At 49.2% G+C, this 60948-nt stretch overlaps 2 protein-coding genes across 14 annotated transcripts; both read left to right on the top strand.

Annotated features, from left to right (window-relative positions):
• The first annotated feature begins 271 nt into the window (after positions 1 to 271).
• On the top strand, positions 272 to 39783 carry LOC140898211 (uncharacterized). Of its 13 annotated transcripts, none has more exons than XM_073311717.2 (7): positions 272 to 1617; positions 2547 to 2756; positions 21874 to 21972; positions 22325 to 23767; positions 37119 to 37344; positions 39193 to 39345; positions 39668 to 39750. In XM_073311717.2, the coding sequence occupies exons 3-6, from the start codon at positions 21909 to 21911 to the stop codon at positions 39311 to 39313; spliced, it is 1854 nt and encodes a 617-aa protein (XP_073167818.1). In that variant the 5' UTR covers positions 272 to 1617; positions 2547 to 2756; positions 21874 to 21908; the 3' UTR covers positions 39314 to 39345; positions 39668 to 39750. The 13 variants fall into 13 exon arrangements, 11 of the variants coding, with proteins under 11 accessions (XP_073167818.1, XP_073167817.1, XP_078704935.1 ...); XM_073311716.2 differs by having other exon boundaries at positions 2544 to 2756; XM_078848809.1 differs by lacking the exon at positions 2547 to 2756 and having other exon boundaries at positions 39709 to 39783.
• Positions 39784 to 39916: 133 nt separating this feature from the next.
• Positions 39917 to 44301, top strand: LOC140898244 (uncharacterized). The gene has a single exon (XM_073311815.2). It carries the CDS (start codon positions 39931 to 39933, stop codon positions 40546 to 40548), a length of 618 nt encoding a protein of 205 aa, XP_073167916.1. The 5' UTR covers positions 39917 to 39930; the 3' UTR covers positions 40549 to 44301.
• The last annotated feature ends 16647 nt before the right edge of the window (positions 44302 to 60948 follow it).

Here is a 60948-nt window from a genome sequence, read left to right as displayed (position 1 = left end):
AGTGTCAGGAGTGTTCAGGGTTGGCACAGTGCTGGGCACACAAAGGGCTAGCCTGACATCACCCCCAGCCATGAGACCCAGCACAGCCTCTGCCTCCTCCTCAGATTCCACAGGAGACTGAGAGCCTGGCCCAGCTGCAGGGCTTAAAACAGACTGGAAAAGGGGGAGACCTCACCACACCAACCAGGAGGGGGCGCTGCTTCCTCCAGCTGCGGCATGTGGGGGAGCAACGTACCCAGCCCCAGGGGAGGAGCCAGAGCTCTCTGCCTGGGGGTGGATTTTACAGGAAAAGAAGAGATCTGGGATACGATAAAGGGGTCTGGGCTGGTGGGCGCCTGGCCCCGGGGGCGGCCCCGAGCCCTGGCTGGCAGCAGGGGGCAGGTTTCTCTGGGGCTCTGTCTGGTCGGTGCACGCTGAGGCTCAGGCAGGAGAGAAGGGTTCCGGCCGGATCCCCCCGTGCCGCGTTCTGCTCCCAGGAGCTCCTTGGCTGCGGTCGGTAGAAGGCCTGGCTGTTGCTGCGGGCGGGGCGGGAGGCTGCACTTCCTGGGTCAGACACTGTTGCTCCATCCGGAGCCGCTGATCCTCCTGTCCCCGCCCCAGCGGGGTCTGTGTGGGGAGAGCCCTTTCCTACCGCCCTCTGTGTCCAGCTGGAGGGGGGGACCCAGCTCTGCTCCCGGGGGGGCGGGGGTCTGCGAGTCCCAGCGCTGCCGCCCTCCCTGACCCGCCCCGGCTCTGCCCCCCGAGCGCCTGCAGGAGCCGAGCCAGCGCCGGGGGAGCGACCGGCCCGGGCCGGGCCAGGGACCGAGTCTCCCAGCCCGAGGGGTGGGGAGAGGGAGCAGCAGGGGGAAGAGACTGGAAGGGGCAGCAGGAGCAATAAGGGGGTGTATGCAGATCTCTGGTCAGATCCTCTTCTCTCCCCCCTCATGCAGAGGGAGGAATTGAACCTGTTTGGCCCACATCCCAGCTGAGTGCTAACTTCTGGGCTCTGAGTTATACTGTCGGCACCTTCTCTGGGTTTGGGACGGGCCCTGGCTGCCAGGCATGCTCTGAGCACACCTGCCAGATCAGGCCTTGCAGGGAAGTTAGGCATTCACCTGCCTGGCTTAGCCTGGTTCAGGGATCGTGCTAGGGCTCAGACCGGAGATAGTGTCCGGATGCCTAGAAGGAGGCAGCAGTGTGCTTGACCAGAACAGGAACTTAGGCAGCTAGGGAACTTTTACAGCAGTAATTTAGATGTGCAGTGAGAGCAAGGTCGTATAAAAGTGGCACCTGTAACTGGAACGTAGGCACCTAAATCTGGGCCAGTTAGCTTACCTGAATGATTACACAGGCCCAGGAGGAGGCTGTGAACTTGTGAGTTTAGGAGAGGATGCCTGGCTGAATTAGCATCCGGGCTCACAGAAGATGGATGGATTGGAAGGGTTAAAGGTGTGTACTTTTGAGTTAGTGAAATAAGCCCCACAAAGGAGGAATGTTGGTCTGAGCATTCTGGTCTGGGAGTAATCATTGCAAGACGGCAAGAGAGCAAGAGAGAGCTGCAGGACTGAGCGTGCCAACAGCTCCTAGGTGGCACCCCATCACTCCAGGCAAGCATGAGAAAGCCAGGAAAGGCCACAGGTAAGGGACCCCTTGTGCATCTTTAATTGCCCCCTTTTGCTTAAGCATTAGGACACTGTGTTTTATTACATGGTCACATATTATTTCTCAGAACTCATTGTCTCAGGAAGTTGTTGAGGCCAAGAATTTAATAAGATTCAAAAAAGGATTGGACATTTACATGGACATCACACTTCAGGTCTGAAGCCAATTTCTGGCTAGTAGAGACCAGAAGAAGACCTAATATGGGGGCATATTTTCCCACATCTGCTACACCATCCTCTGAAGCAGCTGGTGCTGGCCATTGTGAGAGACAGAATATTGGGCTAGGTCCATACCTGGGTCTGATCCCGTCTGGAAATTCCTATGTTTGTATTATACACTGCAGGGTTTTTTCCTACAATCTTAAGTGCACATGTTTGACAGCCTGTAATATAACTGTGTCATCTGGCATGCTGACAACAACTTCCCCGTGGCCAAAATCCTATGGTAAAGCTTTAGTGAAGCAGATTTGTCATATCGTCACTTCTGTCTTTTATAATTGTGCAGGCAGTGATTAATTTGTGCCAGGGCTGAGCCCTGGCACCTTGAGGCTTGGCAGTTCATAGCCCTGACACCTCTGGGCTCCTGGCCAGCAGCTGCAGCTCTCCAGTTGCCCAACTCGGAAGGCAGTGCCACCGCCACCAGCAGCACAAAGGAAGAGTGGCAATACTGTCCCGTGCCACTCTTACTTCTGTGCTGCTTCTGGCAACAGTGCTGCTTTCAGAGCTGGGCGCCCAGCCAGCATCCGCCACTCTCCAGCTGCTCAGCTTGAGCCCCGGCACCTCTTTCATTACAGATTAAGCACTGGGTGTATATTGTTAATTATTATGCTGCTACATGTACAAGCCGGATTTCTATCCCTCTGGACTCAGATACACTTCTGATGGGTGGTTTTGTTATCACAGCAGAACAGAGAGTTGCACTAACAGCCTGGATGCCTATTCTGGATGCCACCTTTTCTGACACCAGTATCCCCTTCTGACACCAGCCTGACCCCTCTGTCAAGCAGTAGCAGTTGTCTGAAGTCTTGCAGGTTGGCTTCACAGTTGGGGAGAAATCAGTGATTATCCATGAGGGTTTCCAGCCAGCTGGTTTTCATCACACATGGGTGACTCAAGGTAACATGCTGTGGCCACTGAACTTGAGCTATACCAACATACTCTTAAGTTTGAAATCAGTCTGTATACACTGTAAGAGTAAATTGCAGTACACCAATTCTGACACGAGAAGGACAAACTGCATGCAGGGCAATCCCTTCTCCTAGGAATCTCAACCCCACACTAGTTCCCAGACAGCAGCTCTGTCTCGAGCAGACTATATTTAGAGACAAGTTGCATAGGGGTAGCCGTGTTAGTCTGTATCAGCAAAAACAACTAAATTTGTTAGTTTCTAAGGTGCCACAAGTACTCCTCATTGTTTTTTAATTTAGAGGGCAATCTCTCCTGCTTCTCGCGCAGCTTCTCCTGTCCCGAAGCTGCCTCTACTCCAAACCTGGCATAATCCAAAACTAACAAAGCACAATATATCATCCCAAGAATCAAAACTTGCTCACATGCCTAGGAAAAGGGTTTGGAGACTGTGTAACAGTGCCACTTTGTGATACCTGACAGGTTTTGTTATGCACTTCATTTGCCTCTTTCTTGGGAACTGCTCTGAAATGACCCTCATAGAGTTAACAGTAACTTTTTCCCAAAGCAGTGAAAGGAATTGCTTTAAAGTGTTTATGCTTCTAGCTTCCAAATTTAAGCTAAGGTCCTTCTAGGAGCTGACAAATGCATATGAATGTCTTCCTAGCTGCTAACTGTGCACCAGAATAGAATACCCTGTAATAATTGGTCACGCTTGTGTTCATGTTTCCTAGCTGACCATTTAATGGCACACATTTTTAAAAAGTGGCTTCACTGATAGCATCCGTTTTTTAGGAACCCAGCTTGACACTTCAGGTAGGCGCAGTTTCCATTGGCTCTAGCACCTCTTAAGATCCATAACCGTTTCACTGTGGGCACTTGACATGTGAGGTACTCAAAATCAGTGTCCCTGAAAGTGCAGCAGCCTCTGGGGCTGAGCAGAGCAGCCGGGGTTGCTGAAGGTGACGTGCTATGGCCAGTGAACCTGTGTATTGTGAGTTTGAGCCCAGCCCTTGATGACTTTCAGAGAATGTGTCTTGTGTACATTGCTTTCACCTGTCTAGGAACAAATACCATGGGCTGTACTTTCAGGGAAGGGGACTCTTCTTTAAACCATGATTTGAGGACTTCAATAGCTCAGACATAGGTGAGAGGTTTATTTCAGGAGTGGGTGGGTGAGATTCGGTGGCCTGCATTGTGGAGGAGGTCAGACTAGATGATCATAATGGTCCCTTCTGACCTTTAATATCTATGAATCATGGGAAGCAGTGATTCTGAAAGGCACATGGTGGATAATCAGCTGAACGAACATGAGTTCCAAGCCCAGATCCACAAGATAAGTAGGCACCTAAATCTCAGTTATAGGCTCCACAAAAACCCTGCTCTGTTCCCGCAGGCACCTAAACTCATTCAACCCCTGTTTTCAGGGTAAAAGTTCCCTCCACACCTCAGCTTCTGCTTCTGGCAATGCACACAGCTGCCTGGACACCTATCTCCCCACTAAATCCCAGAGCGAACCACAAACCAGGGGATGATACATGTTTGCTTGCCTGTGGCACCGGATCCAGTAGGTATGCCCCTGAGAACCAGTAGGCATTGGAGCCAGGGGACTGCACCCGGAGGCTCATTCCTGGGTGCCCTAACCACCAGGCTACAGATTCTCTGGCACAGTGACTCTCTCATTATTTGATCCACAGTGGAATGGCTTCAGCAGGAGAGATTGTGGAAGGCCCCTGTTAGACTATCCGGTAGCCCAGTGGTTGGAGCACTCACCTTGTTCAAAGCCTTTCTCCCCTTTGAGAGAAGGGGGACTTGAACCTGGGTCTCCCAAATCTCCACTTAGAGCTCTAACCACATGTCTAGCCTAAAAGTTATAGGGCAAGCCCTGCCTCCACAGTCTGCTCCTCTGGCTATTGTATGCAGAGTGGGGCAGGCACCTCTCTCCTTCTCACAAGAAACAACTTAGGGGGCCTGAGCCACCTGACTCCATGAGACAAGTTCCAAGCTGGGAATTGCAAGCCAAGCTAAAAGCCTCCCTGCAGCCTGCATTTCAGGGGCCTATCTGCATTGGAGGGGCAGGACCTCAAACGCACCCCTCTTGTTGGCATCTGATGCTGGCCAGTTTAGATGTCTCCCTGCCTAATGTGCTGGCTTTTGTGGATCCCATTCTAAGGTGCCTGTTTCTCCCCGTTCATTGTACTGGGAGCAGCTGCACCTAACTCAGGTTTTGTGAATACCAGTACTGTTCCAGTGACTTCTTAGGTGCCTAAGAATCCAATTGCAGATCTGGGCCCAACTGTGACACTGTAGCCAAACAAGCTAATGTAATCCTTGGATGTATAAACAGGAATAGTGCATCGGAGTAGAGAGGTTGTTTTACCTCTCTATTTGGCACTGGTGCGACCACTGCTGGAATTCTGTGCCCAGTTCTGGTGTCCACAATTCTAGAAGGATTTTGAGAAATTGGAAAGGGTTCAGAGGAGAACCCTAAGAATGATTAAAGGATTGGAAAACCTGCCTTACAGTGAGAGCTCCAAAAGCTCAATCGATTTAGCTTAGCAAAGAGAAGGTGAAGGGATGACTTGATCACTGTCTATAAGTATCTTCATGGGGAAAAAAAATCTTTTATAAGTTAAGGGCTCTTCAATTTATCAGACAAAGGTCTAACATGATCCAGTGCCTGGAATTTGAAGCTAGACAAATTCAGCCTGCAAATAAGGTGCAAGTTTGTAACCGTGAGGGGAATTAACCATTGGAACAACTTACTCAGGGTCGTGGTGGATTCTCCATCACTGACTACTTTTAAATCAAGGTTGGATGTTGTGCTAAAAATATATACTCAAGTTGAAACAGGAATTATTGTGGGGCAGGTCTCTGGTCTGTATCATAGATGATCACAATGGTCCCTTCCGGCCTTGAAGTCTATGAACAATGGAGGGAGGGGAGATCTTGTACAGAATTGTCAGAGCAAAACTCTTATGCTGCTTGCAGAATGCAACAAGAGGCTACTTAACATTCACGTCCTTACCCGGGAGCATCTGGTTTTAAGGAACTTGTATGAAAAATCCACACTCAGAAAACAAAGTGGGATTCTCTCTTGTGGGCAGGAAGCCTTGAGCCAATCTAGCCTCATGGCACCAGTGGGACCTGGACGGGGGGTAGCTCTGTATTTCATAGGTAGCGTGTGCTTTAGAATGCTCTTTTGGTTCCCTTCCTCTAACGTCAGACAAAGTGACCATAATGTCAATATCTTCATAAATGATCTGGAGGATGGTGTAGATTGCACTCTCAGCAAATTTGCGGATGATACTAAACTGGGAGGAGTGGTAGATACGCTGGAGGGGAGGGATAGGATACAGAAGGACCTAGACAAATTGGAGGATTGGGCCAAAAGAAATCTGATGAGGTTAAATAAGGATAAGTGCAGGGTCCTGCACTTAGGACAGAAGAACCCAATGCACAGCTACAGACTAGGGACCGAATGGCTAGGCAGCAGTTCTGCGGAAAAGGACCTAGGGGTGACAGTGGACGAGAAGCTGGATATGAGTCAGCAGTGTGCCCTTGTTGCCAAGAAGGCCAATGGCATTTTGGGATGTATAAGTAGGGGCATAGCAAGCAGATCGAGGGACGTGATCATTCCCCTCTATTCGACATTGGTGAGGCCTCATCTGGAGTACTGTGTCCAGTTTTGGGCCCCACACTTCAAGAAGGATGTGGATAAATTGGAGAGAGTCCAGCGGAGGGCAACAAAAATGATTAGGGGACAGGAACACATGAGTTATGAGGAGAGGCTGAGGGAGCTGGGATTGTTTAGCCTGCAGAAGAGAAGAATGAGGGGGGATTTGATAGCTGCTTTCAACTACCTGAAAGGGGGTTCCAAAGAGGATGGCTCTAGACTGTTCTCAATGGTAGCAGATGACAGAACGAGGAGTAATGGTCTCAAGTTGCAGTGGGGGAGGTTTAGATTGGATATTAGGAAAAACTTTTTCACTAAGAGGGTGGTGAAACACTGGAATGCGTTACCTAGGGAGGTGGTAGAATCTCCTTCCTTAGAGGTTTTTAAGGTCAGGCTTGACAAAGCCCTGGCTGGGATGATTTAACTGGGAATTGGTCCTGCTTTGAGCAGGGGGTTGGACTAGATGACCTTCTGGGGTCCCTTCCAACCCTGATATTCTATGATTCTATGATTCTAATGATTCCTTTTAGCTGTCACAGGGTGGCACAAATTTCCTTCCCCTTGTCCCTGTGCTTGGGCTGGCAAAAGAAAGGGTCACAGGTGCCTCTTGCAGGTGCTTCACCCGTGTTCTTTTATTTACAGTGGCTGTACAGTCCTGTCAAGGTTCTTTCCCCACTCTGAACTCAAGGGTACAGATGTGGGGACCTGCATGAAAACCCCCTAAGCTTATTTTCTACCAGCTTCGGTTAAAACTTCCCCAAGGTGCAAACTATTTTACCTTTACCCCTTGGACTTTATCGCTGCCACCACCAAGCGTCTAACAGATATATAACGGGGAAAAAGCTCACTTGGAAACGTCTTTCCCCCCAAAATCCTCCCCAAACCCTACACCCCCTTTCCTGGGGAAGGCTTGATAAAAATCCTCACCAATTTACATAGGTGAACACAGACCCAAACCCTTGGATCTCAAGAACAATGAAAAAAAGCAATCACCTCTGTAAAAATCAGGATGGTAAATACCTTACAGGGTAATTAGATTCAAAACAGAGACTCCCTCGAGGCAAAACCTTGTTACAAAAAGACACAAAAACAGGAATATCTATTCCATTCAGCACAGCTTATTTTCTTAGCCATTTAAACAAACAGAATCTAACACATATCGAGCTAGATTACTTACTAAGTTCTAAGACTCCATTCCTTCTCTGTTCCTGGCAAAAGCATCACCCAGACAGAGAGAGACTTTCAAAAGCTACAGGGAGGGAGAAACAAAGTATCTTGTCTCCTCATTGGTCATTTTGGTCAGGTGCCAGCGAGGTTATCCTAGCTTCTTAACCCTTTACAGGTGAAAGGGTTTTTCCTCTGGCCAGGAGGGATTTTAAAGGTGTTTACCCTTCCCTTTGTATTTATAATGCCCCCCAAATCACAGATAGGGTGAAACGCTGGCTGGGATTTCTTCCTGGAGCTCGAGGAGAAAACAGAGTTAATAAGACACATGCACCTCTAAATATACTACCAAGTATATAAAGACTAACAATATTTTCCATATCTCAAGGACTATTTTAACCAGCTGATTCTGGGAAACTTTCACGGGAGAGTGCATCAGCCACTTTATTAGGAGCTCCTGAGATGTGTTGAATGTCGAAATCAAAATCTTGGAGAGCTAAACTCCACTGATTAAGTTTTTTTTGTTGTTATTTCCCTTGGCAGTATGAAGCCACTGTAGCGCAGCATGGTTGGTTTGCAGGTGGAAACGCCGTCTCCAAACATATGGGCGTAGCTTTTCCAGAGCGTAGACAATGACGTAACATTTTTTCCCACTGACCGACCAGTTGCTTTTCCTCTCTGACAGCTTCTTGTTGAGAAACACTGCAGGGTGGAATTCTTGATCCGGTCCTTCCTGCATTAAAACTGCTCCCACACCGCGCTCGGACGCATCTGTGGTTACCAGGAATGGTTTGTCAAAGTCTGGGGCCCTTAGTACAGGGTCAGACATGAGTGTCGCTTTAAGCTGGTTAAAGGTCTTCTTACACTCTTTGGTCCACTGAATGGCATTTGGCTGTTTCTTTTTGGTTAGGTCTGTCAGTGGGGCAGTGATTTGGCTGTATTGCTGTACAAATCGCCTGTAATAACCAGCCAAGCCTAAGTCCTGGTCTACACTAGGACTTTAGGTCGAATTTAGCAACGTTAAATCGATTTAAACCTGCACCCGTCCACACAGTGAAGCCCTTTATTTCGACTTAAAGGGCTCTTAAAATCGATTTCCTTACTCCACCCCTGACAAGTGGATTAGCGCTTAAATCGACGTTCCCGGCTCGAATTTGGGGTACTGTGGACACAATTCGATGGTATTGGCCTCCGGGAGCTATCCCAGAGTGCTCCATTCTGACCGCTCTGGACAGCACTCTCAACTCAGATGCACTGGCCAGGTAGACAGGAAAAGAACCGCAAACTTTTGAATCTCATTTCCTGTTTGGCCAGCGTGGCAAGCTGCAGGTGACCATGCAGAGCTCATCAGCACAGGTGACCATGATGGAGTCCCAGAATCGCAAAAGAGCTCCAGCATGGACCGAACGGGAGGTACGGGATCTGATCGCTGTTTGGGGAGAGGAATCCGTGCTATCAGAACTCCGTTCCAGTTTTCGAAATGCCAAAACCTTTGTGAAAATCTCCCAGGGCATGAAGGACAGAGGCCATAACAGGGACCCGAAGCAGTGCGGCATGAAACTGAAGGAACTGAGGCAAGCCTACCAGAAAACCAGAGAGGCGAACAGCCGCTCTGGGTCAGAGGCCCAAACATGCTGCTTCTATGATGAGCTGCATGCCATTTTAGGGGGTTCAGCCACCACTACCCCAGCTGTGTTGTTTGACTCCTTCAATGGAGATGGAGGCAATACGGAAGCAGGTTTTGGGGACGAAGAAGATGAGGAGGAGGAGGAGGTTGTAGATAGCTCACAGCAAGCAAGCGGAGAAACCGGTTTTCCCGACAGCCAGGAACTGTTTCTCACCCTAGACCTGGAGCCAGTACCCCCCGAACCCACCCAAGGCTGCCTCCTGGACCCAGCAGGCGGAGAAGGGACCTCTGGTGAGTGTACCTTTTAAAATGCTATACATGGTTTAAAAGCAAGCATGTGAAAGGATTACTTTGCCCTGGCATTTGCGGTTCTCCTAGATGTAGTCCTAAAGCCTTTGCAAAAGGTTTCTGGGGAGGGCAGCCTTATTTCGTCCTTCATGGTAGGACACTTTACCACTCCAGGCCAGTAACACGTACTCGGGAATCACTGTAGAACAAAGCATTGCAGTGTATGTTTGCTCGCATTCAACCAAAATCCGTTCTTTATCTCTCTGTGTTATCCTCAGGAGAGTGAGATATAATTCATGGTCACCTGGTTGAAATAGAGTGCTTTTCTTCAGGGACACTCAGAGGTGCCCGTTCCTGCTGGGCTGTTTGCCTGTGGCTGAACAGAAATGTTCCCCGCTGTTAGCCACAGGGAGGGGGGAAGGTTGAGGGGGTAGTCACGCGGTGGGAGGAGGCAAAATGCGACCTTGTAACGAAAGCACATGTGCTATGTATGTAATGTTAACAGCAAGGTTTACCCTGAAAGAGTGTAGCGACTGTTTTATAAAATGTGTCTTTTTAAATACCGCTGTCCCTTTTTTTTTCTCCACCAGCTGCATGTGTTTCAATGATCACAGGATCTTCTCCTTCCCAAAGGCTAGTGAAGCTTAGAAAGAAAGAAAAAAAACGCACTCGCGATGAAATGTTCTCCGAGCTCATGCTGTCCTCCCACACTGACAGAGCACAGACGAATGCGTGGAGGCAAATAATGTCAGAGTGCAGGAAAGCACAAAATGACCGGGAGGAGAGGTGGCAGGCTGAAGAGAGTAAGTGGCGGGCTGAAGAGAGTAAGTGGCGGGCTGAAGACAGGGCTGAAGCTCAAATGTGGCGGCAGCGTGATGAGAGGAGGCAGGATTCAATGCTGAGGCTGCTGCAGGACCAAACCAGTATGCTCCAGTGTATGGTTGAGCTGCAGCAAAGGCAGCTGGAGCACAGACTGCCACTGCTGCCCCTCTGTAACCAACCGCCCTCCTCCCCAAGTTCCATAGCCTCCACACCCAGACGCCCAAGAACGCGGTGGGGGGGCCTCCGGCCAACCAGCCACTCCACCACAGAGGATTGCCCAAAAAAAAGAAGGCTGTCATTCAATAAATTTTAAAGTTGTCAACTTTTAAAGTGCTGTGTGGCATTTTCCTTCCCTCCTCCACCACCCCTCCTGGGATACCTTGGTAGTCATCTCCCTATTTGTGTGATGAATGCATGACTGTGAAGCAGCAATGACTTTATTGCCTCTGCAAGCGGTGATTAAAGGGAGGAGGGGAGGGTGGTTAGCTTACAGGGAAGTAGAGTGAACCAAGGGGCGGGGGGTTTCATCAAGGAGAAACAAACAGAACTTTCACACCGTAGCCTGGCCAGTCATGAAACTGGTTTTCAAAGCTTCTCTGATGCGTACCGCACCCTCCTGTGCTCTTCTAACCGCCCTGGTGTCTGGCTGTGCGTAACCAGCAGCCAGGCGATTTGCCTCAACCTCCCACCCCGCCATAAACGTCTCCCCCTTACTCTCACAGATATTGTGGAGCACACAGCAAGCAGTAATAACAGTGGGAATATTGGTTTCGCTGAGGTCTAAGCGAGTCAGTAAACTGCGCCAGCGCACCTTTAAACATCCAAATGCACATTCTACCACCATTCTGCACTTGCTCAGCCTGTAGTTGAACAGCTCCTGACTACTGTCCAGGCTGCCTGTGTACGGCTTCATGAGCCATGGCATTAAGGGGTAGGCTGGGTCCCCAAGGATACATATAGGCATTTCAACATCCCCAACAGTTATTTTCTGGTCTGGGAAGAAAGTCCCTTCCTGCAGCTTTTGAAACAGACCAGAGTTCCTGAAGATGCGAGCATCATGCACCTTTCCCGGCCATCCCACGTTGATGTTGGTGAAACGTCCCTTGTGATCCACCAGAGCTTGCAGCACTATCGAAAAGTACCCCTTGCGGTTTATGTACTCAGCGGCTTGGTGCTCCGGTGCCAAGATAGGGATATGGGTTCCGTCTATAGCCCCACCACAGTTAGGGAATCCCATTGCAGCAAAGCCATCCACTATGACCTGCACATTTCCCAGGGTCACTACCCTTGATATCAGCAGATCTTTGATTGCGTGAGCTACTTGCATCACAGCAGCCCCCACAGTAGATTTGCCCACTCCAAATTGATTCCCAACTGACCGGTAGCTGTCTGGCGTTGCAAGCTTCCACAGGGCTATCGCCACTCGCTTCTCAACTGTGAGGGCTGCTCTCATCCTGGTATTCATGCGCTTCAGTGCAGGGGAAAGCAAGTCACAAAGTTCCATGAAAGTGCCCTTACGCATGTGAAAGTTTCGCAGCCACTGGGAATCGTCCCAGACCTGCAACACTATGCGGTCCCACCAGTCTGTGCTTGTTTCCCGAGCCCAGAATCGGCGTTCCACAGCATGAACCTGCCCCATTAGCACCATGATGCATGCATTGTCAGGGCCCATGCTTTCAGAGAAATCTGTGTCCATGTCCTGATCACTCACGGGACCGCGCTGACGTCGCCTCCTCGCCCGGTATCGCGTTGCCATGTTCTGGTGCTGCATATACTGCTGGATAATGCGTGTGGTGGTTAATGTGCTCCTAATTGCCAAAATGAGCTCAGCGGCCTCCATGCTTGCCTTGGTATGGCGTCCGCACAGAAAAAAGGCGCGGAACGATTGTCTGCCGTTGCTCTGACGGAGGGAGGGGCGACTGACAACACGGCTTACAGGGTTGGCTTCAGGGAGCTAAAATCAACAAAGGGTGTGCCTGTACATCAAGGAGTATTTCAGGCAGGACTGCACGGAGGGTTCCAATAAGAAATGGTGCACCTAAGTTATCGTTGTTATTGGAACAAGGAGGTTAGCCTGGCCTCTGATTGATACATGGCTATATTTACCTCGCTGCACCTTCTCTGTGAGTGACTGCAGTGTGATCTAGACAGGGGAGGAGGCAAATGAGTACAAAACAAATCTGGTCTATTTCTTGTTCTGACCCACTCCATCTATCTTTTACATCTTTGGCTGGCAGCAGACGGTGCAGAAGGACTGCATGCCATCCACATCTCATGGCTGCTTGGCAGAAGATGGTACAGTACGACTGCCAGCCATCTTCATCTCTTGCCTGCCTGGCATAAGATGGTACAATACGACTGCTAGCAATCCTCATCTCTTGCCTGCCTGGCAGAAGATGGTACAGTACGACTGCTAGCAGTCCGTATCGCCTGCCCGTTCACCATAAGACGGTTCAATAGGACTGCAGGACTAAAGAGAATGACCTGGTCAAGTCACTCCAAATTTAGTCCCTGCGCCCATGTCTGCCCAGGCGCTCCCAGCCGACGTGGCCAGGAGCACCTCGGACACGACGAGGACGACTACCAATCGTATTGCACCGTCTGCTGCCAGAAGGCAATGGGTTGCTGCTACTGTGCAGCAAAGCCGTACCGCGTCTGCCAGCACCCAGGAGACATAGGGTGACGGTTACCTGAGCTGGCTCCATGCTTGCCATGGTATGGTGTCTGCACAGGTAACTCATGAAAAAAGGCGCAAAACGATTGTCTGCCCTTGCTTTCACGGAGGGAGGGAGGGAACGGGGGCCTGACGACACGTACCCAGAACCACCCGCGACAATGTTTTAGCCCCATCAGGCATTGGGATCTCAACCCAGAATTCCAGTGGGCAGCGGAGACTGCGGGAACTGTGGGATAGCTACCCACAGTGCAACGCTCCGGAAGTCGACGCTTGCCTCGGTACTGTGGAAGCGCTCCGCCGAGTTAATGCACTTAATGCACTTAGAGCATTTTCTGTGGGGACACACACACTCGAATATATAAAACCGATTTCTAAAAAACCGACTTCTATAAATTCGACCTAATTTCGTAGTGTAGACATACCCTCTGAAGGATTGAACCTGTTTCTTTGATTTTGGGACAGGCCACTTTTGGATAGCATCCACTTTGGCCTGTAGGGGGTTGATAGTTCCTTGACCCACCTGGTGTCCAAAGTAAGTCACTCTGTTTAGGCCTATTTGACACTTCTTAGCCTTAAGAGTTAGTCCTGCCTCCCTTATGCGCTCGAAGACTTTTTGTAGATGTTCCAGGTGTTCTGCCCAGGAATTCGAAAATATGGCTACATTGTCAAGGTAGGCGACTGCATATTCTCCTAATCCCGCTAGGAGACCATCTGCAAGTCTTTGGAAGGTAGCAGGTGCATTCCACAGCCCGAAAGGGAGTACATTAAATTCATACAGCCCGACGTGTGGTGAAGGCTGAGCTTTCCTTGGCGGATTCATCTAGCGGTACCTGCCAGTACCCCTTGGTTAAGTCCAAGGTAGAGATGAACTGGGCCCGTCCCAGTTTCTCTAATAGTTCATCTGTGCGTGGCATTGGATAGTTGTGTGGGCGAGTTACAGCAAACTGGGCTGTAAACTGACAAACCTTTAATTCTCTGGAATAAAAGGGCTTTAGAGAATTAATATGGTATACCTTAGGCTTTTGGTTTGAGGTGGGGAATGCTATGAGATAATTAACAGCTCCCAGGCACGCCTGGACCGTGCATGGCCCTTCTCACAAGGCTTCCATTTTATGGGCCTGGAGCGCCTTTAAGTCCATGACCTGATCCCCTGCTTTGAAGGAACGCTCTCTGGCATGTTTATCATACCAGGCTTTTTGCTCTTTTTGAGCATCCTGTAGCTTTTCTTTAGCAAGAGCTAAGGAGGTTCGGAGGGTGTTTTGTAGGTTGGTTACAAAGTCCGGAATGTTAGTTCCTGGAGAAGGTGTAAATCCCTCCTATTGCTGCTTCACCAGCTGTAATGGCCCCTTAACCTCACGGCCATATACAAGTTCAAATGGTGAAAACCCTAAACTAGGATGTGGTACAGCTCTGTAGGAAAAGAGCAACTGCTGCAAGACTAGGTCCCAATCTCTGGAGTGCTCATTTACAAATTTATGTGTCATGGCCCCCAAAGTTGCATTAAACTTCTCCTCCATGCCATTTGTTGGATGGTGGTAAGGAGTGGCAACCAACTGATTTACCCCATGAGCTTCCCAAAGGCTTTCCATAGTTCCTGCCAGGAAATAAGTTCCTGCATCTGGGAGGATGTCAGAGGGCCAACCTACCCTGGAAAAAACGTCTGCCAGTCCCTGGCACACACTTTTAGCCCTAGTGTTGCTTAGAGCTACTGCTTCCGGTCATCGGGTGGCAAAATCCATGACAGTCAGTATGTACTGCTTTCCTCTGGGTGTCTTTTTCGAAAAGGAGCCAGAATATCCACAGCTACTCGCTGAAATGGAACTTCAATGATGGGGAGTGGCTGGAGAGGGGCTTTGAGCTGGTCTTGGGGTTTTCCCACTCTTTGGCATACCTCACAAGACCAGACATACGTAGAAACATCCTTGCCCATTCCCTCCCAGTGGAATGACCTCCCGAAATGGTCTTTGGTCCTGTTCACCCCAGCATGGCCACTAGGATGATCGTGGGCCAAGCTTTACCCAGTACTTAGTTGGAACTACCAACTGTCTCTGAGGATGCCAGTCTTCCTGGTGTCCACCAGAAAGAGTTTCCTTGTATAAAAGTCCTCTTTCTACAACAAACCTGGATTGCTTAGAAGAGCTGAGAGGTGGTGGGTTGCTCCGGGCCGCCGTCCAAGCTCTCTGGAGGCTTTCATCTGCTTCCTGTTCGGTCTGGAACTGTTCCCTTGATGTTGGAGAGACATCAGTTCCTCATTGGATTGTGAACCTATGCTTGGTCCCTCTGGAAGTGATGTAGGAGAGGGGGCTGTTTCTGTTGACTGTGAACCCCTCTCTGCTGGTGCACTATGTTGGGATTCACGTTCCGGCTGAGCCTCTTGTGTAGGGTTAGCGGCTGCTGCTGGTTCAGGTTCGGTGGGGCCCTCTGGTGTTGGGATTGCAAGTACTGGATTCAGTGCTGGCAATGGGTCTGGTGCTAGTTGTTCTGCCGGTTCTGGGACTGGCTCTGTCTGAGTCTCTGGGACTGGATCTACTACTTCTGTTGCAGACATTGGCCTGGGGTCCAGGTCCATCATCTCTGACCAGGTCCTGGTAGAAGTTTCTGGAATAGAGCTAGGCGGGACGGCTTGTTTAGCCTGGCTGCGGGTGACCATTCCCACCCTCTTGGCTAGCTTCACACGATTGGCCAAGTCTTCCCCCAACAGCATGGGGATGGGATAATCATCATAGACTGCAAAAGTCCACGTTCCTGACCAGCCCTTGTACTGGACAGGCAACTTGGCTGTTGGCAAATTGAAAGAGTTTGACTTGAAGGGTTGAATGGTCACTTGGATCTCTGAGTCGATTAAATTGGGGTCCACTAAGGAAGCATGGATAGACGACACTTGTGCTCCGGTGTCCCTCCACGCGGTGACCTTCTTCCCGCCCACACTCAGTTTCCGCTCCGAGGGTATATGGGAGGTATCTGGGCCTGAGGACCTCTGGTGTGATTCTGGTGCAATGAACTGTAATCTGTTGGGGTTCTTGGGGCAGTTGGCCTTCACATGCCCTGGCTCGTTACAATTAAAACATCATCCAGCTGACAGGTCACTGGGGCGAGGCGGGTTGCTGGAGAACAGTGTGGCAGGACGATAAGGTGTCTAAGGTGTCTGGAGGGTTCCTTGGGGGGTAGGTGAGGCCTTGGGCTGCCCCCGGTAGTAGGATGTGGTCTGAGGTTGTCCCTTCTGGTATCCGCTCCAACTGCAACCAGTTTTTTCTTCTCTGCTACCTCCACCCATTTGGCTCCAATATCCCCTGCCTCGGTTACAGTTTTGGGCTTCCCATCTAGGATGTATCTTTCTATTTCCTCAGGAACACCCTCTAAGAACTGCTCCATTTGCATTAGGAAGGGCAAATCTTCTGGAGATTTAACACTTGCTTCCGATATCCAGGCATCCCAATGTTTCACAATGTGGTAGGCATGTCGAGTAAATGACACGTCTGGTTTCCACCTTAGGGCTCTGAACCGCTGACGGGAACGCTCGGGTGTTAGCCCCATTCTGACTCTCGCCTTGGTTTTAAACAGTTCATACTGGTTCATGTGTTCCTTAGGCATTTCAGCCGCCACCTCAGCTAAGGGTCCACTGAGCTGCGGTCTCAGTTCTACCATGTATTGGTCTGTAGGGATGCTGTACCCAAGGCAGGCCCTTTCGAAGTTTTCTAAGGAGACCTCGGTATCATCGTCTGACTTGTAGGTGGGGAACTTTCTGGGATGGGAAGTGGTACCTGGAGAAAGATTGCTAGGGTTTGTTGGTATATTCTGCTGAGACTTTGCCTTCTCCATCTCCAGTGCATGTGTCCTCTCTTTTTCCTCCTCTTCCATCTGTCTTGAGTTCTACCCGTCTTTCATGTTCCTTTTGTCTTTCCTCAGCCTCAAATCTGGCTAATTCCAGCTTCTGTTGAACAGTGCAGTCTGTTATCCTAACCTCTCTGTTTTTAACTAACTTTACACCCGAGAGTTAGAAAGAAAACAAACAAACAAAAACTTGGCTCGTAAAATTTTGCTGTGCTGTCCGGATACCTATGTTCTCTGATAGTGATTGTCAGCCTACAGAAAAATCCTTAAAAAAAAAAAAAAAAACTAACACCTTTGTCTCCAGGCAAATAGACAGAAAACCCCTCTAGTTGCTCTTAGATAAAAAACAACTTCAGGTCTATGAAGACTTGTGAATTTCCCTGCAGGAGGTTAACTACCCTGCCTTTAGGTAGAGAAAACTCCAGCTCACAAAAGACAATTCCCTTTTGTCTCTGCTCTGGCCCCCAAGCAGAGACAAAAAAACCTTTAACTGCTTTCAGCTTAAAACCTGCTTTCCAGCAGCCCAAAGGGAAAAAAAAATTCATTTTAAAATCTGTGCTTCTGGTTCAAAAAAATCTCAAATTGATCTCAAAAAGATTTCAAGTTAATCCCACCTCTGCCACCATGTCAAGGTTCTTTCTCCACTGTGAACTCTAGGGTACAGATGTGGGGACCTGCATGAAAACCCCCTAAGCTTATTTTTACCAGCTTAGGTTAAAACTTCCCCAAGGTACAAACTATTTTACCTTTTGTTCTTGGACTCTATTGCTGCCACCACCAAGTGTCTAACAGATATATAACAGGGAAAGAGCCCGCTTGGAAACGTCTTTCCCCCCGAAAATCCTCCCCAAACCCTACACCCCTTTTCCTGGGGAAGGCTTGATGAAAATCCTTACCAATTTACATAGGTGAACACAGACCCAAACCCTTGGATCTCAAGAACAATGAAAAAAAGCAATCAGATTCTTAAAAGAAGAATTTTAATAGAAGAAAAAGTAAAAGAATCACCTCTGTAAAATCAGGATGGTAACTACCTCACAGGGTAATCGGATTCAAAACATAGAGACTCCCTCTAGGCAAAACTTCATCGGGCTCCATCTTACAAAGAGAGGGAAGAGCATCTTTGCGAGCAGGCTGGCTAACCTAGTGAGGAGGGCTTTAAACTAGGTTCACCGGGGGAAGGAGACCAAAGCTCTGAGGTAAGTGGGAAAGCGGGATACCGGGAGGAAGCACAGGCAGGAACGTCTGGGAGGGGAGGGCTCCTGCCTCATACTAAGAATGAGGGGCGATCAGCAGGTTATCTCAAGTGCTTATATACGAATGCACAAAGCCTTGGAAACAAGCAGGGAGAACTGGAGGTCCTGGTGATGTCAAGGAATTATGACGTGATGGGAATAACAGAGACTTGGTGGGATAACTCACATGACTGGAGTACTGTCATGGATGGTTATAAACTGTTCAGGAAGGACAGGCAGGGCAGAAAAGGTGGGAGAGTAGCACTGTATGTAAGGGAGCAGTATGACTGCTCAGAGCTCCGGTACGAAACTGCAGAAAAACCTGAGTGTCTCTGGATTAAATTTAGAAGTGTGAGCAACAAGAGTGATGTAGTGGTGGGAGTCTGCTATAGACCACCGGACCAGGGGGATGAGGTAGATGAGGCTTTCTTCCGGCAACTCGCAGAAGCTACTAGATCGCACACCCTGGTTCTTATGGATGACTTTAATCTTCCTGATATCTGCTGGGAGAGCAATACAGCGGTGCATAGACAATCCAGGAAGTTTTTGGAAAGCGTAGGGGACAATTTCCTGGTGCAAGTGCTAGAGGAGCCAACTAGGGGGAGAGCTTTTCTTGACCTGCTGCTCACAAACAGGGAAGAATTAGTGGGGGAAGCAAAAGTGGACGGGAATCTGGGAGGCAGTGACCATGAGTTGGTTGAGTTCAGGATCCTGACACAGGGAAGAAAGGTAAGCAACAGGATACGGACCCTGGACTTCAGGAAAGCAGACTTCGACTCCCTCAGGGAACGGATGGGTAGGATCCCCTGGGGGACTAACATGAAGGGGAAAGGAGTCCAGGAGAGCTGGCTGTATTTCAAGGAATCCCTGTTGAGGTTACAGGGACAAACCATCCCGAAGAGTCGAAAGAATAGTAAATATGGCAGGCGACCAGTTTGACTTAACGGTGAAATCCTAGCAGATCTTAAACATAAAAAAGAAACTTACAAGAAGTGGAAGGTTGGACATATGACCAGGGAAGAGTATAAAAATATTGCTCGGGCATGTAGGAATGAAATCAGGAGGGCCAAATCGCACCTGGAGCTGCAGCTAGCAAGAGATGTCAAGAGTAACAAGAAGGGTTTCTTCAGGTATGTTGGCAACAAGAAGAAAGCCAAGGAAAGTGTGGGCCCCTTACTGAATGAGGGAGGCAACCTAGTGACAGAGGATGTGGAAAAAGCTAATGTGCTCAGTGCTTTTTTTGCCTCTGTCTTCACTAACAAGGACAGCTCCCAGACTGCTGTGCTGGGCATCACAACATGGGGAGTAGATGGCCAGCCGTCTGTGGAGAAAGAGGTGGTTAGGGACTATTTAGAAAAGCTGGACGTGCACAAGTCCATGGGGCCGGATGAGTTGCATCCGAGAGTGCTAAAGGAATTGGCGGCTGTGATTGCAGAGCCATTGGCCATTATCTTTGAAAACTCATGGCGAACGGGGGAAGTCCCGGATGACTGGAAAAAGGCTAATGTAGTGCCAATCTTTAAAAAAGGGAAGGAGGAGTATCCTGGGAACTACAGGCCAGTCAGCCTCACCTCAGTCCCCAGAAAAATCATGGAGCAGGTCCTCAAGGAATCAATCCTGAAGCACTTACATGAGAGGAAAGTGATCAGGAACAGTCAGCATGGATTCACCAAGGGAAGGTCATGCCTGACTAATCTAATCGCCTTCTATGATGAGATTACTGGTTCTGTGGATGAAGGGAAAGCAGTGGATGTATTGTTTCTTGACTTTAGCAAAGCTTTTGACACGGTCTCCCGCAGTATTCTTGTCAGCAAGTTAAAGAAGTACAGGCTTGATGAATGCACTATAAGGTGGGTAGAAAGTTGGCTAGATTGTCGGGCTCAACGGGTAGTGATCAATGGCTCCATGTCTAGTTGGCAGCCGCTGTCAAGTGGAGTGCCCCAGGGGTCAGTCCTGGGGCCGGTTTTGTTCAATATCTTCATAAATGATCTGGAGGATGGTGTGGATTGCACTCTCAGCAAATTTGCAGATGATACTAAACTGGGAGGAGTGGTTGATACACTGGAGGGCAGGGATAGGATACAGAGGGACCTAGACAAATTGGAGGATTGGGCCAAAAGAAATCTGATGAGGTTCAATAAGTATAAGTGCAGGGTCCTGCACTTAGGATGGAAGAACCCAATGCACAGCTACAGACTAGGGACCGAATGGCTAGGCAGCACTTCTGCGGAAAAGGACCTAGGGGTGACAGTGGACGAGAAGCTGGATATGAGTCAGCAGTGTGCCCTTGTTGCCAAGAAGGCCAATGGCATTTTGGGATGTATAAGTAGGGGCACAGTGAGTAGATCAAGGGATGTGATCATTCCCCTCTATTTGACATTGGTGAGGCCTCATCTGGAGTACTGTGTCCAGTTTTGGGCCCCACACTAGAAGAAGGATGTGGATAAATTGGAGAGAGTCCAGCGAAGGGCAGCAAAAATGATTAGGGGTCTGGAACACATGAGTTATGAGGAGAGGCTGAGGGAACTGGGATTGTTTAGTCTGCAGAAGAGAAGAATGAGAGGGGATTTGATAGCTGCTTTCAACTACCTGAGAGGTGGTTCCAGAGAGGATGGTTCTAGACTATTCTCAGTGGTAGAAGAGGACAGGACAAGGAGTAATGGTCTCAAGTTGCAGTGGGGGAGGTTTAGATTGGATATTAGGAAAAACTTCACTAGGAGGGTGGTGAAACACTGGAATGCATTACCTAGGGAGGTGGTAGAATCTCCTTCCTTAGAAGTTTTTAAGGTCAGGTTTGACAAAGCCCTGGCTGGGATGATTTAATTGGGGATTGGTCCTGCTTTGAGCAGGGGGTTGGACTAGATGACCTCCTGAGGTCCCTTCCAACCCTGATCTTCTATGATTCTAAAACCTTAAGTTACAAAAAGACACAAAAACAGGAATATCTATTCCATTCAGCACAGCTTATTTTCTCAGCCATTTAAACAGAATCAAATGCATATTTAGCTAGATTACTTACTAAGTTCTAAGACTCCATTCCTGCTCTGTTCCCGGAAAAAGCATCACACAGAGTGAGAGAGAGGCTTTGTTTCTCCCTCCCCCCAGCTTTTGAAAGTATCTTGTTTCCTCATTGGCCATTTTGGTTAGGTGCCAGCGAGGTTATCCTAGCTTCTTAACCCTTTACAGGTGAAAGGGTTTTTCCTCTGGCCAGGAGGGATTTTAAAGGTGTTTACCCTTCCCTTTATATTTATGAAAAGTCCCAATTCCCCCAACACTGGTCCTTGCTCTGACCCCTCACTGGGTCCCCTGGCCTTTGAGGCTTGTGTCAGCCAGCAGAGACAGAGCTCCTGTCTTCCTGCCTGGCTAGCCTCCCCACTTAAGCGCTTCCCTGGGTTTATATTTCTTCCCAGTCAGCAACGCAGCTGGTTCCACTTGGCTCAGCAGATTATACTGAGCCTGCCCTCGTTAGGGCCTGCAGCTGGGTTCCTGGCTAAGGGTCTTGGCCCATGTACCTGGCTGCCCTTCAGGGAAAAAGGGGGAAGTTGGGTCTTTAGCAGGGCATCCAAAGGTGTTATACCTCTGCCCTGCGACACAGGCCTTAAAATCTACAAGGGGAACAACAGGGCATCTGTCTCTCACAAAGGGTCTCCGTGACCAGGTTCCCATCTGTTTGGATCCCATGCCCTTCAGCATGGAATAAGGCTGGGTTAAAACCCCATGTAACACTTTATTGTAAGGAAATGGAATAAACTCTGATCTCAGTTGTTTGTGTGTTTTCTCCTGAGCAGGATTACTCATTGACAACTCCAATGTGAGCTCTCAGATGGAACAAGGGGAAGAGCCATGGGTCCCAGATATCCAGGGCTGTGAAGAACGGGAGATTTCAGGTGAGGTTAAACTAACTTGGTAGCCATCAGCGAGTAAAGTAAAAATGAGGGATTCCCACCAACACCCCATGTGTTTCCCCAGTTCTGCCTTCCCCAGGACTGTCCCCCACAAGGGTCGTATCCTCATCGCAGATGTCACTCATCATAGCTTCCCATCCACACTGCCTGACAGCTGGAGTGTTTGGGTGGGAACTTGTCCTTTCCCCCATTTCCTCTAGGGGATTCATTTCCTGATGTTCCAATCTCTCCATTTGTTATTTGAGTTTGTTCCCCCACTTCTTGTTCCCCTCTCTGAGGTTCTCTGTCTCCCCAGCACAGGGAGTGACTCCTGTCTGGATTCTCTCTGTCCCAGCAGGTGACAGGACGGGGAGTGAGAACCAGGAGGAGACCCCTCAGCAGGAAGGTCCCGAGCAAGTGGAACCGCCTGGGATGTTATTGGGAAGAGCTGAAGGGGATGTTCCCCAGAGTCCTGGGCAGGGAGACGCCTGTGAGAGTCAGCGCAGGCTGGAGAAGCATCAGAAAAACCAGCCAGGGAAGGGAGAGGGAAAACCCACTTGCTGTGGAGAAGGACTCGAGAAACCAGAAGACTTCTCGGCCTGTCAGAGAGAAGGGAAAGGAGGTGAAAATGGAGATACACACACTGTGTCTTGGAAAAGCTGTAGACAGAGTTCAGAACTTAGTGTTCAGCAGACCATCCACCCCGGAGAGAGGCCCAATAAATGCGCCGACTGTGAGAAAAGTTTTACCCAGAAATCAGCCCTTGTTAGACACCAAAGGCTGCACACGGGAGAGAAGCCCTACAAATGCAGTGACTGTGGGAAGAGCTTCAGTGTGAGCTCACACCTGATCACCCACCAGAGACTGCACACGGGAGAGAGACCCTACAAGTGCCTGGACTGTGGGAAAAGCTTCAGCGAGAGCTCAAACTTTATTCACCATCGGAGAATCCACACAGGAGAGAGACCCTATAAATGCCCGGACTGCGGGAAATGCTTCAGTAACAACTCAGACCTCACGAGGCACCACCGGACCCACACGGGAGAGAGGCCTTATGAGTGCCCGGACTGCAGGAAGAGCTTCAGTGTGAGGTCCCATTTAGCTAGACACCAGCGCGTGCATGCAAAGGAGGAGGAGCTGGAAAGCTCCCCCCTTCTTGCACATCAGAGACTCCCGTCAGAGGAGAAGCTCTACAAATGCCCTGACCGCTGGAGAAGGTTCAGGGACAGCAGAGGCCTTGCCACACATCAGAGAATCCACACAGGGCAGAAATGCTACCAGTGCTCCGACTGCGGGAAAAGTTTTGGGGTGAGCTCAGCTCTTTCTGAGCACCAGAGAATCCATGCAGATGAGAAACCCAGCGTCTGCCCGGATTGTGGGAAATGCTTTCTTCAGAGCTCAGGGCTGCTCCTCCACCAGATTAGCCATGCAGGGGGGAAGCCCTACACATGTGAAGAGTGTGGTAAACACTTCACTCAGAGATCAAATCTCCAGGCGCACCTCAAACATCACACAGCCGAGAAGCCCCATAAATGCACCCAGTGTGGGAAGAGCTTTGTCAAGCGCTCCATCCTGGCTAGGCACCAGATCACCCACACGGACCTGAAACCATTTAAATGCTCCACGTGCAGCAAAAGCTTCACTCAGCTCTCCAGCCTCACGAGGCATGAGAGGGTCCATGAGGCAGAGATGCTCTCCGAGCCCCCCGACTGGATGGCAGAAATGAACCATACATTCATCGATTCCAGTGGGCGGGCGTGGAACTGGGCTCGAGAGTACCCAGCTGCCCAGCTGTGGGGTGAGGAGGCAGCCATAACCAGCCCCAAACTGATCAGTGACCCTCAGCTTACGCCTGGTCTGGCAAACCCCAGGCAGGGCAGGGGAGACCTCAGCCAGCCCCTTTTAAGTGCTGCTGACCTGTCTGCCAAGCCACCAAGCTCCTCTGCCTCCTGCCAGGACAGTGCAGGGAGGGAGAATGTCTCCATCTCCCTGGACTGAAAGATCCCCCATCCCCTTAACCGCTTCCCCAGGCCGCCAGCCTCAGGAGCAGTACAAGAGGAGGGCATTATGGCTGGGATTTCCCAAGGCACCCAGAGGCCAGGATTGGAGGTGATGGGAAGCAGAGGCGGGCAGCTGGCTGCTAGGGGTATTGAGTGTCTGGAGACTGGGGAATAAGGAATCATAAAATATCAGGGTTGGAAGGGACCTCAGGAGGTCATCTAGTCCAACCCCCTGCTCAAAGCAGGGGGAGAATGGGCAGGGTTAGGATGCTGCATTCCCCTCAGTTGGAGTCTCAGCATCTCTGAAAGCCGATCCTGATACTTTTAATGACCACCATTAGTCACTTGCGCCATCACTTCCTGGTAAAATCTGCTGCTTTTTCCCACCCTTTGGGTGTCTTCCCCACCCTTCTTTCCAGATGTCCCTCCCCTGTCTCTGTATTTCTCCTCCTGTCTTCCCTCAGCATGTCCTCCGCTGCAGCAGTTCACGCAGCCATCACTCCCTTTCCCCCCATCCCCTCTGCTACAAGAACGAACAATGACTCAGTTGGGCTGGCATGTACAGTGCCATAGGGATTAAGCTTAAACCACACCGCAAGAGGAAAGGGGGCGGGTCTTTCTGCAGACACCACTGAACCAGACTTACCTCGCGTTTGGAATGTTCCCTTCCCCTAACAAATCAAAGCTTAGATTCTGCAGAATCTGGACGTGCCAGAGGGAGCACACAAATACCTCATGCAGCTGGATGCTTGATACTGCTTTCTTACATACAACGGTTATGGTCAGTATGGAAATGTTTAAGCCGACAGATAGAGGGATGTGTATGGAGAAAATAGATAAATAGAAAAAAAGACTTTCTCCTGGGGACCTCTTGAATATTTTCTAGAGCTTGTTGGAAGGATTGGACTCCCAAGTATTATTTTACACCGTTAAAGAAGACAAAAGTATCTTGCAGTGTAAAGAGGAAAAATCCATTAAACTTAAAGGGGGAAATGGTTGGAAAGGTACTTGAGTTAATCCAGTAGCAGGAACCTTTTTGTAATTGATGGGTATCCTTCTGTTTTGTACTTTTTGATTTTAAACTGCAGGCATATGTGGTTTGAGAAAGCTCTCAAGGGAAACTTTATAAATCAAAATAAAATAATTGTACGATGGCTGAAATGCTGGCACAGCTCCTTAGGGACTTATCAAGGAAAGTTGTGGGTGTGTGTGTGTGTGGCATGCAACTGAGCTGGGTAAACAAGCCTGTGATCGAACAGGTTCAGTACAGCCTTTTGCAGCACCTTAGTGGCAAGGTCAGATCTGTAGCTTGGCAGGTGTTGGTGTCATTCTGGCTTAGCCCCATTCAGCTTCCCACCCTCACCCCCTTCAGGACCATCTGCAGACACTCCACAGCCTCCATTTTTGTCAGCTAATTCTAAACTAGTTTAATATGTCTGTAGGGATTTAATGTGGGGGAGGGATAGCTCAGTGGTTGAGCATTGGCCTGCTAAACCCAGAGTTGTGAGCTCAATCCTTGAGGGGGCCATTTAGGGATCTGGGGCAAAACTGAGGATTAGTCCTGCTTTGAGCAGGGGGTTGGACTAGATGAGGTCCCTTCCAACCCTGATATTCTATGAAACAGCTCCTACAGCTTCAGGAGCTGGAGCTTTAAAAGCCTAACACTCCCTGATTAGGCCAGTCAGAGGTCTCTGTGGTAAAAACCCTTTAGGAGGTTTCAGCCCTCATGCTGCTGAGTGATTGTTTTTTTATTTTACAAGGAAAAGCTAGTACAAAAGGTAGCAGAAACCCACAACTCTGATTCTCAAGCATTTTAAATGAAATCCCAAAGCACAATTCACCCCAGAGATAAATGAAACATGCAACAGCAAAATATTGTTGCTTTATGGCCTGATGTATTGCTACTGCATGGTGTTAAATACTTTGAATTAGGATATGGCACTTTGTATGCAATCTACCCAGTTCAAATCTCTCTGCTCCTTCCCCTGTTGTTCATGTCACACAAAAGTTTCTGGCTGATTCAGTGGATCACACTAGTTTCTTCTTCTAAATGAGGAAAATTCTCTCCCATACAGGATCTTGTTTTCCCAAATGAAATGTCTCTCTTCTTTAATTCAGCCTCTAAACTCACTCTTATCTGAGGAGTTGTTGTGTGCAAAGTTGTCCCCTGGGCAAGGAGCAGCTATGCAGGTTTCAGGGCAAGGTCAGCTCTTCAGCCAGGCGGACAGGTGACAAGATCTCTCTCAGGCGGGGATTTGCTCCTCTCTCCCTTCTCCCCTCTTGTTCTCACTCTTTTTCCCAGCCAGGATGGCACACAGGGAGAAGGGGAAGGACATGCCTCTAGGAGGACTGCCTGCAGGTGGGAACAGCGGAGTGCTTGGCCAGCTGCTCCAGCATCACCAGCTCCAGAGTGGCTTGAATCTGCGATGACCCAATGGTGGGGAGTTGGCTTTTCAGCCTCAGCTGCTCGGCCTCTGTGGACACCCAGCTGTAGAGGTCACTCACAAAGGATTTCATCGGTTTTCTGGTCTTGCCTGACATGTGCACCTTGTCCTGGTGCAGCTGGTGCAGGATTCTGAAGACATACAGGGAGTGGGAGCATTTCTTCAACAGGCTGCTCCTTGCTGGCTCTATTGTTTCCTGCTGCCCTTCCTGAGGCTGGAGCATCCTCCACTTGGGCTTTGGGTGCATCCTTCTGCATAGGGGCCATTTTCTCCAATGAGCCTGAGCTATCTTAGAAAGCTGTAGAAAGGGTAGAAAGCTGGCTAGATTGTCGGGCTCAACGGGTAGTGATCAATGGCTCCATGTCTAGTTGGCAGCCGGTATCAAGTGGAGTACCCCAAGGGTCGGTCCTGGGGCCGGTTTTGTTCAATATCTTCATAAATGATCTGGAGGATGGTGTGGATTGCACTCTCAGGAAATTTGCGAATGATACTAAACTGGGAGGAGTGGTAGATACGCTGGAGGGGAGGGATAGGATACAGAAGGACCTAGACAAATTGGAGGATTGGGCCAAAAGAAATCTGATGAGGTTCAATAAGGATAAGTGCAGGGTCCTGCACTTAGGACGGAAGAACCCAATGCACAGCTACAGACTAGGGACCGAATGGCTAGGCAGCAGTTCTGCGGAAAAGGACCTAGGGGTGACAGTGGATGAGAAGCTGGATATGAGTCAGCAGTGTGCCCTTGTTGCCAAGAAGGCCAATGGCATTTTGGGATGTATAAGTAGGGGCATAGCGAGCAGATCGAGGGACGTGATTGTTCCCCTCTATTCGACATTGGTGAGGCCTCATCTGGAGTACCGTGTCCAGTTTTGGGCCCCACACTTCAAGAAGGATGTGGATAAATTGGAGAGAGTCCAGCGAAGGGCAACAAAAATGATTAGGGGACTGGAACACATGACTTATGAGGAGAGGCTGAGGGAGCTGGGATTGTCTAGCCTGCAGAAGAGAAGAATGAGGGGGGATTTGATAGCTGCTTTCAACTACCTGAAAGGGGGTTCCAAAGAGGATGGCTCTAGACTGTTCTCAATGGTAGCAGATGACAGAACGAGGAGTAATGGTCTCAAGTTGCAGTGGGGGAGGTTTAGATTGGATATTAGGAAAAACTTTTTCACTAAGAGGGTGGTGAAACTCTGGAATGCGTTACCTAGGGAGGTGGTAGAATCTCCTTCCTTAGAGGTTTTTAAGGTCAGGCTTGACAAAGCCCTGGCTGGGATGATTTAACTGGGAATTGGTCCTGCTTTGAGCAGGGGGTTGGACTAGATGACCTTCTGGGGTCCCTTCCAACCCTGATATTCTATGATTCTCTGATTCTATCTTCCTGCCTGGGCACCTGCCATGGCTCCATTCTGGAATGGCTCAGCTCACTTCAGTCCCTGCCACTCCTGCTGCCCTCTTATATATTGGCTGGCATGCAAATGAGGGGTGCTCATTGTGACAGACCCCATTACCCAACTATGCATGACTATGATCAGTTCCTTCCCCTATGTGAATGAAAAAACCTGACTGTTCACTGGCAATCAAGATGCTACAGCACCTTTATAGGCTTATGTGCTACCCCACAGAGATTAATGGAGAATAATTATATGTTAGTATAATTAAAATATTCAGGGATCACCAATGAATAAATGATTATTCTCATAATATTATTGATTTACAATCAATTAGTTAATTATCATGGACTTATTATCATTCAAATCCAAACCCTGTACTGAATACAAAATTATTAATTTCCTCCTGGGTGTTTCCCATGACATATCTGAGTGCTTCACAAACATTAATACATTTATCTTCACAGCACCTGTGGCAGGGGACATGGCATCACAATCTCCAGATTGCAGACTGGAAACTGAGGTACAGAGTGATTAAGGCCAAAATGGTCAGAAGTGTCCTCTGGTTGTGGGTGCCCAGCTGGAGACACTCAGGGCCTAGTGTTCCAGAGCACTTAGCACTTTCCATAGTCAGAGCAGAGTTCCAGTAGGTCAGCTGTGGTTGTAAATACTCAGCACCCCCTGCAAATCTGGCCCCCAGTGTCTTGTGTTGGGCACCCAGAAAGTGAGGCACACACCTCATGGCCAGCTGTGACATGCTTGGTTTAAGTGACTTGCCCAGCATTGCACAGGATTGTGGCAGAGGCAGGTAAAGAATCCAGTTCTCCAATCAACTTCCATGACCAGGAGACCATCCTTTCTCTTCCTGACACTCCTCCCATATTCTGCAGCAAAAGAGGCTGGGGTCCTACAGGGCACGTTTCTCTGTCTCTGGTTTATTCACTCTGGAGTTTTCTCTCCGTTATGAAGGAACTGGCTGGATCTCAGTCATGTTTCTATGGGGGTTCATCAGCTGTGGCCACCGGAGGGCTCTGTTTAGTGATCCGGGAGAGGAGGCTGCTCTCTCGGTCTCGCTGTTCAGCATGTGCGGTGTTGAGCTTCCTGGGTCAGACGGTCATCAGCGTTGCTGCTGCCACTGCAGCCTGGATGGGGGCTTTCTGCGGGGGCTGGACTCAGCCCCTGGGCAGCCCTGGGCTCTGCCGACACCAGCCCCTGAGCCAGAGCCTGCAGGTGAGGGGAGAGACCCGGGGAAAGGGCCGGGGCCGAAGGGGAAAGTGACTCTGCACCAACGGCCCCTCCTCGCCCCAGCTCTGCTCCCGGGGGGAGGGGGCGGGGGTCTGCGAGTCCCGGAGCTGCTGCCCCCCGCCCCCCACCCCTGCTCGGCCCCCCTGAGCGACTGCAGGAGCCGAGCCAGCGCCGGGAGAGCGGCCGGCCTGGGCCAGGCCAGGGACCGAGTCTCCCAGCCCGAGGGGAGGGGGGGCAGGAGGGAGACAGGTGCAGCAGGAGCAGTCAGTGGGGAGGGAGGTTCCCGGCTCCCAGCCCTGCCCAGCCCCGTTCCCTGCAGCACCCCAGGCAGATTGACTTTCCTGGGACAAGGGGAGGCGCAGGGAGGGGAAAAGCCAGTTCCTGCCTCTGCCTGGTCCCCGCGCTGCTGGGGGGATGCGCTGCCCTGGGGACAGTGTCAGGGGGAGCCCCCAAAGCAGCTCCTTTGGTCCTGCTCTTTTCCAGAGTTTGGTTCAGACACTCTGCTAGTCCTGTTGGGTTTTCCCTGTGATAAAGCGACCCGGCGTTTTTCTGATACCCCAGACTCTTCAGGGTGTCTCTGCAGCAAAGAAAGCTGTGGCAAATCACAATGTAAAATGCACTAAAGCCCCATGCAGGAGTCAGTCCTTCAGCAGAGCAACAGGACAGGGTCCGGGGCTCCTGAGGAGACTGGAGTTAAGAAGAGCACAGTGTTAAAGGACGATTCCTGGATCCTTCCAGACACATCTCAGGGTATGTCTACACTACGAAATTAGGTCGAATTTATAGAAGTCGGTTTTTTAGAAATCGGTTTTATATATTCGAGTGTGTGTGTCCCCACAGAAAATGCTCTAAGTGCATTAACTCGGCGGAGCGCTTCCACAGTACCGAGGCAAGCGTCGACTTCCAGAGCGTTGCACTGTGGGTAGCTATCCCGCAGTCTCCGCTGCCCATTGGAATTCTGGGTTGAGATCCCAATGCCTGATGGGGCTAAAACATTGTCGCGGGTGGTTCTGGGTACATATCGTAAGGCCCCCGTTCCCTCCCTCCCCCCGTGAAAGCAAGGGCAGACAATCATTTCGCGCCTTTTTTCCTGAGTTACCTGTGCAGACGCCATACCACGGCAAGCATGGAGCCCGCTCAGGTAACCGTCACCCTATGTCTCCTGGGTGCTGGCAGACGCGGTACGGCATTGCTACACAGTAGCAGCAATCCCTTGTCTTGTGGCAGCAGACGGTACAGTACGACTGGTAGCCGTCATCGTCATGTCTGAGGTGCTTCTGGTCGCCTCTGTGAGGTCGATCAGGAGCGCCTGGGCAGACATGGGCGCAGGGACTAAATTTGGAGTGACTTGAGCAGGTCATTCTCTTTAGTCCTGCAGTCAGTCCTATTGAACCGTCTTATGGTGAGCGGGCAGGCGATACGGACTGCTAGCAGTCGTACTGTACCATCTTCTGCCGAGCAGCCATGAGATGTGGATGGCATGCAGTCCTTCTGCACCGTCTGCTGCCAGCCAAAGATGTAAAAGATAGATGGAGTGGGTCAGAACAAGAAATAGACCAGATTTGTTTTGTACTCATTTTCCTCCTCCCCTGTCTAGATCACATTGCAGTCACTCACAGAGAAGGTGCAGCGAGGTAAATCTAGCCATGTATCAATCAGAGGCCAGGCTAACCTCCTTGTTCCAATAACAACGATAACTTAGGTGCACCATTTGTTATTGGAACCCTCCGTGCAGTCCTGCCTGAAATACTCCTTGATGTACAGGCACACCCTTTGTTGATTTTAGCTCCCTGAAGCCAACCCTGTAAGCCGTGTCGTCAGTCGCCCCTCCCTCCGTCAGAGCAACGGCAGACAATCGTTCCGCACCTTTTTTCTGTGCGGACGCCATACCAAGGCAAGCATGGAGGCCGCTCAGCTCACTTTGGCAATTAGGAGCACATTAACCACCACACGCATTATCCAGCAGCCTATGCAGCACCAGAACATGGCAACGCGATACCGGGCGAGGAGGCGACGTCAGCGCGGTCCCGTGAGTGATCAGGACATGGACACAGATTTCTCTGAAAGCATGGGCCCTGCCAATGCATGCATCATGGTGCTAATGGGGCAGGTTCATGCTGTGGAACGCTGATTCTGGGCTCGGGAAACAAGCACAGACTGGTGGGACCGCATAGTGTTGCAGGTCTGGGACGATTCCCAGTGGCTGCGAAACTTTCGCATGCGTAGGGGCACTTTCATAGAACTTTGTGACTTGCTTTCCCTTGCCCTGAAGCGCATGAATACCAAGATGAGAGCAGCCCTCACAGTTGAGAAGCGAGTGGCGATAGCCCTGTGGAAGCTTGCAACGCCAGACAGCTACCGGTCAGTTGGGAATCAATTTGGAGTGGGCAAATCTACTGTGGGGGCTGCTGTGATGCAAGTAGCCCACGCAATCAAAGATCTGCTGATATCAAGGGTAGTGACCCTGGGAAATGTGCAGGTCATAGTGGATGGCTTTGCTGCAACGGGATTCCCTAACTGTGGTGGGGCTATAGACGGAACCCATATCCCTATCTTGGCACCGGAGCACCAAGCCGCTGAGTACATAAACCACAAGGGGTACTTTTCGATAGTGCTGCAAGCTCTGGTGGATCACAAGGGACGTTTCACCAACATCAACGTGGGATGGCCGGGAACGGTGCATGATGCTCGCATCTTCAGGAACTCTGGTCTGTTTCAAAAGCTGCAGGAAGGGACTTTATTCCCAGACCAGAAAATAACTGTTGGGGATGTTGAAATGCCTATATGTATCCTTGGGGACCCAGCCTACCCCTTAATGCCATGGCTCATGAAGCCGTACACAGACAGCCTGGACAGTAGTCAGGAGCTGTTCAACTACAGGCTGAGCAAGTGCAGAATGGTGGTAGAATGTGCATTTGGATGTTTAAAGGCGCGCTGGCGCAGTTTACTGACTCGCTTAGACCTCAGCGAAACCAATATTCCCACTGTTATTACTGCTTGCTGTGTGCTCCACAATATCTGTGAGAGTAAGGGGGAGACGTTTATGGCGGGGTGGGAGGTTGAGGCAAATCGCCTGGCTGCTGGTTACGCGCAGCCAGACACCAGGGCGGTTAGAAGAGCACAGGAGGGCACGGTACGCATCAGAGAAGCTTTGAAAACCAGTTTCATGACTGCCCAGGCTACGGTGTGAAAGTTCTGTTTGTTTCTCCTTGATGAAACCCCCCGCCCCTTGGTTCACTCTACTTCCCTGTAAGCTAACCACCCTCCCCTCCTCCCTTTAATCATTGCTTGCAGAGGCAATAAAGTCATTGCTGCTTCACAGTCATGCATTCGTTATTCATTCATCACACAAATAGGGAGATGACTACCAAGGTATCCCAGGAGGGGTGGTGGAGGAGGGAAGGAAAATGCCACACAGCACTTTAAGCACAGCACTTTAATAGTTGACAACTTTAAAATTTATTGAATGTGACAGCCTTCTTTTTTTTGGGCAATCCTCTGTGGTGGAGTGGCTGGTTGGCCGGAGGCCCCCCCACCGCGTTCTTGGGCGTCTGGGTGTGGAGACTATGGAACTTGGGGAGGAGGGCGGTTGGTTACAGAGGGGCAGCAGTGGCAGTCTGTGCTCCAGCTGCCTTTGCTGCAGCTCAACCATACACTGGAGCATACTGGTTTGGTCCTGCAGCAGCTTCAGCATTGAATCCTGCCTCCTCTCATCACGCTGCTGCCACATTTGAGCTTCAGCCCTCTCTTCAGCCTGCCACTTACTCTCTTCAGCCTGCCACTTACTCTCTTCAGCCTGCCACCTCTCCTCCCAGTCATTTTGTGCTTTCCTGCACTCTGACATTATTTGCCTCCACGCATTCGTCTGTGCTCTGTCAGTGTGGGAGGACAGCATGAGCTCGGAGAACATTTCATCGCGAGTGCGTTTTTTTTTCTTTCTAAGCTTCACTAGCCTCTGGGAAGGAGAAGATCCTGTGATCATTGAAACACATGCAGCTGGTGGAGAAAAAAAAAAGGGACAGTGGTATTTAAAAAGACACATTTTATAAAACAGTCGCTACACTCTTTCAGGGTAAACCTTGCTGTTAACATTACATACATAGCACATGTGCTTTCATTACAAGGTCGCATTTTGCCTCCTCCCACCGCGTGACTACCCCCTCAACCTTCCCCCCTCCCTGTGGCTAACAGCGGGGAACATTTCTGTTTAGCCACAGGCAAACAGCCCAGCAGGAATGGGCTCCTCTGAGTGTCCCCTGAAGAAAAGCACTCTATTTCAACCAGGTGACCATGAATTATATCTCACTCTCCTGAGGACAACACAGAGAGATAAAGAACGGATTTTGGTTGAATGCCAGCAAACATACACTGCAATGCTTTGTTCTACAGTGATTCCCGAGTACGTGTTACTGGCCTGGAGTGGTAAAGTGTCCTACCATGAAGGACGAAATAAGGCTGCCCTCCCCAGAAACCTTTTGCAAAGGCTTTAGGACTACATCTAGGAGAACCGCAAATGGCAGGGCAAAGTAATCCTTTCACATGCTTGCTTTTAAACCATGTATAGCATTTTAAAAGGTACACTCACCAGAGGTCCCTTCTCCGCCTGCTGGGTCCAGGAGGCAGCCTTGGGTGGGTTCGGGGGGTACTGGCTCCAGGTCTAGGGTGAGAAACAGTTCCTGGCTGTCGGGAAAACCGGTTTCTCCGCTTGCTTGCTGTGAGCTATCTACAACCTCCTCATCATCATCATCTTCTTCGTCCCCAAAACCTACTTCCGTATTGCCTCCATCTCCATTGAAGGAGTCAAACAACACGGCTGGGGTAGTGGTGGCTGAACCCCCTAAAATGGCATGCAGCTCTTCATAGAAGCAGCATGTTTGGGGCTCTGACCCGGAGCGGCCGTTCGCCTCTCTGGTTTTCTGGTAGGCTTTCCTCAGCTCCTTCAGTTTCACGCGGCACTGCTTCGGGTCCCTGTTATGGCTTCTGTCCTTCATGCCCTGGGAGATTTTCACAAAGGTTTTGGCATTTCGAAAACTGGAACGGAGTTCTGATAGCACGGATTCCTCTCCCCATACAGTGATCAGATCCCGTACTTCCCGTTCGGTCCATGTTGGAGCTCTTTTGCGATTCTGGGACTCCATCATGGTCACCTGTGCTGATGAGCTCTGCATGGTCACCTGCAGCTTGCCACGCTGGCCAAACAGGAAATGAGATTCAAAAGTTCGCGGTTCTTTTCCTGTCTACCTGGCCAGTGCATCTGAGTTGAGAGTGCTGTCCAGAGCGGTCAGAATGGAGCACTCTGGGATAGCTCCCGGAGGCCAATACCATCGAATTGTGTCCACAGTACCCCAAATTCGAGCCGGCAACGTCGATTTAAGCGCTAATCCACTTGTCAGGGGTGGAGTAAGGAAATCGATTTTAAGAGCCCTTTAAATCAAAATAAAGGGCTTCATTGTGTGGACAGGTGCAGGTTTAAATCGATTTAACGCTGCTAAATTCGACCTAAAGTCCTAGTGTAGACCAGGGCTCAGAGACTCAAAATGGCCTAGGGATTTGGGTCTCTTCTTGGGGTAAGTCCAGACACAGGCTCCTTGCTGAGCTGATTGTGGTGTGTCTGTACTGAGGGGAATGGAGCCCCTCTCACCGCAGTGTTCTTTCAGTGGCAAACCCAGTGATGATGGTGGAGGCAGCTAACTGGAAAGCTGGTTTTCAGAGCTGGGGGCACCTGGCATTCCCTCAGGAGCCAATGGGAGTGGCTGAAGCCTAGGACCTCTGACAATCCCGGCATGCATAGACATTCGCAAGTCCGCCAGGTTTTTTAAAGATTTTGGGTGTCTCAGCTCTTAGGAGTCAGAATTGAGTCCGGTTCCAGAACCGCTAAGACCCCATACCCTCCGTTTGAGTAGTGGGTGCTCAGCACATCTGAAAATCCGGCACAGGGTGTCTGAAATTGGGGGCCCAGCCTCAGCAGCTCCCTTACTTCCCAACATGGCTAAAGTGGGACGGGTCTGGTGCCTGGTGGGTGGGTGGGTGCCTGCCTGCATGCGTGCGTGGAGGGGATTTACAGAGTAAGCCTGTCCTGCACTCACCCCACAGCGGCTGTTCCTGTGGCTCCTGTCCGTTGGGGTTGGGTATGTTTGCAGTCCCCCAGTGGGTGAGAGGGCAGCTGGACTAAATTTGAGAGAGTGGTGCCCTAACCCCGTGGAGTCCCTTTGCTGCTCTGTGCCTCAGTTTTCCCATGTGTAGAATGGGCATAATGATACCACACTTTGAGCACTCTGAGAGCTATGGATGTACAGTGCTGGGTATCACTGATATCTCTGTTTTTGAAAGCTATGCTTGAGCTCAAACAGAAGCTCGGCTCTCTGAAATTCTCTGGCTTGCGTTATACAGGAAGGGAGGCTAGATGACCGTAATGGTCCTTCTGGCTTAAAATCTTTAGTCACTGATCCACCTCCAACACAAACTTCATATAATTTTAAAAAAATCAGAAATGACATCGTAGCAAAGAAAATGTCGTTGGTCTGTGCTTATCTGCACCAGCACCAGGGATAACTTCTCAGTGCCTTCCTTGTTTTTAAGACGTCAGCACACAACCTTCAAGCAGAAATCTCCAACTTACACCTGTTCCTCAGAGAGCCCATCCACAGTACCACCGCTCCATGATCGTCTCCACATGGTAATCACAAGCTCACCTCACAAAAACTCATCCCTCTCTTCCTTTTAAGTTTTATACTTCCTGGCCTTTTAAGTAACCATTCAGTTGCAAAGATAAAGTACCGCATGGTGTTTGCTGTACGATAAATGCACTGTCCAACACAATTAGTAGGAGATAAGGACTCAGTTTTTCCAGTTATCAGATGTAGATGTAAAACCCCACAGATCTTTCCCCTTTTCTCTTCCGTTATTAAATATTGAGATAAAAGCCAATCACTGGTCCCTTCCCCATTGCCATGAGGGGAGAGAAATTAGCACTTTCTAGTTATTTATAAAAGAATGAACCAAAATCCCCTCGGATTTTACCCCTTTTCTCCCTTATCATCAAAACCGTGATATAAAATCCCATCTCTATTCCCCTGCCTGCCCAGTCCCCAGTTTGAAATGCAGGAACTTCTGGTTTGGGAGAGAAAACTGTTGTCTGGGGTCCCCAGCCCAAGTGGGGCTGACAGTTACAGCCTGCACAATGATCAGCTCTCCTCTCACATGTGATGATAATGTTGCATCCCCCTTTACATCAAACAGAATCGGAGAGATTTGCTGATTAGTGTCTGCACGGGCGAGGGTGTGCTCTGGCAGTGCTCATCCGCAATCTAGTCTTTTGGTGCTGATGTAGGACTTATGATCTCTTTGACATTACATGTCCTGGCTCTCCAGGCCTTGGATTTTATGGGACAGACCAGGAGGCTGTCACTTAGCAAATATAACTGGCTTTTGAAATGAAACATTTACTTTGTGAGAAATTCAGAGTCTCTGGGGAAACAACTGGAAGACTAGAAAGCAGAAAAGTTTTCACTGGAGTCGTATTTTCAAAAATGTGGGGCACATCCCCCCGGGTGTGTGTGTGCAAAGCATTAGTTGGGGATGGAACATGGAGAGGTGTCTCAGGTTTCATAACCCCTCTCCCCCAACAAACCCCACACAACCAGGTCGTTAGGTGTCCTAGTGGCAAAGAAAATCTGTAAAATGTGACCCGAGTGTGACTGATGCAGATGCATTGCTCTGAGTTTGCAGAGTGCCTGAGACAAAGACTCTGAGCTGCAACCTGCCCTGTGCATGTCAGTGGTGCTGACTCGGAGGCTATTGATGATGACTGAAATGTCAACATCAGAAACATTAGAATCCCTGAAAGAGTCTCTTTTGAGTCAGCACTTTTCTAGGGGTCCCTCAGAAATTGTGACTGTTTGTGTCCTGGGGGGAGGCACCAGGTTTACGCTGTAACTAAAGTGTCCAAACACTTTCCCAGCATCGCAGTGATGAGATGTTCTGTCTGCAGGGAGAGATCCGGGGGGATCACGTTGTGAAATAGACTAACGCCCCTTCTGAAATCATCCTCTTTTCCCTTGTTGCTCTGACAGGCTGCAGAACAACATCCACATTACACTCCAGATCGTTCCATCCTCCCAGGGGATGGGGAAGTGACATGTCTGCAGCGGAATTGATGACCTTTGAGGAGGTGGCTGTGTATTTCACTGAGGAAGAATGTGCTCTGCTGGACCTGGGTCAGAGAGCCCTCTACAGGGACATCATGCAGGAGAACTATGAGACCGTGACCTCACTGGATAAGGATTCCTGTCCCCTCAGGTATTAGAAATCGTAGGGCCTCTAAAGTGCCCAGGTTTTGCTTCTGTTCTGGATTTTTCTTTGATTCTTTTCCAGCTAGTTTCACAAGTTTGGAGATGAAAAGCAATGAAACCGGCAGAACCTTGTCTACACTATAGCTGCTACTGGTTCAGCTGAACTGATGGGAGGGTTTGTTTCTTCCAACATTCCCTGGTGAAGAGTCTGCCTTAAATCTCAGGAGGTTCAGACCCTCTCGTTCCCAGAGACCACGTGAGAAGGACTGGCCCCTCCACACCTCCTGTGGGACAGGAAATTCTGAGACACAATGGAGATGATAACCTACCCTCAAGTTTTCAAGAGGGAAGAAGGGATTGTATTTATCTGTCTGTGATTCACAATCACTAAAATGCATAAAATCTCTCGTTTGGAGAGAGCGCTGATCTCTGGAGATTGAGTAAGAGGCAAGGGGATTGGTCATGCTGATGTGTTGAAGTCAGCAAGTCCCCTAGTGTATGGCGATCATTGGGTTAGATTCTCTGGCCTCTGTTGTGCAAGAGATCAGATTAGATAATCATGAAGCCTCCTTTTCTGCCTTGAAATGTATCAGTGCCTGTGATATGTCAGGGTAGAAGCTGGACTAATGAGCAGCTGTGTCACTCCATTCTGCCACCTGGTTGCCTTTTAATGCCTTGCTCGAGTATGCAAGCTTCTGTGTGTGTGTGAGAGAGAGAGAGAGAGAAACTGCAGCCTGCCAGCCACACTTGGGTTACACTCTGGCTCTCACCAGCCTGGGTTGTACTATAGGGTGACCCCAACATACCCCCAGTTTTAGTTTTTACCCCAGAAAGGTGTGTCCTATACTGTCCAGCCCTCTCCTGGACAATACAAGTTATATTATGTCCATTATTCCTTTAAAAAGAGTAATATACACACGACTTGTCACCCCAAATGGAATTTCCCAGACACTTCAATGTAAACACACTGGATTAGATAAAACAACAATACAAGTTTATTAACTACAAAGAGAGAGCTTTTAAGTGAGTGACAGTAATGAGGCATAAAATGGTTACAAGGAAAATAAAGATAGGACATTTACTAATACATAACAAATTATATCAGATTCAAGCAAAGTTTCTCCCCACATGTTTTCATGTCTTAGTGACCAAACCCTGTAGGTCAAGACCCTTCTTCTAGAGTCCAACAAATGCTTCTTTTGTCTCTTTAGGTGCAGAGAATGTGATAGGGAGAGAGAATGGGTCTTGCAGTGATTGTCCTTCCTTTTTATTGTTTCAGTCCCCCTTTTGAAAAACATTTCCGGCTGGGCATCAGGAGACAAAAAGGCTATGTGGAAGGATATTCCCTGCTGCTTTTTTCTTACCTGTTTGAGTTTTCTTTGTTCCCTGCTTGATGACTCTGTTTACTGCTTCAATGAAAATTAAGTACAGCAGACATTGCTTTGTTTAGGACAGACTGGTTTGCCAACTTCTGTTTGGGCAGGGCTGTGGGGTTTGGAACATGTGTTAAGAACACCATACAGGGGAATCTTATAACTTACGTACAATGTTGCCACACACATTTCACCAGGACAGTGCTGATCAGCAAATTATGAGTTTTCAAATGATACCTCACAAGGCATATTTTGTACAAAAAATATTACAACAGTGTGTAGGGTGTGAACACAGAGGTATATTCTGTCACAACATCCTACAAGGGGAACAACACATCCCCCAGCAGGTGTCTGATTCCCCTAAAATGTCTCTGTGACCTAGATTTCATCCATCCATCCAGATCCTATGTCCCTCAGCACAGAAAAAGGCTTGGTTCAAATCAGGGAAAGTTCTCTGTAACAAATATTCTCTGTATCAACAGCAATCCCTGGTCTCCCCTGGTCTCCTTTCCCAATAGCAGGATTTGCAGTTCCCAAACCTGCTGTGATCTCCCAGCTGGAGCAAGGGGAAGAACTGTGGTTCCCAGGTCTGCAGGGTACTGAGGAAAGTGAGATCTCCAGGGGCACTTGCACAGGTGAGGAATCAGTTATTCTGACACAGAAATGTTAAGACAAATAAAAAATTGGGATTCCCACAAGGGCCCTGTGAGCTCACCGGGGTCTGGATCATTCCCAGCAGTGGCTAAATGCTCACGGCATGAGGCACCAAGTCTGGCTGCCCTCTAGTGGTACCTGCCTTGCTTCTGACTGTTCAGGTGGGAGGTGGAAGCAGAATGGATCCTCTCCTCTGGAGAAGGGTTGTGGAGAAGGTGGGGGGAAGATTCAGAACCTGATTTTTTCGATTGCCCTAACAATTATTTTGGGTTGTTTTCCCCTTTCCTATTCCCTTTCCCACAGCACAGGGAGTGACTCCTGTCTGGATTCTCTCTCTGTCCCAGCAGGCCATCGGACGGTGAGTGAGACTGAGGGTGGGAACCCTCAGCAGGAAGGTCCTGAGCAACTGGAACCACTTGGGTCGGTATTGGCAAGATCTGAAGAGGATGTTTCCCACAGTCAGTGTAGACCAAAAATAGAGGAGAGAAGCCACCTAGTGGAGGCACTGGGTCAGGATCCTGGGTTTTCAGGACCTGAAAGAAATTATAATCCAACCGAAAATCCACATGAGAGAGAGTAAATACACATGCACTGTGTGTGGGAGATGCTTTGGGCAGAGCTCGGACCTTATTGTACACCAGAGAACGCACACGGGAGAGAGACCCTACAGTTGCCTTGAGTGTGGGCAAAGCTTCAGCCACAACTCCAACCTGCTCCGGCACAGGAGGAGCCACACGGGGGAGAAACCCTTTATCTGCCCTGATTGTGGGAAAAGGTTCATTGGTACCGCTGACATCAAGAGGCACCAGAGAATCCACACGGGAGAGAAACCCTACAATTGCTCCGAGTGCGGGCAGAGCTTCAGCCGCAGCTCGAATTTCCTGAGGCACCAGAGAACCCACACAGGGGAGAAGCCCTTTCAATGTCCTGAGTGCGGGAAGAGCTTCCGAGAGAGATCAGACATCTACAGGCACCACAGAACCCACACAGGGGAGAGACCCTACCAGTGCCTCGACTGTGGGAAGGGCTTCGCTGTGAACTCAGACCTGATTAGGCATAAGAGAGTTCACACGGGAGAGAAACACTATCTGTGTCTGGGGTGTGGGAGGAGCTTCAGCCGGAGCTGCCATCTGATTGCACATCAGCACATCAGCAAACGTACATGGCCTATAAGGCCCCGATGAGCAGAGGGGGGAGTGAAAAACACATTTGCTGATCTTCTCATATGTCAGGGGAATTCAGCTTTGGCGTATCTGTCTGCCTGTCTCTGGACGCTTGTCCCTAGCTCCTCTCCCCCTCCACTACCACTGACTGGCCCTACAAATGCCACATCTGCTCTCCTTTTCCTGGCCTTGCTGTGTCGAGGTTCCTTTCCGGGATGTTTCTTTTGGGGTGAGGTGTTAGTGGGGGTAAGCCGGAGTGGTGTAGAGATCTGATGTCAGCTGGGTATAGAGCAATGCTTGCAACACAGATCTGTCAACTGTCCTGCTACTGCTGACTCTACACTGTGCTGCTGCAGCTGCTGGGAGGATCCACAGGTTAGGCTGGGAGCAAGTGGGGTTAGGAGACCAGGAGAAAATACTGTGGGGAAGGTCAAAAGGACTTGAGACTTGATTTCACCACCCCAACCCCTGTAATGACAGTGCACCCTGGAAGTATTGGCTCACCTAGCCACCACAATCCAGCCAGACTCAACCCCTGGGCCAAGGTCCCCGCTGTGCTTTGTTCTGCCCAGCTTCCAGCCCCAGCTGCTACTCAGTAACTGTCTGCTGGGTGAGGGTTTGGGTGTCAGCTCAGCCCATGGTTAGCAAGAGAGCCCAGAAGGTACACCCGGATTAACAGGGGCCTCTCCCCACCTTGGATGGAGCAGGGGAGATGAGACCTGAGGGACTGAATGTTTTCTCAGAGGGTCCCCACATTAAAACAATCTCAGGGCTGATGGGCAGCTGGCTCCAGGGGGTGGCCTGGAGCCATGGATGGCAGCAGTGGGCATGTTTCTCTGGGACCCTGTCTCTGTCTTACTTGGTTTGGAAGCTTCTCTGTGTTTTGGTCAGATCAGTCATGTGTTGTGTTTTCCCAGGTGAGCATAGAGAGGGGGCTTGATTGCCCTATCAGAGGGCCCTGGCTATTGCTTAGGGAGAAGAGACTGCTTTTGCATTACCTCTGTTCAGTCTGGGCAGAGTTAAGCTTCCTGGGTCAGATGGTGCTTCAGTACTCATGACCCCTCCCAATGTACCCAATCACCATGTCAGAGCCCGGGCTGAGCAGCTCTGCTCCCCAGTGGGGTTTGTGCAGGGAGAGCCCTTCCCTATCGCCCCTCTCTGCTCAGCCCGGGGGACTCTCTCTGGGGGCTGACACCAGCTCCTGAGCCGCAGACTCCAGGTGAAGGGAGAAACCTGAGGGAAAGGGCTGGAGCTGGGCAGGAAAGTGATGCTGCACAAACGGCCCCTCCTCGCCCCAGCTCTGTTCTCAGATGGGAGTCTGCAAGTCCCAGAGCTGATGCCCTCCCTGACTCCACCCCCCACCCTGACTCTGCTGCCCTGAGCGCCTGCAGGAGCTGAGCCAGCTCCAGGAGAGCGAACATCCCAGCACCGGGCCAGGGACCAAGTCTCCCAATCTGAGGGTAGGGGAGAGGGGGCAGTTGGGAGACCTGGGGAGAGACTGGAAGGGGCAGCAGAAGCAATAAGTGGGGAAGGAGGTTCCCAGCCATGCCCAGACCCATTCCCTGCAGCACCCTGGGGCAGATTGACTTTCCTGGGACAAGGTGATGAGCAGAGATTGGAAAAGCCAGTTCCTGCCTGTGCCTTGTCCCTGCGCTGCTGGGGGAATGTGTTGCCCGGGGGACAGTGTCAGGGGGGATCTCCTAAAGCGGCTCCTTTGATTCTGCTCTTTTCTAGCATTTGATTCACAGACTGTTACCAGGAATCTCTTTTCTGCTGTCTTTTTCATCCCCTTTTGAAAAACTCAATTTGATTTTCAAACCTCCCGGCAATGCCAGCCGTACCAGGGCTGTCTCCCTGCTCAGAATGGGTCTGGTTCTATGTGGCTTTTCACATGATCTGGCTGCTTCAAAGGTGTAATGACTGACCCAACAGGTCCGTGGGGGTGCGGGTGCCTGTGCAGGAACACCCGGATATCCCGATTGGGGTCATGGGTGTGAAGCCCTAATCTCAGGTCACTGAGTCCCAATGCGTATATTTGTGTAGGAGAGAGACCAATTTTTTGGGGGAGGCAATTTGACTCCCAATCCATCATAACGAGGTGTTCAGCTCCTCCTGGGTACGTGCCCGTTCCTTTCTGGACTCAGAGGATAGACAGTCACAGGTGACCCTGAGTTGATCAGTGACTCTGATACCGCCTGGTCCCGCAGAACCCTTGGCAGAGAAGTCCCCTATCAGCCTCTCCTCATTGCTCCAGCCCCAGCTGCTGGGCCTGAGGCCTCTCTGCCAGCCTGTTGGGAGAGGGATTTGCTTTATCAACCTTTTAATTCACTTCTCCTGCTTCTGCCGCAACTCAGCTGGACAGGCTGGTGAAGCTGGTTGTGCTGCCTTGAGGAAGTTGCCAAGACATTCCTCTCTCAGGTTCCAACTCACCCCATCACCAGAAATGTCAGCTGACTCCTGTATGAATCATAGAAGATTAGGGTTGGAAGAGGCCTCAGGAGGTTATCTAGTCTAATCCCCTGCTCAAACTAGGACCAACCCCAACTCAATCATCCCAGTCAGGGCTTTGTCAAGCTGGGCCTTAAAAACCTCTAAGGATGGAGATTCCACTGTCTCCCTAGGTAACGCATTCCAGTGCTTCACCACCCTCCTAGTGAAATAGTGTTTCCTAATATCAACCTAGACCTTCCCCACTGCAACTTGAGACCATTGCTTCTTATTCTGCCCCTGTTTCTCACAGGGCTGGGCCACAAATGGCAATCAAACCACCAGGAAGAAAGAAGTTCTTTATTTCTGAGATAGGAAATGATTATATAAAATGACAGGGGTTAATACAATGCTCAGCATTTGTATTTTATCAGCCAAGAAGCCATGCTGGGCACTGACTGCTTTTCAGCAAAAGGAAATCAAGGCAGAGAGGATGTTCCTGGCCCACTTACATTGCCCTTTGGCCTAAGGTGCCTGGGTCACACCGTCAGCTTCAGGCAGGGGCAGGGGCAGGGTGTGTTATTAGCTACATCATTAGTAGTTTGTAGCAAAGTTCCTGTAACACAGAAACCAAATCAGATCCCAGGGAGCTATCCAGGGATAACCCCATCCAGCTACCACCTCTTACATTGTAAATCTTTCTCCCTACACTAGGCTTTTAACACGTTGGCTCAGACCCACCTTCAAAACCCACCTTTTCTCCTAGGGAAGACCCAGCTAATAGTTTCTGTCTGAGGTGGGGTGACAGGCACTGCACATGGTGTCTGGCTGAGGCTGTCCCACTCATTTATACAAGGGCCTTATAATGTTCTCTGTAACATTCTCCATCCTATTCCTTATCTACTGGCTGAGATTCCTTTGCTAGCATTTCTGACTGCAGCTGCAGGCTGAGCAGAGGTGCCTGTTGAACTGTCTGCAATGCCAGTTCCCCAATCACTGCACTGAGAGGAGGATTAGCAGAGCTCCCCTGCAGGCAGCCAGGGGAGGCCCTGCATTTCTGGGGCTATTTTGGGGCTATATAAGGCAGACTGTGCCCACTGAAATGATCTCACACCCAGACATTGCAGGGAGGGAGGGGGAGGAAGTCCTCTTGAAGGTTAAGTAATTAGAAGGCAGGCTAAGAAAAATCCCAGTTTATTATAATATTGTCAGTTATTTAAATCAGCATTTTATTCTGGCATCAGGCACATTCTCTTCTGTTTTTTGAAAGGCCTTATTGCTTTAGAGTAACAGCCGTGTTAGTCTGTATTCGCAAAAAGAAAAGGAGTACTTGTGGCACCTTAGAGACTAACCGATTTATTTGAGCATAAGCTTTCGTGAGCTACAGCTCACTTCATCGGATGCATACTGTGGAAAGTATAGAAGATCTTTTTATACACACAAAGCATGAAAAAATGGGTGTTTACCACTACAAAAGGTTTTCTCTCCCCCCACCCCACTCTCCTGCTGGTAATAGCTTATCTAAAGTGATCACTCTCCTTACAATGTGTATGATAATCAAGGTGGGCCATTTCCAGCACAAATCCAGGGTTTAACAAGAATGTCTGGGGGGAGGGGGGTAGGAAAAAACAAGAGGAAATAGGTTACCTTGCATAATGACTTAGCCACTCCCAGTCTCTATTCAAGTTAATTGTATACAATTTTGCAAATGAATTCCAATTCAACAGTCTCTGGGAACTCTTCTGGCTCTATCAATCTGTTTCTTCACTTCCGCAGGTGGGTATTATAGCAGCTCTCCAACACCACTTTCTACAAGCCATTACCCTCTGATCCCACTGAGAGTTACCAAAAGAAACTACAGCATTTGCTCAAGAAACTCCCTGAAAAAGCACAAGATCAAATCCGCACAGACACACCCCTGGAACCCCAACCTGGGATATTCTATCTACTACCCAAGATCCATAAACCTGGAAATCCTGGGCGCCCCATCATCTCAGGCATTGGCACCCTGACAGCAGGATTGTCTGGCTATGTAGACTCCCTCCTCAGCCCCTACGCTACCAGCACTCCCAGCTACCTTTGAGACACCACTGACTTCTTGAGGAAACTACAATCCATCGGTGATCTTCCTGATAACACCTGGCCACTATGGATGTAGAAGCCCTCTACACCAACATTCCACACAAAGATGGACTACAAGTCATCAAGAACACTATCTCCGATAATGTCACGGCTAACCTGGTGGCTGAACTTTGTGACTTTGTCCTTACCCATAACTATTTTACATTTGGGGACAATGTACACCTTCAAATCAGAGGCACTGCTATGGGTACCCGCATGGACCCACAGTATGCCAACTTTTTTATGGCTGATTTAGAACAACGCTTCTTCAGCTCTCATCCCCTAATGCACCTACTCTACTTGCACTATATTGATGACATCTTCATCATCTAGACCCATGGAAAAGAAGCCCTTGAGGAATTCCACCATGATTTCAACAATTTCCATCCCACCATCAACCGCAGCCTGGTCCAGTCAACACAAGAGATCCACTTCCTGGACACTACAGTGCTAATAAACGATGGTCACATAAACACCACCCTATACCGGAAACCTACTGACCGCTATTCCTACCTACATGCCTCCAGCTTTCACCCTGACCACACCACACGATCCATTGTCTACAGCCAAGCTCTGTGATACAACCGCATTTGCTCCAACCCCTCAGACAGAGACAAACACCTACAAGATCTCTGTCAAGCATTCTTACAACTACAATACCCACCTGCGGAAGTGAAGAAACAGATTGATAGAGCCAGAAGAGTTCCCAGAAGTCACCTACTACAGGACAGGCCTAACAAAGAAAATAACAGAACGCCACTAGCCGTCACCTTCAGCCCCCAACTAAAACCCCTCCAACGCGTTATTAAGGATCTACAACCTATCCTGAAAGATGACCTAACACTCTCAAAAATCTTGGGAGACAGGCCAGTCCTTGCCTACAGACAGCCCCCCAACCTGAAGCAAATACTCACCAGCAACCACATACCACACAACAGAACCACTAACCCAGGAACCTATCCTTGCAACAAAGCCCGTTGCCAACTGTGCCCATATATATATTCAGGGGACACCATCACAGGGCCTAATAACATCAGCCACACTATCAGAGGCTCGTTCACCTGCACATCCACCAATGTGATATATGCCATCATGTGCCAGCAATGCCCCTCTGCCATGTACATTGGTCAAATTGGACAGTCTCTGCGTAAAAGAATAAATGGACACAAATCAGATGTCAAGAACTATAACATACATAAACCAGTTGGAGAACACTTCAATCTCTCTGGTCACGTGATTACAGACATGAAAATTGCGATATTACAACAAAAAAACTTCAAAACCAGACTCCAGCGAGAGACTGTTGAATTGGAATTCATTTGCAAATTGGATACAATTAACTTAGGCTTGAATAGAGATTGGGAGTGGCTAAGTCATTATGCAAGGTAACCTATTTCCCCTTGTTTTTTCCTTACCCCGCCCCCCCCAGACGTTCTTGTTAAACCCTGGATTTGTGCTGGAAATGGCCCACCTTGATTATCATACACATTGTAAGGACAGTGATCACTTTAGATAAGCTATTACTAACAGGAGAGTGGGTTTGGGCGGGGGGCAGAGAAAACCTGGATTTGTGCTGGAAATGGCCCAACTTGATTATCATACACATTGTAAGGAGAGTGATCACTATTACCAGCAGGAGAGTGGGGTGGTAAACACCCATTTTTTCATGTTTTGTGTGTATAAAAAGATCTTCTGTACTTTCCACAGTATGCATCCGATGAAGTGAGCTATAGCTCATGAAAGCTTATGCTCAAATAAATTGGTTAGTCTCTAAGGTGCCACAAGTACTCCTTTTCTTATTGCTTTAGTGTGTCTCTTGCTCTCACTCTCCACATCACTGGGGCCCAGTGTGAGCTTGGCCTATACCCAGAAGAAAGGGAATATTTTCTTCCCCTTGAAAGGGACTGGTTGGGAATGGCAGATCAGCTCCTCGGTCTCAGAATTGTAAAACACCACCCACCCCACATCATAGTCCAGAGACACCCCGACCTTCCTGGGGCTCACACTCAGGGATAGACGTCTCTTTCGGGAGATGGGAGCCCAGAGCTGACTCCCTCACTGCTGCAAGGCCCAGAACCCCTCCTGGGGTTTAAAGCTGATCACTCCTTTCTTCTCCACAGCCTCCCTGGGCCCCCCCACAGTCCAGTTTTCCCCTGCCCCCATATCTGCCTCCCAGTAGTGTCTCCCCACATTGCCCAGCACACATTGCTCAAAATCAAATCTCTTGTGAGTTTGGGACAGGTCCTTCCACTCAACATCCCATTCCACGGATTTCTGATCTGGAGACACCAGGACCCGGGGATTCTCCAGGTCCAGGGTCACGGCCTCTGCAGACAGAGACAGAGCATCAGGGCAGACCAAAAGTGGGAGGAGGAAGGGAGTGAGAGCGTCAAGACAAAGCCCACTCTGGTCAGGGTTGATGGGTGAAGGGCAGAGAGATTCAGAGGCGGTAGCAGATACAGCCCCACTAGAGGGAGAGACAAAATCTGAGGGAAGACAGATACACTGCTCAGCATGGGGACAGGAGGAGAAGACAGAAGAAGACAACCTTGTGCCCACAGTCAAGATGCACTCAGAGGAGATACTGCAGCCCAAGGGGATGGGAGGGGCGATGGGCAGACATGACAACAAATAGCAAGGGGATCCTTGGGGATGGAAAAGCTGAACACTCCCTCCCTGAATATGGCAGAGGGAGAACGGCCCAGCCAGCCACAGTCAGTCCCACCAGGAAGAGGCAGGCAGTAGACACCAGTTGACTCAACCCCTCCCAGACAGCAGCAGTCCCGGAGATTGACACTGAAGCAAGAGATGGGGGAGCAGAAAGTATGCTGGAAAGACCCCAAAGCTCCTGCTTCCCCCAGGGTTTAGACCCTCAGAAAGAGCCACAGCCACCCCCAGTTGCCCTGGGGACTCTGAACACTCCACAGAGGCCCTGGGGCAAACTTCTGAGTGGAGAGCTCAGGGGTAAATCCAGGGGCCTCATTTCAACCCAATGCTGCCAGTGCCGAGCAGCTGGAAAACCCATGGAAATGAGGTAATTGGAGCCAACCATTCCCAGCCCCACCCGAGCTCCGTGCCTGTTACCGTCCTTCCATCTCCCTCCTGGAGGCAGGCCAAGATCAGAAATCACCCTGGGTGAAATGATGGGCCAGTGAAGTCCATGGAGACTCGACAGTGACTTCAGCAGGGCATGGATTTCACTCACTGTGCACAGTTTGGTGTGCATTTACCTCTGACATCCTTCAGAATGTCTTTCAGATCAGGGGGGTAAAATACATTCTTTCCTTCAGTCCTAAAAAATATATCCCGTTATCTCTCAGCTTGGCTCTGCAATGGACATAGTTCTTCAAAGCTTCTGCGAGGAACAGCATGGTAAATGGAAAAGAGAAGCATGCACATACCTGCTCAATACACTTTGCACGTCCTAAGCAAAAAAAGAAGAAAAGTAATCAGTATCCACTTCACTTAATCTAACTCTTCAATGATTTTTCCCCCTGTGGTATCCCAGACTTGCTTCACATCAGGGCCATTTCCCTTCTGAATGGTCAAATATCCAGAATTTCATTATTCTTGGAGAGCGATCTGGCTAAAAGCCTCTCTGCTCTGAGCCTGCCCTGCTCTTAACCTGAGCAGTCCATATTGTTTGATTGCTGTAGTTTTTCTGAGGCAGACACCTCTGTATTTAAGGGTGAAACTGACTTCCCATTACACACCTGATTGAGTCTCTTACCCCCAAAAAGCAGAATACAAGGAAGAGCAGCCTCACCTTTGGTAGGTCACATCTCAGGCCGAGAGAATTTTTCCATTAAATGTGATAGGAATTGAAGTACCCTAATGTCAAAGGCCCCAATCCACAAAAGCACTGAGGTGTATCCACACCAAGCAATGCAGTGCCTAGCCACCCAGTGAAACCTACATAACTTAGGTTAGGTGTCCAGGCGTCCTATACACTGAATGGGAAGAGACAGGTGCCTCAGAATGGGATCCACAAAAGCCAGCACGCTAGGTAGGGAGCCACCTAAGCCAGCCAGTGGAGATGGCAAGGAGAGGGGTGAGTCCTAAACCCCACCCATCAAATGGTGTTAGGGACCTAAGCTCAGCCTGGACGGAGATGCCTGTCTCCACTTGGGATCCACCATCAGGAATCCCATCCAGGAGGCAGGCATCTGAGTCCTTTTGTGGATCTGGGCCAGACCTCCCAGAACAACCCAGAGCATCTGAAAAATGTAGCACGAAGGAGCTATTGTCAATGCACTTCTCTGGTTCTGTACTTTGGCTCAGCTCAGAAGTTTTGCAGAGCTCTCATTCAGAGAGGACCCCTCAGGAAATCTCCTAGGGTTCATGTCCAGAATAGAATAGCCCCATATCTTTACCTCTCTGCTCCTGACTGCAGCTCTCAGTGGCTGTGGAAAGCTGATGGATGCTGGCACCCAAAAGGAAGAAATACTGCATAGTGCCAACTGTTATTTCCTTTGGATATAAGTGACGCCCACTTCTACACTTTAAATAAGGGCTGTGGGATCATAAAAGTTACAATGCTGCACTCTGTGAGAGTGTATCTAACCCTGTAGGCCACAGTGAGCATAAACAGGGCTCAGTTCAAAGTTACAAATTCCTGGTTGGACAGACACCAGACTGCTGTGCTAAGGATCCTCACCCTCACGTTACAGCTGGGTTCTCACAGCCTCGCCTGCAGAGCCAGATCAGGGCTATCGGTTACCATGATCAGAAAGTGCTGGGATTAGTCTGTGGTGCTGGACAAGGGCCTCCTCTGCTCTCGTTCTCCCCAGGGCTGCTGCTCTGGGCTCGTACTACCGAGAGCTCCTGTGGGGTCATACAGGGCCACAGTGAGGAATTCTGGGGCCTTATGCTCTATGGAGATCCCCACCTTCCCTGCACCATGCAGGGCATGTGAGACACACAGTCTGTAACCATGAACATCTCCATTTATTAATTGTATAACTGCAGAACATGTAATCAGCCAGCTGCACACTAGGCCAGGACTCTAAATGCAAATATGTAGAGAGACATACAGACAGAGATGGGAATCAGGGAGGGAGCACTCTGTATCCCAACCATCCCTTTCACACCTAGTGATTTCAAGGTAGGAGCCTGGATTTGCTTTCTAGCTGGGGAATGGAAGTTTGCTGCTCATGCACACAAGCTTCAGCTCAATTCCCTGAGACGAAAATGCATGCTTGTGCCAACCAAGCCCAGATAACATGGTAGGTTTGCAATGAGATTTGGTTGCTTCCTTTTACTGTTAACATTAAAGGAACCTTCGGAACCTCAGTTCACCATAGGATTTAGCATTGTTGTTTTCACTTAATCCAGCAGAGTACTTAACTGTGCATAAATCCAAGCACTTGAGCAGTTCCATTGATTTCAGTGGGACTACTCCCATGCTTATAATTGAGCATATGTTTAAGAGTTTGCTGGATTGGAGCCTCAATGTCAGAATATATTATAATAAATAATAATTAAGAACTGGAAAGTCACACTATTCAGCTTTGCAATGTTAATAGCAAAAGTGAGTCAGTTGTGAAGTTTCGATCCAAATTCAAGTTCCTAAACTTCAGATCCAAACCCAAGCCACTTCACACAAGTGTTGGGATTTGGAGGTCTGAACTGGCCCATCATAAAAGTAAACCTGAGCTGTGAAGTTGAAATCTGGACCTAGAACTGATCTTCCTCATGTTCTGAATGGGTTGGATTCTGTGTCCCAGTTTTGGGTCCATCTCTAGTTACAAGTAAACTGTAAAGAGAATATGGAGTTGTAAGTAAGCTCAGAAATGTGACTTGAACGTCCCTGCTCACTGGGCTGGGCACAGGAGATTGAGCACAGAAATCTGTTTCCATTTGCTTTCCATAAATTCTTTCAAACCACTCTCCTCCTGCCATGAAATCTGTTTCTCCAGATTTGCTAATGATGCCCCATATTCATCATTCTCTGATACTATAGATACCAGAAGAGTCAGATGCCAGAGGAGATATCATAGCCCCCAGGAGAGCTAGCATGAGATTTCTGGTACTTGTGATGCCCAAAAAGAAAAGGAGTACTTGTGGCACCTTAGAGACTAACCAATTTATTTGAGCATGAGCTTTCGTGAGCTACAGCTCACTTTGAGCTTACTTTGAGCTCACTTTGAGCTGTAGATCACGAAAGCTCATGCTCAAATAAATTGGTTAGTCTCTAAGGTGCCACAAGTCCTCCTTTTCTTTTTGCGAATACAGACTAACACGGCTGTTACTTTGAAACCTGTGATGCCCAAGAGAGCCAAGATCTTGTAAACGCAGCAGAGAGAACGGATTCAAATGGAGAGGGAAAATCATTTTACAAGGTTAAATTAGAACTGATTCGTGACATAATTATTGGATGCCCCTGGAGTACTTTAATTTGTATTCCTGTATTACTTTAGTATAGATTTTGTGATTTTTGTGCCATTATTGCTGAACAAGTAATAAAAGACATTTCTGTTCTGAAAAAGCACTGCCTGGGTATCTATCCTTTGAGCGGAAGGCTGTCTCTCTGTCCTCCCAGGTGTAAGCAGATTTAGTCTGTTCGGGGAATTTCCTGAAGGCCATAGGGAGATCCTTGGTAAGTCTTGGCAATTCTACTAGGGTGAGCCCCCACTTTTCACCTTACAGGTGTTACCCGGGGTTCTTTCAACCCAAAGCTCTTGGTAACTTTTACTCTGTGCGAGGTGGTGTCAGGAAATAAATCAGGGGAGACACAGTCGTCCGACTGATAGATGGCTGGCACAAACAGGACAACACAAGAGTGCTTTCACTTAAAGCTAAACTTTACTTAGTCTCAAGCACTTACACACGTCTGCAAAAGGTTAGTAAAACACCCCCAACCCTTAATAATTACCAAAGCTGAGTGTGGCTCTCGAGTGACACAGCGGCAGGCTTCTGGTGACCAAATCTTCCGTCTGCCAGTGGGGACTGCAAGATGTATCCAGAGGGAGAGTCCTAAAAGAGTCCAACTACCTCAAACTTTTCCCCCATATTTATACATTAGACATGTCCCTTAAAGAAAAATTGTTACAAGCAGTTTCAGTGGTCCAGAAAAAGGTTCCTTCTGATTATTGATTAACCAGGTGTGGGTTTTGCCAGAGTTTGCAGCCTTGAGGCCCCCAATAGACATTCCTGGGGCACATCCTGCTCTTCTAAAATGCATGTATCAGCCACTTCAACACAATTCTTATTAGGAAGGACATGGGGTCAAGCTGCTCTTTCTGTGGCACCCAAAGACGCCCCTTCCCTCCTGCCTTGGTTAAGCTAAGCCTGCTGACTTGGCCAATTTACAGCCTGCTGACTTGGCTGCTTCTAGCAACAAGCCATAGTGGTTTCAGGCACTTTACTGGTTTGCCAGTCTCCCTGTACAACAGGAACAGATTGATAAATACCTGGGTCTGTTCTTGGAGTAACACATCTGCCTGTGGTGCCAAACCTGAGCAGCGCTGAGACCCTGTGCACCAGGTCACAAGGCCACTCATTGTAGTCTGCCCCCTGTTACCCCATCATGTGTCAAGACAGGGTCTGGCCAGGCCAAACCTGGTCAGGGAACAAACAGGACGGCTACCTCTTAGCAGCAGAAAAACTGACCACTACCTCCCAGCTCCATCAGCCTGACCTTCCTCTTCCTCTCCCAGGTACAACTCCCTCCAGCCTGACCCCCCTGGCCCATGAGCGCCTACACCGACCCCTTCCCAGGAGCTCAGTCCAGGGAGACCCCAACCATCCCCTCCCAGACTCCCCACCACAGACCTTGCAGGAGAGCCTTGGGATGTGGCCAGCCTGCTTTCCAGCACCAAGAGCATGTGGAGTGGGACTCAGTGCTCTGCCGACAGTGCTCCCAGCAGCCATGTGACCTCCGTGCTGCGGGGGAAGCAATCACCGGTGCTCCCATGTGTCCACCTAGCATCAGTGGGCAGCTGCCATGTGCCTTTTCCCCCGCATAAAGGCACATGTTAGGGTTGCCACCTGGCCAGTTTCTTTCCTGAGAAGATACATCCCCACAACCCCACCTGGCACATTGCAACTGGCAACTCAGGACAAAAACAGGCCAGGTGGCAACCCTAGACCCAAACCTGGTCAGGGACCGCCTTGAAATTGAGGGGCCCTGTGCACTTGCACAGAGTGTACATTTATTAATACAGGCCTGCTGCCGAAGAGAAAACAGTCAGAGCATGGTTATACCCTTGATCTAAAGCTTTATATCCCTTCACCACTGGAAATCCTGAACTGAAAAAGGTCCTGAATGAATCAAACCAGACACTTACCCTCCGCTCTGTGGATTTCTCCTCCTCCTGCAGATGGCTGAGAATTTTCAGGAGTTTTTCCTGACAGGGACAGTACATTTGAGAAACAATCTTTACATCGGCACTGCTCATTGGTGGAGATTATTATGAAATGTGCATTTAGTATAAAATCTAAAAACACCCACCATGGAAACAAGCAGAAGACTCAGTTCTGCAGAGTGCCTTGGCCTTGGAGGGGCTGAGCTGCAGGGCTGAGAGTAGAGCCCTTTTCCCATGTATCTACTATCTGCAGGGGCTTGGGACTTTCTGAACTTGTGGATTCCATTGAAGTTTTATGTTATTGATCACAGCCCAGCAAGGCAATAACCCAGAAAGTCTGAGAAAAATCCTTAGGAGCTCAGAGAAAGGATATTTCCCCATTTAACCCATTTATGGCAGTGCAATCCCAATGATTTCAGACATTGCTGTGGGCATGTGGCCAGTCCGCAGGGTGGAATAATAACTGTATTTGAGAAGGAGAAACCAACGTAATTGTAGCCTCAGTCTGTTCAAACTGCTGGTGCAGAAATCACCTCCTCCTACCCCACACGTTCCCCTGAACCCCTCAGCTTCCTTCCTGCAACCACACCTAACCCTGCCCCTCATTCCACTGCCCTGCATCATCCATACTCCTGTCTGCCAGAGCATGTTCCTGCTCCCCACTTCCCCTTCACCCCCTAAATCTCCCTCTGCATCTTTCCATCCTCCCTTTTGCTTTCCGTGCTCCCATCTCCCCAAAGGTTTCTATCCAGTCCCCTAACCACCTGCCACCTCCCCTCAGGGCAACCTGGCTTCACTCTGTTGAAAACAGTGGGAGGTGGAAAGTGTATGTCTAATGGGCAGCCTCATTCCCACATGCAGGGATTGGAGGGAAACAGCAGCCATCTTGTCTGTCATCACCCCATGGAAAATGATAGGAAGTGGTGGCCATTTTGGACAAGGAAATGGAAGGCGGGAATAGGGCGAGGAGTGAGTGAAAGTTTTTAAAGAAAATATCACAAGTGCTGGCAGCACGCAGACATCAAGTTTCACCAAACCTGGGTCTGAGCTCTCCACTCAGTCACATTCCCCACCCCCTTGGCCTGCTCCTGGTCTCTTTAGTGCCAATCCTGCAAGTCCATTCACACAGAGTGAAGCCTTGTGGCGGCCCAAAGCCCTTTGGACAAGAGTGGAGCCACACGCAGGTGCAAGGCTTTGCTGTATCGGGCTGTTTGCAGCAGCCTGGCCCAGACTGCAAGCTCTGCAGGGCAGTAGCCTAGGCATCATGGGTGACTCTAAGGTGCCCAGCACACCGTGACAAGATAGGTTTGATCTTTGAAAAGATGTTTGAAATTCAGTGTCGTGTCTTCACCCAGCTCCCCAGAACGCCCCTGCTTAGTGGGAGTGGCCCTTATTTTCTGTCCTCCCAGTCATTGAAAAGTGACTGTAAAATGCAGCTATTTGTGACCAGACTGATGGCAGACAGGGAAACTCAGCTGGCGCCTGGCGGCCCTTTCTCTCCCCTCTCCCCCACTCCACTGGGAAGGGACAGGGAACCTCAATAGCAGCTCTTTTCCCTCCCCTCTTCTCCTAGGCAGAGGAGTAATTTCTCTCCTCTGTTTTCCCTGTCCCGAGCAGGGGATGGGGCAGCTCTGCCAGGGGGCAGGCTGAGGTGCTGGGCTCAGGGAGACACAGAATGGCACTACAGGGTGATTGCAGAGCACTTTAAAGAAAGCTGGGTGTTTCTCTCAGAGGGATTGGAAGTGAGATAGGTACCAAAGGGGATGATTAGAGGGCGTCCTTCACAGCTTTCACTGGACCCAAAAGAAAATCTTCATTTCTGAAGAAGTTAGTACTTAAGGGCAGTGATGAGCTGCCAAAAGCCGAAGAACTGGTTCCTTCAATCGCTCAGGGTCTTCGGCGGCACTTCGGAGGCAGGTCCTTCACTCGCTCCGGGTCTTTGGGGGCACTGAAGGACCTGCCGCCGAAGTGCCTCTGAAGACCCAGAGCGAGTGAGGGGCCAACTGCTGAAGTGCCGCCGAAGACCGGGAGCGCCATCAGCTGAGTAAAAATTAAAAACGGATTCTCAGGGGAGCCTCCCCAGCCGACAGATCAGGCGGGCCGGAGAGGACGGTCCTGCGGGCCGGATGTGGCCCACAGGCCGGAGTTTGCCCACCCCTTTAACAACCAGTTCTAAACCGGCTTCAGAAGTTAACAACCGGTTTGCACAAACCTGTGTGAACCAGCTCCAGCTCACCACTGCTTAAGGGGGGATCTACACTGGGAAAGGGGCTCCAGTTTCACTACTTTGATTTAACATAGGTACTCAAGCTAAGGTAAATTGATATAAGCAAAGGTTAAGCTTGTTCAAGTACCTCTGCATTAGGGATTTGCTGGGTCAATTTTAAATTTATTTAGTTAACTGGCACAATTTTTCTAAACTAGATTTTGATATAAAAATATCCACCTTAAAGGGATGGCTGGCAGAGGTACAGGGTCAGAGTTAAGGCTGATTGTGGAATGTACCTGTGCATTTCATACCTTGCTGATGCTTGCTTTTGTAACTACAGTATCCAATGTTATTGTCAATAAGAGGTGTGGCGGTTCAATGATGAGACAGAACACAGCTTTATGCAAGCAAGCAGGCTGGTCAGCTGAGATGGGCTGTTCTGCCCCCCCGCCTTCCACCTTCTCCTTTTATTATATTTCTCCCCCCTAAGCATTACACACTGCTACCGCAAAAAGATACACAAAGGAATGTATGACGTTGATTAATATACTTATTTACCATCCTTTATCTACTACAATCCTGGTTCTCAGGCCTTGAGCCCAGGCTAAGAAAGCTTCCCACAGTTGCTGTCCCAACAATCAAGTTCTCATGGTTCATATCTAGCCCTTGTCCTTGGATAGAGCAATGTGTGCATTGCTTCTACAAAACAGTCAAGGTGTGCCCTGCCTGCTTCCAGGTAAAATAGCTAAACATGAACCCTTCAAAGAGGATATTTATTTACAGCCTTAATGCTTTCATAATGATTTTTGTATCTGAAAATTAGCCATAAGTAAAACCTGTGCCCTGCGGTGCATCGTATCTGTGGCCCTTACCCACTTATATGATCGTATAATGTGGGACTCATTTGTAAGGAAGTAGATTTAAGGTCTCTGTAGATACCATCAGCTGGTTCACGCCTTGCTTCCCAAACCGGCATGCCCCCTCACTCCCCAACCTGGGAGCAGTTCAAGGCCACACGTCCATTTTACTTAAATCATGTTGATGGAGAAAGTGTCTCTGTCAAGGTTCCTTCCCCACTCTGAACTCTAGGGTACAGATGTGAGGACCTGCATGAAAACCTCCTAAGCTTACTTTTACCAGTTTAGGTTAAAACTTCCCCAAGGTACAAGCTATTTTACCCTTTGCCCTTGGACTTCCACTGCCACCACCAAACGTTTATCTGGGTTTATTTATTAGGAAAGCATTGTTTGGAAACGTCTTTCCCCCCAAAATCCTCCCAACCCTTGCACCCCACTATGCAAAATCCTCACCAATTTGCATAGGTGACCATAGACCCAAACCCTTGGATCTTAAGAACAATGAAAAAGCATTCAGTTTCTGAAAAGAAGGATTTTAATAGAAGTAAAAAGTAAAAAAGAATCACCTCTGTAAAATCAGGATGGTAAATACCTTACAGGGTAATTAGATTCAAAACATAGAGAATCCCTTAAGTTACAAAAAGACACACAGACAGGAATATCCATTCTATTCAGCACAGCTTAATTTCTCAGCCATTTAAAGAAACCATAATCTAACGCATATCTAGCTAGATTACTTACTAAATTCTAAGACTCCATTCCTGTTCTGTCCCCGGCAAAAGCATCACACAGACAGAAGCAGACCCTTTGTTTTTCTCCCTCCTCCCAGCTTTTGAAAATATCTTGTCTCCTCATTGGTCATTTTGGTCAGGTGCCAGTGAGGTTATCCTAGCTTCTTAACCCTTTACAGGTGAAAGGATTTTTCCTCTGTCCAGGAGGGATTTTAAAGATATTTACCCTTCCCTTTATATTTATGACAGTCTCACACACTGATCTCCAGGAACCCACTCTGGAGCAGGGCACAGTGAGTGAAATCCTGGCTCCAATGAAGTCAGTGGAAGCTTGACTTTCACTTACAGTCAGGCCAGGATTTCACCCAGCGACTTTCATAAAGGTTTAATTAACCAGGAGCACTGGTGTCTCTTACCTTACATTTCTGGGAAGCCCGTCTATGGGAAACACATTGTAAGTTCTGTGAGCTTGGGATTCCTTACACTGTGGGTAGATGGCTTCTTCATGCTCCTCACAGAACAATGTCATGTTTTCCCCATGTATCCGACACTTTACCTCTCTTTTTCTGTTTATTCCTTGTTGTAACTCAGATTCTTGGCTGCTTCCTGCTTTATCACGTGGCTGCGTGTCAGGCCCAATTCTCCCTTTCTGGAGTCACTCAGTGCATTGTGAGTGACTCTCTAGGTTTTTTTACACATTCAGCACAGTACGCAGTTTTGCAGGATCGGCAAAGGTTCACCCAATCTGTAGTCTGCTTCTGGCAGATATTACAAATGCTCTCACCTAATGCTTTATCTCCTGCAACTGTTAACTCCATGTCCACTCAATTTGCAGTTATTTCTTCTTTCTGTCCTTTGATTTGCAGATCATGATCTTGAGCTGATAATGGGAGGTGCCTGGCTGCAGCAATCAGCTATTCACAGTGACAGAATAAGGTGAGGAAAAAGGAAGGGGCAAGGGATGAAGGGGGAGCAGGAGAAAACGGGGAAACAAGAAGAGGTAACGGACGGGAGAACAGCAATGGAACGTCATGGTGAAGGGGCGGGAAAGCAGGTTAGGAATGGAGGAGTGTTGTGCAGGGTGTTGTGGGGTTGTATAGGGCAGGAAATCAAAATGGGAATGGAAAGGTGAGAGGAGATAGAAAAAGTGTGTGAATTATTTATATACTATTTCCTTTAGTGATCAAAAGCATGGAAGAAGTAGGAGGACCCCCATCCATTAAGGCCCATCTGCACTAGGGAAAAAGGCATTGGCACTACCAGATCTAATGGACGTTCAGAAATCCCTCATCTACACACATAAAGAAAAAGGTAAAAGGTAAAAGAATCACACCTGCAGAATAAGAATGGAAGGTAACTTTACAGAGTAATAAAAAGATTTAAAACACAGAGGATTTCCCTCTGGGCTCAGCTACACAGTTACAGAAACAGGAATGAAACTACCTCTGTAGCATAGGAAAATGTACAAGCCAAAACAAAAGATAACCTAATGCATTTCCTTGCCCTATTCACAGTTTCTGTGGTTTTAATTGAATTATTCCAGGTATATTTTCAGGAGGTATTGTACCTGCTTGGCTTCTCCTTCCAGAACAACCCACACAACCACAACAAACCCCCCCCCCCACAGATTTGAAAGTATCTTCTTTTCTCATTGGTCCTTCTTGTCAGGTGCCAGCTAGATTATTTGAACTGCTTAACCCTTTACATGTAAGGCAATCCAGTACAGCTGCCAAGGATACATAAAGGTTGCTACCCTTTCCCCTATATTCATGACAGCAACACTCCAGTACTCGTGGGGATAAGAACCACAGGGGAGTGCAACAGTTCTGACAGATCCATCCCACAATGCTGTGCTCTGCCTCTCAATGACTGATGTGTCTTCTGTGCAATGTACACTATCATTCTGCCTTCTGGCAGAGCTGACAGCAGCCAAGGCCTTTACCTAGCTGGCCTCAGGGCTGCTGGAGACACATCGTCAGGATGCTTGGAAGAATTTGATTGTTATTAGTAAATGTCGATAAATGTCGATTTTGCCGTACAGACAAAAACCTACGGAGAAATATTTCCAGTGATAATAATCTAAATTTACAAATTCGCAAAGTAAGAAAAATGCTGCTTGAGAACTTATTTTAGCTCTGTGTTTGGCAGTGTTGTGACAGCTGGTGGAAAGCTGTGTCCAGATCTGTTGTCCACAGCTAAAATAACCTCTCTAATCCTACTCAAAATCCCCCTGTTTATGTATCCCACAATTGCATTAGTGCTTTTGACCACAGAGTCACACTGGGAGCTCTTGTTCAACAAATTATCCCCCATCACTCTACATGGGTAGCTCTGTGGATCAGTTACCTGAGTACTGTTGGTATCCAGGCCAGGCCTACTCAGCAGGTTAAACTCTGTCACCAGCACAATCAATTTTCATTTTATCTGGCAAGGGAGTTACAGACCCTGTGTCCCAAAGCATGTGTCTAAAACAAACAAAAGGAAGTATTTTTTCACACAATGCACTGTCAACCTGTGGTACACTTTGTCAGAGGATGTTGTGAAGGCCAAGTCTATAACAGGGTTCAAAAAGAACTAGATAGGTTCATCAATGGGTATTTGCCAGAAGCTGGGAATGAGCAACAGGGAATGGATCACTTGATGTTCATTCCCTCTGGAGCACTTGGCACTGGCCATTGTCAGAAGACAGGATACTGGACTAGATAGACTTTTGGTCTGACCCAGTACGGCTGTTCTTATGTTCTTATGTGTGATCAGGGTGGGTTACCCTACATTTTCCAGCACATAGAATTGCTGCCATGCTACCCTCTGTAATAGAATCACCAGTCTTGCCAACCCCAGGCATTCCAGTGTCATGGGTCAGGTCACTCAAACCATGAGCTTGTCTTAGAAATAATGAAATTTTACACATAAATAAATGTCAGGTTTTCTTTAGTTGGCTGATGTATATTCAGCTTTTAGGGCTCATCTTTTCAAGCTTTTTCTCTGCACCAATGGGCTAGAAACTTACTTTATTTAAAGAAAAGGAAGCCAAGATTTCCACATAGTCACAGGATTCCAAGAGCTGGGGTTTTAAGTAAAACACTAAATATTGCTGGGCTGGAGATAATATCCCGAGAGCTGGCTGAGTCACTGTGTAGCCAGGCTGAGACTGGGAAAGACGTGTGAAGAATCTCTCTGCTTCCAAGTCATTCTTTACATGAGCTGCTACCAGCAGCCAGTCTCAGTGCCAGGAATCCAAGACTCATGGAAGGCAAGTATAAAAGGCCTGGGGAGACTGAGCCTCCCCAAACAGCTCTATGTGGCCTTGCCCATGCTCTACTCCCAAGCCCCATCCTGCTTCCTGGTGCTGCAGGGGGCTCTTCCTTGAGCTAATGGGGGCTGGCCTGTGACCAGGGACTCTGCCCAGCGCTGGAGGCTCCACACACCCAGCACTCTGGGGATGCGGGGGCGGGGGTCTTGCTGCCTGCCCACCCGCCCAGCGCTCTGGGGCTGGAGATGGCCACACTGCCCGCCCTCCCAGTGCCCTGGGACTGGGGATGGGGAGAGAGGCATGCTGCCCACCTACCCACCCAGCACTCCGGGAATGAGAGGGGGACCCGCCCTCCCTCCAGAGCTGGGGGCTCTTGGGCAGCCCAGGGCTGCGGGGGCAGGGGCTGTCAGCCATGTGGGGGGCTCTGGGCTCCAGTGGGAGGCGTGGAGCCTTGAGCAGAAGGGGCGGACCTGGCTGGGGGCTAGCCTTTTTGAGCCCAGGGTTCACCAGCTGCTCA

The sequence above is a fragment of the Lepidochelys kempii genome, chromosome 14 (assembly GCF_965140285.1).
Source record: "Lepidochelys kempii isolate rLepKem1 chromosome 14, rLepKem1.hap1, whole genome shotgun sequence".
In the NCBI taxonomy this organism is placed as follows: domain Eukaryota; kingdom Metazoa; phylum Chordata; order Testudines; family Cheloniidae; genus Lepidochelys; species Lepidochelys kempii.
Note: the sequence above shows the minus strand (reverse complement) of the source record. Positions and strands in the feature narration are given on the sequence as shown.

Excerpts from the sequence above, each read along its gene's own strand:
- LOC140898211 (XM_078848809.1), top strand. The coding sequence starts at position 1,593 with ATGAGAAAGCCAGGAAAGGCCACAG. Across the intron at positions 1,618-21,873 it reads AAAGCCAGGAAAGGCCACAG|GATTACTCATTGACAACTCC; the intron begins GTAAGGGACCCC and ends TCTCCTGAGCAG. Across the intron at positions 37,345-39,192 it reads AAGGATTCCTGTCCCCTCAG|CAATCCCTGGTCTCCCCTGG; the intron begins GTATTAGAAATC and ends CTGTATCAACAG.
- LOC140898244 (XM_073311815.2), top strand. The coding sequence starts at position 39,931 with ATGAGAGAGAGTAAATACACATGCACTGTGTGTGGGAGATGCTTTGGG.